General features: G+C 51.0%; 3 protein-coding genes across 5 annotated transcripts in view; 1 reads left to right on the top strand and 2 right to left on the bottom strand.

The window, feature by feature from the left end:
• PALD1 (phosphatase domain containing paladin 1) overlaps positions 1-22,605 on the top strand; it is a 38,910-nt gene extending 16,305 nt beyond the window's left edge. The window contains exons 17-19 of the mRNA XM_069460696.1: positions 3,232-3,372; positions 20,203-20,358; positions 22,453-22,605. Of these exons, the coding sequence (XP_069316797.1) occupies positions 3,232-3,372; positions 20,203-20,358; positions 22,453-22,605 (450 nt within the window). The remainder of the gene's footprint in view (positions 1-3,231; positions 3,373-20,202; positions 20,359-22,452) is intronic.
• A 13,410-nt stretch (positions 22,606-36,015) lies between these two features.
• Positions 36,016-36,955, bottom strand: LOC138376426 (chromobox protein homolog 3-like). Of its 3 annotated transcripts, none has more exons than XM_069460722.1 (2): positions 36,711-36,955; positions 36,016-36,361 (listed from the first exon to the last, which is right to left on the bottom strand). In XM_069460722.1, the coding sequence occupies exons 1-2, from the start codon at positions 36,926-36,928 to the stop codon at positions 36,028-36,030; spliced, it is 552 nt and encodes a 183-aa protein (XP_069316823.1). In that variant the 5' UTR covers positions 36,929-36,955; the 3' UTR covers positions 36,016-36,027. The 3 variants fall into 3 exon arrangements, with proteins under 3 accessions (XP_069316823.1, XP_069316822.1, XP_069316824.1); XM_069460721.1 differs by having other exon boundaries at positions 36,016-36,370; positions 36,717-36,955; XM_069460723.1 differs by having other exon boundaries at positions 36,158-36,356; positions 36,761-36,955.
• Positions 36,956-47,388: 10,433 nt separating this feature from the next.
• PRF1 (perforin 1) lies at positions 47,389-52,220 on the bottom strand. Its single transcript, XM_069460521.1, has 3 exons — positions 52,176-52,220; positions 50,287-50,829; positions 47,389-48,924 (listed from the first exon to the last, which is right to left on the bottom strand). Exons 2-3 carry the CDS (start codon positions 50,823-50,825, stop codon positions 47,796-47,798), a joined length of 1,668 nt encoding a protein of 555 aa, XP_069316622.1. The 5' UTR covers positions 50,826-50,829; positions 52,176-52,220; the 3' UTR covers positions 47,389-47,795.
• Positions 52,221-69,330: the final 17,110 nt, after the last annotated feature.

Raw genomic sequence — 69,330 nt, 5'->3', positions numbered from 1 at the left:
GAGTCAGATTAGAGTCCTGCGTTGGGCAGGTGACAGGGGGACAGGAGGAGTCAGATTCTGTCTCTTGAGGCTGCTCCTGAGGCCCAAAGTGCCCAATGTTATAACAGGGACTATGGGAGTTATGAGCGTGTCCTTTGTTGCACAAGTTTTTAATTCTGTTGAAATCCAGTTTGTCTATTTTTTCCTTTGGTCGCCTGTGCTCTTGGTGTTATATCTAAGAAATCATCACCAAGTCTGAAGTCATGAAGCTTTTCCCCTGTGTTTTATCTTAAGACTTTTATAGTTTTAGCTTTTACATTTTGGTCTCTGATCCATTTTGAGTTCATTTTTGTAGATGGTGTGAGGCAGGGGTCCAGCCCCACTCTTCTGCACGTGGATACTGTTTTCCCAGCACTGTTTGTTGAAGAGACTGTCCTCTCCCCGGTGAATGGTCTCAGCACCCTTGTGGAAAATCATTTGCTACTATATACAGGGGCTTATTTCAGCTGAATTCTTAGTCTTCACGCTGTCCCTCGGATGTGATAGTTAGGACTGTCCTTCCTCACCAGCTCCTGTGCCAGGAGCTTCCTGTGCACGCCCTTCTTCCCCCTTCACAGTCCCTGAGGGGTAGGTGCCCTTACTACTCCCAGTTTGCAGATGGGAAAACTGAGGCATAGGGAGCCAAGTGCACTACCCGAGAACCACAGCAGAGAGATGGCTGTGGACCTCAGAGCCTGTGTTCCCAAGTTATATCATGTGACCCAAAGATACTCCTGTACCCCCATCCTCACCCACCCCCAGATTGTCCTGTGTCCGGAGCAGTTTCCTTTGCAGTTGATTCTGCATTTACTGAGCCCACGGTCGAGGGTGGTGGAGGGGGAGCGCTCCAGAGCATGGAGAGGCCCAGAGCAGACATCAGGGCTGAGGGCTAAGGGTGTGGCAGCAGGAGCCTGAGAGGGCTTCATGGAGGAGGTGATATTTGAGCACCGTTTGGAAAGATGAGCAAGTGTGGCTGGTGAGGGGGGAAATGGGCAGAGATCAAGTATGCAAAGGAGGGATTCTGGAAGGGGAGGAACTGTGTAAGGCTGTGATTAGCTGAGGGGTGGCCCAGATTGTGAAGACTCTGGAGGGCCACACTATGTTTGACCTTGGCCTTGAGGCCAGCAAGGAGGTAGCAGAGGTCACGATGGGACTTTCAGTGTTCGGCCTCCGGCTGGCAATTGTGGGAGGGGTGCGTGGAGTGGGGGGCTGGGAAGGAGGGGCGAGGCAGGGCTGAATGAGGGGGGCTACAGAGTGGGCAGGAGGAGCCTAGTCCCAATTGGTAGGTCTTGGGCCTCACTGGGTGTGGGGCAAGGAGGGCACTTAGGGTGACCTTGGGTTTCTGGCTTTGTGGTGGTGACAGCCAGAGATGCAGAATTCAGGGAAGGAGCAGCTTCCGAAGAGAGGCCAGGAGGTGGGTTTCCTGCCCCAAACTGCAGTCCCTTGCCCGAGGAGCCCCCCAAGGGACACAGTCCCCCGCACCCTCCTGGGGACCTGCCCAGAGCCCAGGTTTGGGGTGTGGACTGGGCAGCTTCCTCCCTTTCCCCTGGGCACAGCCTGAGCCAAACCCAGCACGAGTTCCTTCCAAACTATTCAGTTCTTTCCTCCCGCTTGGGTGCAACTCCATGCCTGCTGGCGTGCACTGCCCTGGGCCAGGCCTCACAGAGAAACGCAGGGAGAGCCCTTTCCCTGTTCGAGAGAGGAGAGTGAGAGCGAGTCAGGTTAGGTGTTCTGCGTTCATTCGAGTGGCAGCTGTTGGTGCGGCACCCAGCAGGTGCCAGGTGCCGCTCCAGGTGCTGGGGAGAGCCCTCGCTTGGTGAAAGTGAGCAACGGATGAGCATGCGGCTGTCGACCCACTGCGGGGCTCTGCAAGGACAGCGCAGGTGCCGGGTGGGCTGTGGGGAGGGGTTCTGGGCAAAGCTGGAGAGGCAGGGGCCGGCCATAGACCTGGGTCAGCTTTCAGTTTCTGCACTGAGTGCGCGGGAGCCGTGAAGAGGCTGAGCCTGGGAATGAGTCAACATTTGTACTTTCCTAAGACCTCTCAGGCCACCAGGGAGAGGGAGGGCAGGGGAGGAGCCTGGGACACCGGTCGGGGCTACTGCCCTGGAATCGAGAGGAGGTGGCGGTCTGGGTGGGTGCTGGGTGTGGAGGGGTGCAGTGTGGACAGATTTGGAGGCCAGGCACAGAGGGCGGGGCCGGAGGGCTGGGGGAAGAGCCCTGCCCTCCAGGGTGACCTGTCCAGGCCTCAGTTTTCCCAGGAGTGAAGGGGGCTTATATCAGGTGAGTGGTGTCCCTGCTGGGTTCCGCAGAGCCAGGCGTCCCACAGTGCCTGGGTTGGAAGGAGGCCGGGAGGACCCCAGCATGAACTTGTCATGCACCCCCTCCTCACCCCACCAGCCCTAGTATGTGACAACTAACCGTTTTATAGAGCTGCGTTCTGGATGAGGTTTCGTTTGAAGCAAGGTTTCTGTGGCTTAAAAAAATAAGCACCAGTGTCAGCACCGGCGTCAGCTTAGCGTTCCACAGGTGTGTGGGGGGCGGCGTTTATATTCGTAACACAAAGCGTACCGCACGGCAATTCAGGGGCACAGTCATGCATTTAGTATGTCTTGAACAATTAAAATTCCTTCTATTCCCATGTTGTTTATTAAAATTTTTTCCTAAAGAAAACCACTCCTTGTCCGTGGCTCTCCCTGGCAGGGTTGCGTGCGCCTTGTGACACCTTTGGTCAGGTGGTCCGGTTTTCCTGATGACTTTCTCAGTGTTCTGTGGCAGATTGGAATCTGAGCACGCAGTGTCTAGCATATTCAGTTGTGGGGACTCACGTAACAGCTTATCAACTTTGGCAACGTTAATACTTGATATCCTCTTAAAGAAAAGTTGCCTGCAGATTTTAAGCTGGAAAGTCACTGGAATATTTAAAGAACCACAATTCATGGCTTTTAGGTTTTTCAGCACTTACGTTAAGAATTGTACATAAATCTCAATTATGAAAGAAAAATAAAGGGCACCTTGGGAACCCCAGCCTCAGAGATGTCCGGAAGCCCCCTCCTGGGCCCCAGCCTGGGACCCAAGGAGCAGGCAGGGCTCCGGTCAGGGCCTGTGCCCTCGCCCCCTGTGGCCCTTTGGTGGGGCTGAGCCTGGTGCCGGGCCGCAGGCTCCCACCCGCCCCCGGTGGCTTTCTCTCTGCTCATCCCCCTCCTCTGGCCCCAGGTAGTCATGATGGTGGTGCAGTTGCTGCCCGACGGGCACCGTGTGAAGAAGGAGGTGGACGCCGCGCTGGACACGGTCAGCGAAACCATGACGCCCATGCACTACCACCTGCGGGAAATCATCATCTGCACCTACCGCCAGGTGAGCCCGCCCCGCCCCGCCCCACAGCCCGGATTGTGGCTGACGTGGGTTTGAGGTGGCTCGGGGTCCCGTGGGCCCTTCATCAGCTCTCGGTCACTCTTCCACCTTCTGGAAGTGGAGGTAATTCCTGAACTGGACACATGCCCAGCCCTGGCCACTCCAGCCTGGTGCTGCAGTGCACCGCGGGGTGTGTGCAGGGACGGCGTTCAAAGTATTTGATGGCTGCTGCGGCCCTGGGAGCAAAGATGTGGCCAACTGGAACGAACACCCAACCCCCTCATGGTGCCAGGTGTTAACCCTCTAGATTTTAGATTCTTGGGAGCCCAGGGGTTCTGGGCAGGAGGTTGGTGGGTGGGTGGAGGCCCTCGAGGTCTTGAGGAACAGCTGCTTTAGAACCAGCAGGTAAGCAGTTTAGTATCTTAACAGCTGATGCTGCCGTGCGGAGTCCTGGCTGTCACCCCAGAGTGCGTGTGTGTCTGTGCTGCCTCAGGCTGCGGGCTGGCCCCCAGATGGGCTTTTTTTGGTCTGCTCAGTTAAAAATTGTTTTTGAATAACTCATTAAATTATAAAAATAACGTTTCCATAACAGCTCAGATTTTATATAAAAAATCTGTGTTTTCAGCCTGTCTGGAAAGAATGTGCCTCCCGTCTGTGCTGGTCCCCAGCCTTCTCCGCTCTGTCACATTTGGCCCTCCCGGCCTGGTCCCCTGACCTGGTGGGCATTGGCATTTGCGGCCCTGGCCCTGTGTGGAGCGTACTGACCTGCGCGGTGACTTTGTCTGGCTGCAGGGGCAGAGGTGGGGGCCGGAGTGAGAGGGGCAGCGAGGGAGCAGGTGGGCAGGGGTGAGCGCTCCATGGTGCTGAGAGGGGCAGTGTGTGCCTTGTGTTCTCTACTGCCGCCAGTGAGTCTCAGGGGCAGCTTCTGCGGCCCCTGCAGAGAGGGGGCCTGCTCCAAGCCAGCCCTATGCTGAGCCTGCAGCTGAGCACATGTCCAGGAGATGACTGAGTGAGGCAGCCTTTGCTCAGGGTCATGGTGCAGACCCTGACTAGGGCAAAGGGTGGGTGCCTGGCTGGAGGCAGAACAGGGCATCTAGGGTCAGACTGCGTCCAAGACCGGAGGCCAGTTGGGAGGGGAGTTTGCAGAGATTAAGAAGCTGCCAGATATGGGGAGGAAACGGTGGTTGAGGAAGTTTAGAAGATACACTTTGCTGAATTTAGGAAGATAGATGTGTTTTCTCCAGGGCCAGCAGTTAATTGTATCCTGAGGCTCCTTTGAGTTACCTTTGGGTCCCACTCACAGTGGTCTTGTGTGTTGTCACCAGGTGGCAGCAGTGAGCTGAGGCTGAGCTCCTCCCACTTCCAGAAGGCACCGCCAGGGCTGAGCTCAGGCTGAGTTCTCCCAGCAGCAAGAGGCCCGAGTAGATAAAAAGGGATGGCTCGCCCTGCTGCAGACCCACAGGCCCTGCACCCCTCGCTGGCCAGGCTCTGTCAGAGCCCCCTCTCCACCCGACTCCCAGAGCTGACATCCCTCCCTTCCGCTGAGCTCCGCAGCCCTGGGTGTCATCGTTAGGGTGTGGTGGGGCACAGCAGGGCCTGGGCCCTGGAGAGCAGAGAGCTTAGCTGGCCTTGAACACCCTGCTGGAGAGCCCAGGGAAGGTGTGTCAGGCGGGAGGAGGCCAGAAGGGGCAAAGTGAGTTTAGAGCAGTGCAGGTGGTCTGATGCCCACACGGTCTTGTCAGTTGTCAGAGATGAGTTTGGGTGGGTATGGGCTCTCCTCCTTTGGCAGTGGGAGGGAAGGCTGGGGTGGGCGGGGCTGTTTAGAGGTGGTTGCTCTGGCTGTTTTAATGAGAAGGGAGGAAGCAGAGCCAGTGGAGGGCTCTCACCTGCTCCCCACCCGGCCGCCCACCCCAATTCCAGAGGCCAGCGTGATGCCAACCTCAGTAGTGGGAGGATGGGGGTCCTTGAGCCCATCCCAGGGCCCCTGGAGGGGCAGGGGCAAGATGCAGAGCCATTCCCCAGTATGGCCACCAGGTGGCCCCAGCGAGCTGAGTGGGGACCTGTGGCCTTGAGGCCCTTATTAGAAGGATTTGTTCTGTAAAATTTGAGTTCAGCCAAAAGGCTGCATTCAAGGAGCCAGAAGGCCACATGGGGCCCCAAGGCTGTAGGTTCCCCACCCCTGGAAGGGGCTGAAGAGCAGAGGGGCTGAGACACCCTCCAATCCAGAGGCTCTCAGCCTGGGTGCTGTAAAACGCCCATGCCTGAGCTCCACCCTGAGAACCTGACTTGGCTGGTCTGCTGCCGGCCAAGGCATGGCTCTTGTTTGCAGTTTCCCGGTGATTCCAGTGGACAGCCAAGGTTTCAAACCACACTTTCTAAGCAGGGGTCCCCAACTTCAGTGGGCTTCAGAACCACCTGGCAGACTTGTTTTTTTTTTTTTTTTTTTAACTGCAGTTTGTTACTGTGGATAGACTTGGGTTTTTTTTTTTTGTTTGTTTGTTTGTTTGTTTTTCATTTTTTTGGACACACAAGACAGGGATGGATAGACTTGTTAAAGTGCACATTCCTAGGCCTCAGTCCAGAGCTTCTGATTCTGTGTTTCTGGAGGTCTAACAAGTTCCCAGATGAAACGGATGCCCCTGCTCGGGGACCACACTGGGGCATCTGCCGCCCTAGTGTCTTGCCCTCTCCTCTGGTACGACAGCTTTGTTGAGATACAATTCATTATTTGAAGTGTACAGTTCAGTGGTCTTCAGTACCTTCACAGAGTGGCGCAACTGTCACCACAGGCCAGTTTAGAACATTTTCATCACCCCCAAAAGAAAACCTGTACCTGTTAGCAGTCGCTTCCCACCCCTCCAGCCCTGGCAGCCGCCAATCTACTCTTCTGTCTCTGTGGATTTGCCTCTACTGGACACTTCATATAAACGGAATCACGTAATATGTGGTCCCTTTTGACTAGCTTCCTTCACTTAGCATGATATTTTCAAGGTTTATCTACGTTGTGGCATGTATCATTACTTCATTCCTTTTTATGACTGAATAATAGTGCGTTGCATGGACATATCGCATTACCCGTTCATCAGTTGACAGACATTGGAGTGTTTCTGCTTTTTGACTGTTACGAGTAATGCTGCCATGAACATTTACGTACAAGTTATTGTCTGGACGTGGGTTTTCATTTCTCTTGGGTGTATACTTAGGAGTGGAATTGCTGGATCGTATGGTAATTCTACGTTGAACTTCTTAAGGAATTGCCAGACTGTTTTCCAAAGTGGCTGAACCATTTCACATTTTCACCAGCAGTGTCCGAAGGTTCTAATTTCTCCACGTCCTCGCAACACTTGTTATTTTCTTTCTTTTTAATTCTGGCTGTATTATTGGGTATGATGTTATGACTAATCATGGTTTTGCTTAGCATTTCCCTGGTGACTAATGATGTTGAGCATCTTTTCATGACCTTGTTGACCATTTGTGTATCTTCCTTGGAGAATAGTCAGATCCTTTGCCCATTCTTAAGTTGAATTTTTTGTCTCTTTATTATTGATTTATAGGAGTTCTTAATGAAGTCTAGATATTCTTATATCATTGTAGCCCTAAGTCTCTTAATCAGGTATATCATTTCCAAAATTTCCCCCATTCTGTATGTTGTCTTCACTTCCTTGGTAATGTCCTTTGAAGCATGGAAGATTTTAACTTTGACAAAGTCCAACATCTGTTTTTTTCTTTTGTACCTTTGGTGTCATGCCTAATCCAAGGTCATGAAGATTTATGCCTATGTTTTCGTGATGGTTGATTTTATGTATCAACTTGCCTAGGCCATGGTACCCAGATATTTAGTTAGACGTTATTCTAGATGTTTCTGTGAAAGTATTTTGTGAATGAGATTAATATATAAATCAGCAGATTACCTTCCATAATGTAGGTGGGCCTCATCCAATCCTATAGTTTTTGTCATTTATCGTATTGCTATGCAGCATATTATGTTAATTGATTTCAAGTGTTAAATTAACCTTGCATTCCTGGGATAAATCCTACTTGGTCATGGTATATAATTCTTTTTATATATTGCCAGGTTTGGTGTGCTGGTATTTTACTAAGGATTTTTGTGTCTGTATTCATAAGAGATATTGGTCTGCAGTCTTATTGTTTGTGGTATCTTTGTTTGATTTTGGAATCAGGGTAACACTGGCCTCATAGAATGTTGTCCTCTGACTTTGACACACGGGGAAATGGAGGCTGGGGCGGGGCGGAGTGGGTTTCACAGGCCACACAGAGGGCTGAGAGCCCGGTCAGCTCTGCGTCTCCTGACCGCACGTCCAGGGCCCGCCCCCGCCCCACATTCCCCAGCAGTTGGAAGGGTCAGGGATGCAAGTTGCCCAGAATGGGGCTGCGTAGAACACTCATTCTCAAAGCTTGTGCCCACCTGGCTGGTGACGGCTGGTTCCATCCAATTCAGCAAAGTCACAGCAGCTTGCTGTGGGCTGGGCAGCCCCTGGGAGATCTAGACATACTCCTCCACGGGCTCCCCTGGCTCCATGCTGGGGATGGAATTGAGAGGGCAGACTGGGGAGGCTGGGGGGCCTGTCCTGTGGCTGTGGCCTTAGACCCGCCCTGTTGGAAGGGCAGGGTGGGGAAGGGGAGAAGAGCGCTCTCCACCCATCGCCCTCTGAGGGGCTCCTGTGGCTGGGGCACCAGCCAGCACCCCAGTCCTCCTGCCACCCCTAGCCCTGGGCCTGGAGGACGGGAGGACCCAGCTGCCCTGGGGCCCCACTGGCTGAGACTTTGTCAGTGCTTACCACCTCTGCAGCCACCGTCATCGTGATGGTTACTGTTTATGAACATGTTTGCAGTCGCCTCATCCAGGACACAGGAATAGTTGCAGGTAACTGAGTGTGGGGATTCTACCTGGTTGAAACTCCATGTGTGTATTTTGGGAGGGGAGCTGTCATTTGGCACTCAGGTCTTACTCCAGGGGTCCCACAGGGTGGGGGCTTTGGTACCTCCCCAGCACTGCCCTGCCCTGGCCCCCTCAGTCACCTGATAAAGGCTGGGCAGGGGTGGGGGAGTGGTCAGGTCTGATTCTCCTGGGGGGTCCCCTGACTGTGCACGGCCGGAGCCCTCCTCCAGCAGCCCCTGTGCCCCTCCCCCCATCCACAGCCCTGCCAGGGCCCTGGACAGACCTGTGGTCAGAGCCTGACCCCTCAGACAGGGCCGCCTGCAGGGTGAGCCCCCCCGCCCCCACCCCCAGTCCACACATTCTTCCTTTGGGCTTCCCGCAAGTGCCTTTTTAGGGAAGTCGAGCTGTGGTGGGTGCACATGGGGAGGTTTGTTCAACAAGAAGGAAATGATTCACTTTTGAACCAGGCTGGGAGTTTGCGGTCCAAGTAGTCATTGTTTTTTTCTTAGGCCCCTGGGGCTGGAGGTCTTGGGGACCAGAGTCCCCTGAAGGGCCACCATGGGCAACGGGGCTTAAGATCTAAGCAAGGGTTTGTTTCTGTGGCCCCAGGTTTGGGTCTCAGCCAAGGCTGCCTGAAGGCTGAAGTTCCCTTTGAGGGCCAGGCAGGGCGGGCTGGAGGCCCGGCCTTGGGTCTGGGAGGAAGTCAGTCTGTCGGTTTTGCACCTTCTGCTGACTGTGGTTTACTCTCGGCCCCCCAGACTGTCTCGGCCTCCAGGCAGGAGGAAGACCTGGCCTTGGGGTGGGGCAATCGGAGCCCCCTTTGTTGAGGCTGTCACTTAATTCTTGTGCCACCACTTGAAAGGATGGAGCAGAATTCTGTTGTATGGCTCTGGGCATAAGATTTTTAAGCAGTCTGGGATCTCAGAGATCATCACGTCATAGCCTCCGGGAAGTGGTGTTAGAGAACAAAGAAAGAACTAGAAGGGACCTTAATCAGAGTTGTTGGGATTTCATAGTCCAGTTTTAAAAAGGGAAGGACCTTTCTAGGGTTGCTAACATGTAATTTTGTTAAATGTGTCCATTTTAAAGGAAAGAAGGATCTCCCCCCCCCCCAAAAAAAAAAACAACAAAAAAATAAAGGAAGGAAGAAAGGAAGGAAAGAAAAATCTAACTACCATCTAATATGGTTGGCATTTCATAAAAGAAAGGTTATTTTAATAACAGAAAAATAGAAGGGATATCATCTGGATAGAGGAGAGTCCTTGAAAAGATTTGTATTTCTAAATTCTTGTGGGCCTGGAAACCCACGGGCCTGGGTTTGGGAATCACAGTTGTAACGACCAGGCTACTGTTCCTTTGGCTGGAAAAGCAGAATGCCTCCTCCAAGGTCACCTTGCGCATCCTGGACCGCCAGGCCTGAACCAGGGTGCCTGACGTCAGGGTGGTCTGAGCTGTCCCAGCTGCCCTCAGCTTAGACGAAGCCGGCTCTGCATGTGCGTGTGTGTGCACAGGAGATTCTGCTCAGCATCTCTGAAATGTGAAAAATCACAGTTTCTCTGCATTGTGCGACACATGGGATTGGAGTGGACGTTGGAATGGGCCCTATTATGGTCACACGGCCCAGCACCAAACCCCGCGCAGATGGGACGGAGCCCACTGCCCAAGGAACGTGGATGTGGGAGCCGGACAGAGCATCTTCTGCCTGTCTGACTGCCTGTGTCCCCTCCTGCCAGCTGGACACAGGCCCCTGGCAGGGCAGTGTGTGGGAAGCACACGGGGAGGTGTGAACGGGGCTCGGCTGACACACAGTAAGTGCTTGACAAATGGGAGGGCTCTGAGGATCCACTGTAGGGCCAGCGTGTCCTGTGCCACTCCTGGCTTCAGGACGTCCCTGTAGACCCTCAGATTCCAGTGCTAAAGGGCCTTAGGCAGCATTTGCGCTCCCTGCAGGTGAGCAGTGGGGCCTGCGGTGGGAGAGTGGGCCGCCCAGCGTCCACATGGGCTGGTGGCAGAGTGGGGGTGAGAGGCGGATTCTCACTCCCTGCCCCGCTCCCCTCCTGGACCACGTTGCCCTCGACCCGGGGGTCTCCTCTCTGTTGCCTTAGTGGGCTGCGGGGGCTTGCTGAGCCTCTAGAAAGGCAGCTGCTCCCACCCCTTCACTCCAACAGACTAGCTCCTGGAAATTGGTGGCTGTGTCTCACTGTGGTACCGTCTGTTTATTTAAACCCCTGCCCTCTGGTTTCACGCCAGGGTCCCCAGGTGACCTGCAGTGGGGCCCGCAGTTCTCTGCTCCAGGGAAGCCTGGGGCTGTATGTGCAAGGGGGCTCCTCTGTCTGGTTGGACCCCCCAGAGCCTCTGAATGGACGGGGACTGGAGCCCAGGCTCGGGCAGGGATTCTCCACCTCCGCCGGCTCCATTTGCCTGGGAACTTTCTGGGTCTGGTCCACATTTTGCCCATCTGAAGCTTTCCTCCCAGGAGTCCACAGCCATCCTGAAACTCTAAACTGCACGTGGCCACTCGGCTTCCTGCCCCTCCGCCCCCAGCGCCCCCAGACAATGAATTCCCCCTTCCTGGCCCCCGGCCAGCACCAGCAGTCAACTTACACTTCAATAATAAGCAATTAAGAGCACAGCTCCTGGAATTTGCCGTTTGTGCTTCCTCCAGCAATAAAGCTATTCCAGACCCTCAGTGGGGAAGGGTGGAAGAATGTGGAGGTCATTCTCTGTTGTGGACCAGAAAGGGGGGCTCAGCACGTGTATTGAGTCTCCGTCTGTGATGAGGTTGCACAGCGAGGGTAAGGACTGCTGTGGCTTGTTTGTTGTTAAAAAGACAATGTTACGGCATTGCCATAGGCTTGCATGGTCCAGGGAGAGAGAGTCTCCCAGAATCCTGCCAGTGCATCAGTGATTTCATTTTTGCCGTTTTGTCTGGTCTTTGTACACGTGTGTGCACCTTCTCTCAAGGGTGTGCTTGTGGTGGGCCCCCGGGAAGTCTTGCCTGCCCACCTGGATGATGTTCTTGCATTTAAACGTGCTCAGCCAGCACGTGCTGACTCCGTGCCTGTCCTGTGCTAGACCTTGTGCTAACACTGAGGACAGACCAGTGATTAAAGCTGCACTCAGCTTATATTCTTCTAGTCGGCCAAAGAGAGGCAAGTGAGTAACTAGGTGCAGCTCATGAGCGTTGTATCACATTTGCTGAAAAGCTCTTACATCAGTCATCCCATTCAGCGTTCACCTGACACACACCTGAGTGGAAGTGCCTGGTTTCACCTGCTGTTCTTGCGTAGACGTGGACCCACAGGTTGCTTCGTGTCGCTCTCTGGGACAGGTGATGATGTGGACATCAGAGTGCGTGTTTGCTCTGTCGTCTGTGTGGATTATTTCTGTAGCCTGAGTCTTAGAAGAAGAAGTATTGAATGAGTTGAAAGGTAGGAACTTATTTTTTTTAATTATTTTGGAAAGTTTCAAACAGAAAAATTCAAAGTCGAGAGAATAATTTCCTGAGCCTCGTGGGCCCATGTCCCAGCCCCTCCGGCCTCCGGCCTCTGCACACGATTGTTCTAGAGCACGTTCCGGGCCCCGTGTTTCCTCTGTGAATATTTCAGCACGCACCTTTAAAGAAGGAGGATTTTTGAAAAAGGTAATCATATTGCCATTATCACATCTTTGACAATTAGCAGTCATTTCTTACCATGAGATACCTAGTTACTATGTAGATTTTCTCACTAGTCTCGTAAAAGTCTTTCTGCAGTTGGATCCAGATCCACCCAAGACCCACAGGTCACATTTGGTCGGTATGGCCATTACGTCTCTCAAACAGTCCTCCTTCCCCGCTGAAAGCTATTTGTTTCAGCAACCTGCTTGTCCTCCTGGGCTTCCTGAAGCTGCCTTTGCTGACTGCATCGGGGTATAGGGTGGCCTGTGCCTCCTGTAGACGGTCAGAGCCAGAGGCTCGATGAGATTCTGGCTCAGTCGGCTGCAGTGGTCATGAGTGGTGCTGTGTGCTACCATCGGGGCCTCAAAGGTCCTCCTGTCCCTTGCTGTGACTGGCACACACCAGTGTGTGTTGCCTGGGCTTCTTATTTCATTTGGAATTTGCAGGATGGTGACCTGCTGATTCCCTCATTCTTTCTGCGTTAATTCACTGCATTACTTCCAGAAAGACCTGCCCCCCCCCCCCGGGGGGGGCACAGCGGGACACAACGAGCAAGTTCTGTGTGCACCTTCTCCCCGAGTTCCCGTCTTCAGAAGATGGGTTGGTTTGGAAGGTTCTTGTCTCAAAATCAGGGTGAGGATGTTGCATTCAGCGAGGCCTGACGTTCCTCTAGACTCGGATGGGCTTGGGGTCTGTGGGGAGGGTGTGGGTGACTGGGCTGGGGTGGGCGGGGAGGGGAACCAGGCAGGGGCTGGCGGGGGGGGAGGCCGGGAGCCACTAGAGACGAGTGCTGGAGCCTGGGGCCCTGCGTGCCCTGACGGCTCCTTGGCCAGTTGGGACCTAGCCCGACAGGGGCCCACAGCAGGCTGACACACATTTTCACAGCCACAGTGGGGCCCGGTCCTCACTCTGCGTCTGTGTATGCTGAAGGGCGAGCTTTAACGTTAGTTCCGTTTTTACATTTGAGGAAGGAGGCACTGGGCTTGCCCAGGAACATGAAGCTGGCAGATGGCGGGAGGAAGCCGAGACCCCAGACCCCGACTCCCAGATGGGGCCACTCCACCATGCCACGCTGCCTCCCAAGAAGGAGGGGGCACAGTGTCACCTCTCCTTGCCCACCTCAGCCCCACTGTGGAGGAAATAAGAATGGGAAGCCATGGCTCAATACCAGACTGAGCAGGAGAGAGAAGGCCAGCGGACAGGAAACATCCCAGACACAGGTCATGGTGGGAGGGGGTGGGACCGGACATTTTCCAGTGGGACAGACCTTCCCTGGTCTAACAGTCTCGGCCCCTCTCAGCCTAGGCCTGTCTCAAGCGCCCAGCCTCAGGGGGCTGCAGCCCACAGCGAGGCCTCCTCTGTTGTCCAGAGTGTCTGTGAGGGTAGGGTGGGTCGAGGCCTGTCGCCCTGTGCGTGTGCGAGGGCCAGAAGGCTCAGGGCACTTAAGAACCACATCAAAAGGAAGGAAAGAAAACCCTTTGAACGAAGCCACTGTGTGAGACGTGCGGAGGCCGGGGCTGGCTGAGGAGAAGCCAAGATGGCCGCCAGCCCCGGGGGTGCCACCGCCTGGTGAGCTAGTTGTTTCCTCTTGGGCTTGGGAAGGGAAAATATCTGTGACAGAAACCAAGGTCAGGGCTTCTGGAGGAAGCCCTGCTAGAATCATTAATGCCAGCGGCTCTTTTCCTTGGCTTTGGCTGGTGACATTAATTCCTACTGTTCTGTATTTAAAACAGTCTACTGTGTCTCCCAGCTTCCCTTCAGAAGGAGTTTGAAGAAAACCTGAGGTGAAGGTAGCCACGTAAGGGAGAAGGAAAATGTCTTTTGGTCTCAAGTTATAATTTATGTTATTAAGACTGTAATGCTTTAACTTTGAGCAGTAGTTTTTAAGTTGTCTAAGAACTCACCTTTTGTCTCCTCTGGTCCTCGGAAAAACTGGTGAGAGCAGGGCGGATTTTATTAGACCCATTTTACTGAGGAAGAAACTGAGGCCTAAGGAAGTTTTGTGACTGGCTGGAGGCAGGACCAGGCCTGGTTCCCAGCTCCTCAGTCTGCATGCCTTTCCCTTCCACTGTAGCAGCCACGACCCAGGGGACATCTGTGGTGGCCCCACAGAGGAGCTGCCGAGAGGTCAGGGAGATCAGCTCAGTGCCCCAAGGCCTAAGGTCATTTATATTTTAAGGAAAATATAAAGCAAGACAGCTTTGGCCCTGAGCCCTGGGGAGTGGGGGTCTCTCTCAGCCTAAGGCGCTGGTGTGGCCAGAGTTGGTGCCCAAAGACATCGTTCCAATAGGTAATGAGTCTCCAGGGTGGGACCTCTGCCATCACAGCAGCCCTGGAATGCTGTGAGCTGTCACATAAAATATGACCCAAGGAAAGGGCTGCTTCGCCAGGCTCCTTCACACCCAGCCCAGAACGCAGCCAGCGGGTCGGCGCGGCTGCCAGAACAGAGTGTGGGTGTGAGAGTGTGGGTGTGAGTACGTGTGTGTGTGTGTGTGTGTGTGTGTGTAGGGCGCATGCCCTCGGTAGCCAAGACCTCTCTTGTCTCCCTTCCTTCCCATTGTAAGCTAAGCTGGAACCACTGCCGCCCTCCAGGGAGACTTTCCTGATTTATTCAACAATAAACATCTCTCGAGCACCTGCGGCGTGCCAGACATGGTCTGTAAGTGTGCACCGTTGAGCTTGGACTTGTCAGTGGTTTGGGAGGGGTTCCCGTCTCAACGCCGGCGTCTCCCCACCCACCACCCCGGCATAATCCCCCGTGCGTGCTCTCTCGGTCCGGGTTGTGGTTGTTAGCAGAGGTACTGCTTTCTGTTGCCAGGGGGCTGCCTCTGACACCCTGACCCCAGACCCTGCCTGGCACAAGTAGGGACTCCACAAATGTCTGTCTAGTGAGTGGACGGATAGAAGGTTGAATAAATTGTTGCATAATAAATAGAAAACCTAATTGTCACCTTCACTATACCTTTTGGTTCTTTGTCCACGTTGTTGGTCTTCCAGGACAGGGGACCCGTCTGTAGCATGCCACAGAGCCTTGGGTCGGTGGTTGGGAACCCTGGGCTCTAGCCCAGAACTCCCTGTGGAACCTTGGGCAAGTCACTTTGGCCTCCCTGGGCCCGTGTTTCTCCATCTGTCACCTGAAGTTGTTGCCTCTGCTCTGCCTGCCTTGGGGGGTGCAGACCAGCCTGTGGCCAGTGGGGGTGGGAGTGGGGTGTGGGGTGTGGTGGGCAGTGGCAGGCCACCAGGCAGACTCCGTGGGTAATGTGCAGGGACAGTGGGCTTCTTGCAGGACCGACCGTGTCTTGTCAGTGCTGACCCCAGTGCCTGGCCTAGCTGTGCCGGGGACAGTGTTGGAGGAATAGTGTGCAGAGCAGCCCACGGTGCCAGTTCTGGTCCCTTTGTGACCAATGAAATATGACATTTTAGGAAATCGGCTACCTGTATGGGCTGAGGACCATTTTCTCCCTTCCAGGGGTTGGGGACAGAAAACTTCCTGTGCTGGAGGCCCCACCCCCAGGCAGGCCCGAGGACGCAGTTTGCAGGGACTCGGTGGACACCTGCTGGAAGCAGCCAGTTGCTTGGGGGCCAGAGTCTGCTAAGGAGAGGGCTGGTGTCGCACTGGGGAAGCAGGGTGGGGTCTGAGCTCTGCGGCCCCACCCGTCTGTGACTGGCCATCTTGGAGGGCTGCCAGCTGCCTGCCCAGCCAGGGCCCCACCTTAGCTGGAGACAGAGGTCACCAGGCCACATTTGTTCCCAGTTAGTGGGTCGGGACAGCAGGGAGGCTCCAGTGATGGGGAGGGTGGTTGTCTGGTTCACACTGACACAGACCCTGAGCCTGGTCTCGCTGGCCCTTCTTACTTCTTCTCTGGGGCTCTGAGCTGCATCCAGGTTTTAAGCGCGCACAGTCCCTAGCAAGAGTGGGCAGAAGGCCCGGTTCCTACTTGGGCTCTGCGGCCAGCTCTCCATGTGACCTGGGCAGGTCCGTGCACCTCTTTGACCTCAGCCTCACTGTCTGGAAAGCAAAGGGGTCAATGTAGGCAACCCCAGGCATCCTGTGAGGCTGGGATTAATGAACGTGCAAGATGCAAGCACTAGTCATTCATTGAGTCAACAAGCATTTATTACGCCCCTACTGATTACCGGGCACTGTACTAGGTGCTGGACACGCTGCACACGCAAAAGACAAAAGTCCCCGCCTCCTGGGGCCTGCACTCTAGTAGGCAGACCACGATGACCAAAGCACGGTGAGAGCCGTGGTCTGTGGGACAGTGGTGCGTCTGGGAGAAGTGGAGCAGGTGAGGAGGTGGGGGCGTGCGAAGGGCTGCAGTGTTAAATAGGGGGTCAGGCGGGGACTCGGAGGGAAGGTGACATTGCACAGACTGAGGGAGGTGAGGCAGGGAGCCGTGCTGGGGGAAGAGCGTTACGGAAGGAGGACATGGCAAGTGCAAAGGCCCTGAGACTGAGCTGCCTGCAAGGGGAGCCAGGGCAGGCTCCGAGCAGAGGCACCGATGTCAGGGATTCAGAGTCACTCTGGCCGAGTCAGGAACAGGCGGCAGGCGGTGGGGGTGTGACAGGGAGGCCAGCCTGGCTGTCCCAGGATGGTGAGAGGCTGGCAGCTTCTGGAAGTGTTTTGAAGCAGGGCCAGCGGGGTTTCCTGATTGGTTGGCTGTGGGGCGGAGGAGGAAGTGAAGGAGAAATCCCAGGTTTGGGCCTGAGCAGCTGGGACGAGGGACTGTCACCAAGGTGGGCAAGCTGTGGGTGCAGCAGGCCTGGGGAGCACTCAGGAGGTCCGCCGGGCCGTGCTCTGTGGGTTTGGGATGCCCGGCTGATGTCCGTGTGGAGCCCCTGAGTGGGCACGTCTGAGTCTGGAGTCCCGGCAGCTGTCTGGAACCTAGATTCTAGATGATGCTGGAGCTGTGAGACCGGGCCAGGTGACCTAGGGAGTGAGTGTTCATTGGCCACAAGCGCCTCCTGCATACCGATCTAGAGAAGTCCTAGCTGTGGTCTGGTGCCTGCCCCTGGGCGTATCATCGTTTGCAGAGACAGGTCCTGCCTCGGTGAAGCAGTTAGAAACCTCGAGATGGAACGAAGTGCAATGCTTAGTTAAGGTTCAGACTGAGGGCAGAGGGGGCTGGAGTGCTCAGAGCAGGCCCCGGGAGAGTGAGGGCTTGGCCTGGGCCAGGCCAGGCAGAGGGGAAGGGCATTCCAGGCAGGAGGAACGGAGTGGAAAAGGTCCGGAGGCAAGAGTGAGGTGGGGAGTGGCTGGGTATGACTGCGGTGAGAGGACAAGGGTGGTAGGAGGAGCCTGGGAATCGGGGTTCATGCCCCAGCTCGGGGACCGTGGGCAGTTACTTAACCTTGCCCAGCCTCACCTGCAAAATAGGATGAATGTCCCTCCTCCTTCACGGGGCTGCCAGGGGAGCGTGTGAGAGTCTAATCATCAGACCAGGGTGTGACATGCTCATCCCAGCACATGGCACACAGTAGACCCTGACACGTGCTCACTCCCTGTATAATCAGCCTGGGGAGGCTCTCCAGCCGTGCCTCAGTGGGCCTCTTCCTGGTGGCCCAGAAAAGAGAACTTTGCGACAGCTGCCACAGGCAATGCTGGGCCTGCCTTGATGCCAGGCACACCGGAGGTTACAGAAGCCTCAAGTACCCAGAGTCCTCTCTGCGCGTCCCGGCCCCTTCTATTTTAGGGCTCAGTCCAGTGGACCAGGCGGCCTCGTCCGGCCCCACCGCAGCTAATGACAGCCTGGCCTGCAGGCGGTTTAAAAACAGCTCCACTATTTTTATCGACAGGAGACGGCCAACCCGTCCTCCTGCCCAGGCAGTGCTAACGTGGGAGGGTTCTAAGGAAACCAAGGCCTTGATAGGAAGACGGGCCATTGTCTCCAATCACAGATGTGCCATCGGCAGGATGTGCCCACAGCGCCTTCTGGGGGGGGGGGGTCAGGCGTCACCTTTACAGAGTGGTCTGAATTTAGAGATAATTCCACCCCTGCCAGTCGGGCTCGGAAGGAATCTCTGCACCTCTCCTCCCCGGGGAACGTTCCTCAGACCTGAGCCTTGCTGGTGTCTCTCTGTCCCCATGGGAGTGGGTCACAGAGAGGAGGGTGCTGATGTGGCCCTTCACGGTTTGCAGGTGCCTTCTACCGCTTACTTGGCTGAGAAATCCTGCCTCATAGACTTGGGGGCTGACAGTTTTAACAGCAGAACCAGGACTCTGTCCCCCAGGGAGTCAGAGCTCTGGCCTTGGCCCCCTCGCCCCTCCCGGCACAGCCTGCTGTCCGCCTTCCACCGCTGCCCCCATGTCCAAGGCCCCTTGCAAGTTACCCTCCACTCCGAGACCCCGGGGGCAAAGACAGCAGATGCTCTGAAGGCAGAAGTGGGAGGTCGGGACTACAGGCCCTGTGCAGACCACCCCAGCTCTGATTCTCGGGGCTGCGGCTGTGCCACGTCTGGGGCAGAGAGGGGCCCACCCCAGGGCCTCCCCACAGCAGCCGAGGAGGAGAAGCACGTAGACCAGCATTGTGCGCCTGGAGAGAAGGCTCCCAGCTGTGGTCCAGCTGTTGGGAGACCAGCGCTTCCTGGTTCCCCACGGCTTGGGGCTTGCTGTGCCTGAGTTGTCCCAGTGGCACGTCCTCTTCCGGGAGCAGAGAGAGCTGCCATGGGCCTGGGCAGAGGCCTGGGGGGTGGGATGAGAAGGGGGTGGGTGTGAGGTGAGCTGTGGCCTTCATTCTCCCGGGCTCCTCCCCCGTGGGCTGCAGTGGTGGGCGCTGGGTGTACGGCACATCCATGGTGGGTTAGAAGAGCAAAGCCGGGCGTGGTGGCAGAGTGCCTTGCAGGAGACCCTGGCTCTGTGCGTCCTGCGCCTGTTCCTGGCCTGTCCCCCTGGCCCCCCCCACACTGAGGACAGGCTCGAAAGGATCCTCTTTAAGTCTCCTTCCTACAGAGCATGAGTCTCCCACGAGTCTGCTGTTGCTAGGTCACTCCCGCCCCCAAACCCTCAATGGCTCCCCAGGGCTAAAGCCATGGTGCTCAACCCTGGATGCAGAGGATCACCCAGAGAGCTTTTAACAATCCCCACACCTGGCCCCACCCACCCTAACAAGATTCTCATTTGACTGGTCTGGGGTGAGGCCCAGGCATCTGCATTTTAAAACTCCTTGTGGTTCTCGTGGACAGCGAGGTTGTGAACTGCTGACCTGGAGGATAAACTTCCTGGGTGGCACAGCCAGGTTCCATAATTGGGTCCGAGCTCAGTCTCCCTTCTTGTCCCTCCTCATCCTCCCTCCAGCCAGGCCAGCCCCTGCACAGCCCCACACAATGGGCACCATCCTCACCCTCATGTTGCCCCCGCCTGGTGCACGGTCTCCATGGCGCAGCTGAACTCGGATGCCCTCAGGGAGATGTGTCTTTAGTTGGTTTTGTGGCCACTGTCTCCCCAGCATGTGGCCTGGTGCTGTTCCCCACGGCAGGCACTGCCTGCTGAGACGATAATGCCCCCGACTCCCAGCTGCCCCCTGGCCTGGGGGCCTTTCTCACTCTGCTGTCTGTCCCCGGCCTTGGAGAGGGCGAGGACTGGGGTCTGAGGCCATAAGCACACCCCTTCCACCTCTGATCCTGAACTTTCTGAGAAACAGGCGAGGAAGTCAGTTGGGGACCAGCTGGGCTCACAGGCCAAGGTGGGGTTTCTCCTCTCACAGTTGGAGCTGACTTGCCCACCTGCTGAGCCCAGGCAGAGGGAGGCGGGGAGGAGGTTGGAGCCGAGAGCTTGGCCTTGCTGTCCCGCTGCCGCCAGCCCCTCCCGGGCACTGATCAGGGCCCTCGGAGAGCGGGGAGCCAAAGTCTTTCCTCTAGTCCTGGGAGGATGGGGGCTGGCGGAAGAGACATCCCCTCTCGGTGCTGCCAGGAGTTGGCAGGAGGGGTCCTCCCTAGTGGCTGGAGCTGGGCTTTGGTCCTGCCACCCAGGAGGGCCTCTGCACACCTTGGGCACCATGCAGGGTTTGTGCACGGAGCCTGCCTGTGGACAGCCTGTTCTTGTCTGGCTGCCCATCAGGTTGGGACAGCGGTTATGATCTCACGGTGAGGAAGCGGAGGCCAGGCGGCCTGCTGCACCTCTGATGTAGGAAGCAGGCTTCAGACTCCAGGTGCTAATGTGCTCCACTGTCTTCCCCTTGGCTCTGCTCAGGGCAGCAGGGTGTGTGTGTCTGTGTGTTGGGGGCCAAAGAATCCCCCTGTCGCCCCACTGAGTCCACCCTGCCCTTTCCTCCAGGCGAAGGCAGCCAAAGAGGAGCAGGAGATGCGGAGGCTGCAGCTGCGGAGCCTGCAGTACCTGGAGCGCTACGTCTACCTGATTCTCTTCAACGCTTACCTCCACCTGGAGAAGGCCGACTCCTGGCAGAGGCCCTTCAGCACCTGGATGCGGGAGGTGAGAGGTGGGAGGCTCAGGCTGAGGGGGCCCACGGGGTGATGGGTCTCACAGGTGGGGCTGGGTCGTCCCCACCTGGTCCCTGTGCGTCACCTGCGGGATCCCGGTCACAGGCTCCTCTGTTGAGTAGGAAGAGCTCTCATCTCTCATTCTACAGGAAGCGTCCACTGGGCCAAGATTTTGTCTCATTCGACTTTGGGTCCCCAGCATGGGGTCTGTGCTTGGCAGGCAGTGGATAAGTTTGATGAGTGGATGAATGAACGAGGAGGGAGGGGACAAGGTATGTCGGGGACAGAGTGGGGCAGCACATGCCACCACAGCCAACACTGCCTGGGTGCTGGCTCTGGGCCAGCCTGGGCACTTCATGGCCATTGTTATGTGCAGCCCTCACCTATGCCCTGCGAGGGCCACAGGCACGGCTGTGGTGGCCCTGCCCCTGCCTTCTTCCAGCTGTGACCTTGGACCAGTTAGCCATCCCCTCTAAACCTGCTGTCCTGGATACTAACGTGCAAGTAATGCAGGCACTGTGGGTACCAGCTCAGAAGGCTGTGGTGGGGATTTGATGCCATACATGCGGTGCCGTCTGCATTAAATAGTGTGGCTGTTGCTGTCCCGTCTTGCAGAGGAGGAGACCGAGCTCAGAGAAGCGAGGTAACTTGTTCAAGGTTGGCGTTAGAGCGGTTGGTGGCTCCAAAGCCTGACATATTTCGGCCAAAGACGCCACTGTCACCATTCCACCTCCTGGTTCCCTTTCTGCTTGGCCTCCCGGCTCTTCGTCCACTCAGCTGTTTTAAGAGGCAAAGCCTTGGCACCTCTAGGTTGGGGGAGAGGCCCCTTCCTTCTTGGCGAGGGGGCCTGTAGTTACCCCTCTGCCAGGAAGCGGGCCCCTTGTGACCTCACCGGTGAGTCCTGGTGGTTCCAATCTGGAGTGAGTCCTGGTGGCCCAGCCAGGGGGGCCTGGGAGGAGCACAGGGGCTGGACAGGTGTGCAGGTGGACTCAATGCTGCGAGGGGCAGGGGCCCACCACAGTGCCCCGTGGCGGGAAGGGGACTGCAAAGGACCAGCCTTGCGGGCAGGCCTTAGGCGTCAGGGTGGGGAAGTGTTTGAAATGGCCCCTGGTGCAGGTGGGTGGGTGTTGAGTCAGGAGACCTGGAGGGGTCACACCAGGGTCATGTTGCCACCCTCTTGAGCGGGCCTGGGCTCAGCTTCATCTTTGAGCCCCTGGGGAGGGGTGGAGGCGGGGGCTCAAGGACACTTCCTGCTTGGGTTCTGCTTGGAGAGTGGAAATCAGGGGAGGGGTTGGGGGGAGGGAGGGGAAGGAAGAAGCTTGATCCCCTCCTCAGCTGAATGGGGAGTGGGGGATGCCCTGGCAGGAGTGTAGGCTCCAGCCTGGGGGTCCTCAGCCCCTCTCTCCTGTGGGTGAGTGGAGGGTGGGCGTGAGGGCTTCCCTGGGAACCAGAAGGGATGAACCCATCCCTCTATCTAGGCAGAGGCTGCATCCTCCCCCTCCCCCAGGGTGATGGGGGAGAGAAAGGGGCGGGTGGTCTGAGTCTGGTGCCAGGGCCTGGACCGCTGGGCAACAGGGCTGAGTGTCTGGGGAGGCCCCAGCTAAGCTGACCCACCTGGAGCAAAGGCCTACAGCCCAGACACACAGCCGGGGCCTCTCGTTTGCGCCTACGTCCGTGCCGCCTTCTCCAGCCCTCCCTGCAGGCCCAGCTGTGATGCCCTGAGTGGCCGGGCTTGTGCTCCTGAGTGTCCCCATGGGAGCATGGGGTACACGGGCCCAGCGAGGTGCCTGGCCTCCCACGCCATCTCTGTGCGGAGCGCTCCCACTTGCTGAGTGCTTTCTGTGCTTGTAGCCCTCCTTGAGACAGCCCCACAAGGGAGAGATTGTTTTCCCTGTTAGGAGGAAATGAAGCCCAGATAAGTTACCAGCAGTCAAAGTGCAAACTTGTTCAGGTCGCCGAGCTGGCGGGAGGCAGCCCCGGGCCCCAGACTTGCTGTGTGCTTGGAGCCCAGAAGAGGAGGACAGCAGGACAAACGGCACGCACCCTCCTCTGAAACTCTGCCTCCCACCTCTGCTGTCCTCCCCAGGTGGCGTCGAAGGCCGGTGTCTATGAGCTCCTCAACCAGCTGGGCTTCCCCGAGCTGGAAAGTGTGGAAGAACAGCCCTTCTCGAGACTGCGCTGCAGGTGGCAAGAGCAGAGCCGCAACCCGGAGCCCTCCACCACCGGGGACTTGCTGTAGGGGTTCCTCCCTGCCCCCTTCTGTAGGGCCCTGCGCCGGCTGGGGCTGTCTGAGGTGCTCTTCACTGGGAGGCGCCCCGGGGCACGTTACCCCACTTCCTGGAGAGACTGGGGTGGGGTTGGGAGCCTTTTTGGAAAGAGCTTTTTATAGGACATCGAGACAGTACAGTCACGCCTTGCAAACCACAGAGGCGTGTGGACGGCCTCCAGGGAGGCCCGCGTGTGCACCTTGCAGACAGGCGGCATTCGGCCTCCAAGGAGCCCCCAGTTGCCAAACAGAGCTCGTCGCCTCTTCTGTCCTCTTCTCCCCCTCCCAGATTGGCCGGGCAGCCCCTGGCGTGGAGCTGGCCCCTGCCTGCCTTTCGCTGTTGCCCATGGCCTCTCCCCTCCTGCTGCTGGAGCACTGCCTTCGCGCCCTGCCTGCCTGGAGTGGGTGGGGCGGTGCTCTGGGTGGCTCTATTTCTTTAAAGGACAAACCTGCATGGCCCGGTAGCATCTGGCCAAGGTAGCATCTGGCTGAGGCCTTTGCCTCGTCTTCCTTTCCAGTGTCCCCTTGTCCTGGGGCTGGCAGGATAGTGGCACTTTCCCAAGGAGCTGGAACCATCAGGGAGTCCCTCTCAGCGGGAGGAGAGTTTCTAGAAGGCGGCAGGTGCAGGACAGTGGAAGAGGGCTGCTCTCTTTGCCTGGGAACCTGGGGGGAGGTATTGCGGGGACCCAAGCCTGGGGCTGCAGGTCCCTCTGTCCACACCCCCAGCCCCAGCACCCCCGGATGGCCTGGTGTCCCCCACCCTGCTGCCCCAAGGAGTGTTGGATCAAGGGCAGCTGCTGGGTGGCCTCATGGATAGCGGAGTGTGCAAGAGTGGGCCAAGGATGACGTCAGAGGGTCACCTGGATTCAGGCCATCCTCGGTGAGGCTCCTTGAGCTGCGTCTCAGTGGGAGCAGAAGGGGCCAGACTCTGCTGGGCTGGAGGCCGCTGGCATCCACTTTGTCCACACAGCGGGCGGCTGCTCGGAAGAGGTGGCAGAGAAGTGCCGTGTTTGAGCTGAGCCTTGCAGCTCTTCCGGTTGGGGACTGGTGTTTGCTGAAACCCGGGGGCTGAAGAGTGAGGAGGCCACCCCCTCGCCTGGCTCACTGGGGCCGGGGAAGCCTCTCCTTGGTTGGACTCATGCACTTCTGCAGAAAAACGATGGATGTGTCACTGGTCACGATATTCGAAAAGGGGAGAAGAGGCCGAAGTTATTTGCATCTACTCAGTATTGGCTGAATCCTTTTGCAGAACTACTGTATGTCTGTTCACTACCTTTTCAGGTTTGTCGTTGTTTTTACTTTTATTTTTGCATGTATTAAAAGTTTTAATTTCTCTGCAGACAAGGTCTAGATGAGGAGTCAGAGGTCAGGGCTGAACTGGGAGGGCCGCCCTGTGTTCTCATGGTTAGCCCTGACTTTCAGCTGTGCTGGGACCACTGGCCGATCACCTCACCTCGCTGCCTCAGTTTCCCCATCTGTAAAATGGGAGAATAATAATTGCCTACCTACCTCACAGGGGTGTTGTGAGGATTCATTCGTGATTTGTTTTTGTACAGAGCTATTATGCATTAAAACAGCTAAATGTGAAGTGCACCGGGCTGCTGATTTGTCTTCAGTGGGAGGCAGACCTTCTAGAACTGACAAAACGTGCCGGGTCCCTGCTCCTTCAGATTAAGGGTGGGCGGGCAAAGTGAGTTGAGAGCACCTGCCCTAACACTTCTGCTGCCAAGAGAAGGGTTTTTGTAGACATTGTGGCCTCCTTCACATCCCCAGCTGTGCCTTACTGGCTCACACGGGCTGCCATGCTAAGTGCCTCTTGGAAGAAAGCAACTTCACAAGCTAATTCTCACCAAAGCATGAAGGGCTGTTGTATCTAGGGAAAGTCTATGCAGCAAAGTGGAATTTGGGGCCTCTGAAGGAGGGTGGACCTCAGCCTCCACTCTCCTCCAACCCCTGTGATTGATGGAACACACTGTGTTGAGATATTGGCGAGTAAAGAGGCAGTGGGGAGGGGGAGGTACAGAGAGCGCTGACTCCAGGCCTCTCCCCAAACTCTCGCAGCATTAGGGAACCCTCTGGGTTGTAGTTCTGAGGTCAGCTGAGGGCGATCAGAATGGAACCCAGAGCCCCCACTGCCCAGGGCTGGGGTTTTCCTGAGCCTGGGAAGGAAGGCCTCCTGGGTCATTTCCCAGCCCAGCAGGTGTGGAAGTTGTCTGCCCTGGTCCAAGGATGCTCCACGTGGCTCTGAACTCAAGTCTAGAGCTGTGTGCATTGGGTTGTGAGTGTGTGTGTGGTGTGGGCAGCTCTGCAGTTCTATGCCTGGATTGGGGGCACCTGGGCAGGGATGCATGGGGTAAGGGGCTATGCCCATGTGTGTGGCCCCAAGTTCCCCCAAGCCTGCTCTAGCCTGTGAGGGCATCTAGCACTACACGAACATACTGACTCACATTTCAGTAGCTCCTGCCAGTCAACAGTGTCTCCACCCTTCAGTTAAACAAGTTAATCCAGCACAGCAAACAATCAACAGAGTGAAGAGACAGCTTATGGAATGGGGGGAGAGATTTACAAACCATGTGTCTGGTAAGGGGCTAATATCCACCATACAAAAGAAACTTAAACGACTCAAGAGAACAAATAACTCAATTTAAAAAATGGGCAAAGGACCTGAATAGACATTTCTCAAAAGAAGACATACAAATAGCCAACAGGTATATGAAAAAATGCTCAGTATTGCTAATTATCAGGGAAATGCAAATTAAAACCACAATGTAATATCACCTTACACCTTTTAGGATGGCTGTTATCAAAAAGGCAAAAGGTAAGTGGCAGGAGGTGCAGAAAAGAGAACCCGTGCACATTGTCGGTGGTATTGTAAGCTAGTGCGGCCATTTTGGAAAACAGTATGGAGGTTCCTCAAAACACCAAAAATAGAGCCACCATATGACTCAGAAATCCCACTGCTGGGTACGTAGCCAAAGGATGTGGAGTCAGTATGTGGAAAAGACATCTGCACGCCCATGTTTATTGCAGCACTAGCCACAATAGCCAAGATGTGGATCAACTTATGTGTACCTTCATGCAGCTGTCCCCAACCTTTCTGGCACCAGGGACCGGTTTCATGGAAGACAATTTTTTCCACAGATGAGGGGTAATATTTGGGGGTGAAGAAGGCAGAGCTCAGGCAGTGACGCCAGCAACGGGGAGCGGCTATAAATACAGATGAAGCTTCGCTCACTCCCCCGCCATTCATTTCTGCCATGCAGTCCCCGGTTCCTAACTTGCATGAAAGACAATTTTTCCACAGACTTGGGGGAGAGAGGGGCGGTAGAGCTCTGCAGCTTGGTCCCTAGCAGGTCATGGACCGGTACCAGTCCTTGGCCCAGGGGTTGGGGACCACAACCTTAGTGGGTGAATGATAAGAAAATGTGGTGTAATATACAGAATGGAATACTATTCAGCCTTAAAAAAGAAGGAAATCCTGTCATTTGCGACATGGATGAACCTGGAGGACATTATGTTAAGTGAAATAAACCAGGCACAGAAAAGTCAAATATAATATAATCTCACTTTTATGTGGATTGTTAAAAAAAGTTGAACTCACCGAGTAAAATGGTAGTTACCAGAGGCTGGGGGCGGAGGGTGGGACTGCGCAGATGGTGGTCAAAGATCACAAAATTTTAGTTAGGAGGAAGAAATTCAAGACATCTATTGTATTAATATATCATGTTAAGTACAGTTAATAATATATTGTATGTTTGAAAATTGCTAAGACAGTAGATTTTAAGTGTTCTCATCATGAGAAAATGATAAGTATGTGAGGTAATGCACATGTTAAATAACTTGACTTAGACCGGGCACAGTGGCTCACACCTGTAATCCCAGCACTTTGGGAGGCCAAGGCAAGAGGATTGCTTGAGGCCAGGAGTTTGAGACCAGCCTGGACAACATAGCGAGACCCCGTCTCTACAGAAAATTAAAAAGTTAGCTGGGTGTGGTGGCATGTGCTTGTAGTCAGGAGGCTGAGGCAGGAGGATCACTTGAGCCTAGGAATTTGAGGTTGCAGTGAGCTATGATGATACCATTGCACTCCAGCTTAGGTGACAGAGTGAGAACCTGCATTGAAAAAAAAAAAAAAAAAAGCCTGATTTAGCCATTCCGCAATGTACATATATATCAAGACATCATGGCCGGGCGTGGTGGCTCACGCCTGTAATCCTAGCACTCTGGGAGGCCGAGGTGGGCGGATCGTTTGAGCTCAGGAGTTCGAGACCAGCCTGAGCAAGAGCGAGACCCCATCTCTACTAAAAATAGAAAGAAATTATATGGACAGCTAAAAATATATATAGAAAAAATTAGCCGGGCATGGTGGCTCATGCCTGTAATCCCAGCTACTCGGGAGGCTGAGACAGGAGGATCGCTTGAGTTCAGGAGTTTGAGGTTGCTGTGAGCTAGGCTGATGCCACGGCACTCACTCTAGCCTGGGCAACAGAGTGAGACTCTGTCTCAAAAAAAAAAAAAAAGACATCATTTCGTGCACCATAAATATATACAATTTTTACTTGTCAATTAGGAATTTTTAGAAAAGATACTTTATAATTTAGTCTGATATTTCCTCCTTGTTAATCTAAATTAGTGATGTTTTGATGTGTTCTTTGTTATGTCTGTTTCTTAGATACCAGTATGTATTGCTGAATTACAATCATAAAAAATGAGTTAGTACATGTCAAGACTTTAGGAGAGCGCCTAACACATAGTGAGCACACAATCGGTTTTAACCAGCCTTGCCAGGTCTCTCTCCCCAAGCCCTCTGGGGGCTCAGGAGGGGTCCCCCACTGGCCTACACATGCGGTCACTGTCATGTGGCCATTCCTGCTGCTTCCACATCTCAGACATCACTGAGGCCTCCCGCGCTTCAAGTGCCCAGGCCGTGAGGTGTCAGGTGGGACGAGCCCTTGGGTCTGTGCCCACTTGCAGCCAAGGCGCCGACTAGGTCCCCGGTTGAGCTGCTCCCCGTCGTCCCCGCTGCCCTGGTGAGCAGCATCCATGTGCCTGGCTCCCCCTCCCTCAGGAGGCATTCTCTCCCCGAGGCCCCCAGGTCTTCTGAGGGTCCCCCCACACCAGTTTGCCCAGACCAGGCAGGTGTCAGCGGGGTCCCTGTGCAGCCAGTGAGTGCCTGCGGTGTTCTGCACGTGTGCAAGCAGGAGGTACGTGCATATGGGCTGTGGGCAGCGAGTCGGCAGGTCACCGCACGGCGGGGCCTCCAAACAGACAGGCACCATGCTACACACCAGGGTGCCGTGGACAGGGACAGCCCCGCCTCCCCGGAGCCTGTGGTGGTGGTGGCTGGGATGACAGTGAACAAGTCAGTCCCATGAGGTGTGGTGAGAGCCGGGATGGGGCAGGGTGGGGAGCACAGCGCCGTGAGGTAGATCAGCCATCAGAGTCAGCTGGGCCCCCCTCTCGTTGCTCTCACGGAGCTCCCAGAGCAAGGCAACGGCGATGTCATGGACCTGGGAGGAGGCGGGGGGCTGCTGTGTCCGGAGTAGGGCCACTGCACCCCAGGAAAACATACGGCGCTGATGGCCTGAGCTCTTCTTGACCCTCCATCCTTTGGCCGGATGCCAGAACTGGCCGTACCCTGTGAAAGCGGTTTCTCTGTCGCAAGAACTGGGTTAGGATGAGCAGGAAGAATGAAGCCACTGATCCAGGTAGTTACTGCCTGCTTGACCCTTTCCTGCTGTGTCCGGTACGGAGACCCCCAGCTCTGTCTGCAGAACTGGCACACTCGTATATTTTAATCAGTTTCATCTTACAGGAAGTTCATCTTTTATTCACACAAGTAAGGCGTGATCGTACACTAGTTGTGGAAATTCAACCCAATGTCTTTATCCTCCCCAGCTCCTGCTCCCACTGCCCACGCTCTGGTTGCAAAAGATACCGTGTGACCAGAGCAGCCCCATGTGGTGGTCGGGCTTTTCTCCTGGCCACGCTGTCCCTGGCTGTGTGGCATCCCCAGCTGCTTCTCTGTCCCCCTAATGCTGGTGTGACACAGTGTCGCCCGGTACTGCGTGATGCACCAGTGCCGTGTGATACCCGCTCTGCTCAGCCGGCCCGCGTGGGTGAGCGACCAGCCATCCGTCCCCGGCATACAGTGCAGCAGCTCGAGAGCTTGAGGAGGTCACATTGTATCCCTGAGTTTCAATGTCCTTCTCCGTAAATGGGCTTACAATTCCTATCTGTGGGTAAGTGTCAGGATCACAGTTAATGTATGTAAAGTGCCTCGCGCCAGGCCTTACACACAGAGGCTCTCATGCAGGAATTGTCTCTGTTTTGCAGAGTGTGCTATGAGGAGCAGAGGGCACCACTGGCTCTCAGGGCAGCAAGCTCAGCCCAGGTCTCTCCTGGCCCCAGAGGAGCCAGTAAGAGGGGGACAAAGACACTCGTTAGCATCTCTTGGCGAAGCCACGCTGCTGTCTGTAACGATGAGAGCGGGAGTGGGCAGTTAGGGCTGGGGGGTGAAGGGCCAGGGGGAGTCGTGGGGAAGGACTAGGTGGCTTCCCACAGGGACCCAGCAGCAGGAGTTCACCTGGGAGCGTAGCAGGGATTTCCATAAATGTGTTGCAATTGGATGAGGACAGACAACCTGTGTTCGAGAAACCCTGCCTGCCCTCGCCTTGCCCAGGATGGAGCAGGGCTGGGTCAGCAAGCTCCGGGTGACTTGAGTTCTAGAGCGTGCTGGGGACCCTGGCCTGCCACGCCTTCCTTGGGTGGCTTCGCTTCTCGTGCAATAGCAGACCAGTCGTTGCCCCTGTTACCTCTAGGCAGTCTGAGGGAGAGTGAGGAAAAGCCCTCCTCCCTGTCCACCGTGGCCTACAGGAGGGCAGGACGGGGCAGAGGCCGAGGTCTGTGGGGCTTACTGTGTGCCAGGCCCGGTGCTAAATTCTTCACATGCACCGTCTTACTTGTGACTGGGAGTGACTCAGGGATTGTGACGTTTACACATGAGGAAGCAAAGGCCCACACAGAACATGGGAGATTCACTCAAACCAGAGGGAAGTTAGAAAACAAAGAGTTAAAGACAAAAATGAAATCATACGCAGTCTCAAGGCCACGGAAACCGTGTCTCACACCTCAGTCCATTTTCTCCTGGTTTTGCTTTGTGAATATGCATACAATATCCGTGCCAAGTCTTCCACGTGAAAATGCAATGCATTCATGTGTGCTTTATAAAGTTAGGAGCAGAACGTGTTATCCTCTCTCCATTTACTCATACATAGAATAAAGGCATTCCTCTAGGTCTTTAGTCTTGGAAACATTTTAAAGGCTGTATAGCATTTTATTGTGTGGATACTTAATAACTTTTAAAAATTAAATTCCTTTATTCTAGGGCATTTAGTTTGCTTTGTTTTTGCTGTTTACAATTTTTTTTTCTTTTGAAGTAAAATCTAGTTACCAAAAAATGCACAAATCTTCGGTGTCCCATTTGGTGAGATTTTACAAATGTATACACCCGTGTAACTCAAACTTCGATCAAGATAGATAGCCTTATGTTGCGGTTACTTTTTAATGTTAAAACTTACAAACAATACTTCAAAGGATGTCTACAAACACAAATCTTTGTGCAAGTAGTAATCAGCACCCATGGGGTTGCATGTATCAGAACGCAGCCCCAGCTGGCTTAAGCAAAGAGGGGGAATTGTGACAAATATGGCCAGCAGAGGGACCCCTGGTGAAAATGCAGTGGGGACTGTGCCTAGATGGCCACCCAGGGAGCCCTGGGAGCTCCCTTTGTGTCCTGCACTGGGGCGAGCTGCCCAGATCACCCCTGAGGAGAAGGTGCTGCAGAGAGCACAGTTGATCCAGCCTCCAGCGACTGCACCTCCAGATCCAGCACAGTGTTTGTGGGAGGCCCTGCTCCCCCACCCAGCGCACTCAGCCCACCGGCTTCCACGGGCTGGGTGGCACTGAGCCAGGTGGGGGTATAGAGCCGGGCTGCTTCAGCCCCTCCATCCTGCAGGCTGGCTGGGAGTCTCCCCATCCATCTGGCCAAGAGTTGCCCAGAGCTACCCTGCAGTGTGGGGTTTCTCTTCCTTTCTTCTCTCTTTTCACAGGTGTCAGACCCACATCACGGCCAAAGGCCCCGCCCACCGCCTTCTGCTTCCTCCTTTACCCTTCACGGGTGTCTCCCCAAATCCTCTTGCACTCCTAATCCCACTGGCCCTGCGGCTCTGAGGACCTGAATGCCATCCCTCCCTCGGTCTCAGCCTCTCTGGGCATCTGCTTTGTTCTGTCTGGTGCAGGTCGGCCCTGCCCTGGCACTGCTTGGTGAGAATGACCACCCCAGTTTCCAACGTCACATGTTACGATTCCAGCAGACACAGGTGTGTTCCTCGCCCTCCTGCTCTGCCATCTCAAGGGAGGGTCCTGTCGATGACAGTGGCCAGAGGGGCAGGGAATTGTTGCTCAACCTTCCCTTGGATGGGCAGAGGAGCGAGGATGGAGAGGCTGGAGCCATCTGGGTTGGTGGCTCCAATCTGCAGGTGGCACTGCAAACTTCTGGCCGTCTCCTAAATGAAGGGAATGCCCGTTCTGAAGGTTTTCCATGTGCACCTGCCACTTGTCCTCTTTCAGAAATGTCCTGTTTTACCATCTTGAATAGCAGTCAATAAGCACGCTGTCCCCAGCCTTGGCCAGCACTGCCTACAGTTTTGTGACTCAAAACAGGATCTCGTCCTTGTTTAATTTTATATTTCTTTTTAACTAATGGACTTTTTTCATGTTTCTTGCCCATTTGTTTTTTCTCTTTTGTGAATCGTCTGTGTCTTCTGCTGACTTTTTTCTTTTTGGTGTTTGCCTTTTTCTTATTGATTTGTTAAGATGGTAACACTTTATTATATATGTTGCCTTTATTTTTGGCTTTAAAATAATCATCAGATACACATGCTCTACCTCCATTCCCATGTGCCTCGGTCTACGCTGGAGCTCGCCTGTTCCCAGATCAGCCACCTTCGCTGACGTCACCAGGCTCTGCAGTGGAGTGTGTGGGGTCAGGCAGTGCAATTGGCTCTGTTACAGTCTGTTACAGTCACCGTGCCGTGCAGCTGTACTACCATACCACAAGTAAGGATCATGATCCCGAAGGCGTGAAGGACGTGCCATCCCCAAATATGCCAGATTGGAATATTAAATATTTCGAGTTGAAAACACTGGAGAAATTGTACTCTCAGGAAGGGCGAGCTGACCTCTTCCTGCCTGCAAGCCATGAAGATTCCTCTGGGAGGGGGACCCTCCCCCCACCAGGGCGAGCGAATAGCCCTTTTCCCCAGAGACTGGGGGCCGGGGGGCCGCCATGGCCCTGAATCAATGCACTTAACCAAGTGACCCTTATCTTCCACCAGCTTTACCCCATGTATCTCCTAGCGACTCCCCTAGAAATTTGCCATCCCTAGCCAGATCCCCCGGTCCTGTCATTTCTTCTCAGATTTATTGTTCTTTGTCTAAAAAGTATGAAACATCATGCTTTGGCCACCTCTGCGGACTTTGTTGTTTTGTGAAGATCCATATACATGTCAAACAATTCATATGCTTTTCTCCGGTCAGTCTGCCTGACTGCTAAGGGGGTGTCGGGGGTGATCTCTGGCTCCCCTACAATCCCCGTTTTACAGACAGAGATACAGAGGCCCAGCCAGAGGTGGATGTTGGGGCCGGCTCTGGGTGTCGGAATCCTCCCTGCCGTTTTCAGAGATGAGGGGGAAGGCCTGTCCTTCTGGAAGAGTGGCTGAGCTGGGGTGCTGGGGGGACTGAGGGGAAAGCGGGGGACTTTGAAAACCCTCCCTCAAGTTCCTGTGGTTCTCTGACTCGATGCTGCCTAACCCCCTGTGTCCTTTTAAGAGGGTCCCCGCAATAGCCACAAGAACTGCTCGTTTCCTGTGAATCACACGGGGGGTTATGTGCAACGTGCGCCTTCTGAGTTTCACTTTGCGCCCCTCTCACTGGTTCCTTCCTCCTCCCACCTTCGCCCGCCTCGCCCACCACGGAGCCTGCGTGACAGCACGCCTGTGCCATCCAGAGTAATTGTCATCACCCCAACTCTGTGAAAGTGCCCATCGCCCACTTCAGCATTTGAGGTCTCCAGTCTTTTCAGTTTTTGCCAATTTGATAAGGAAAAAATAGTCTTTTATTTTTATCTTGATATGATTTTCCCAGATTACTAATGAGGTTGGAAGACTCCCCCTAATATGTTTATTGGCCATTTGGATTTACTCTCGTATGTATTTGCCTTGTCTTTTTTAAATTATAGGCATAAATTTTTAGTATGATCTGTTTCATAGATAGATATACAGCCAGTTCTTTCTCTCAGTTTATCTCTTGTCCTATAACGTTTTAAGTGTTTTGGTCACAGAGAAGTTGTAAGTTACGACGTAGTCAGATTCCTGCACTTTGTAGTATTGTGTAAGCAGGCCTTCCCTACCCAAGGTTACATATCTCTTGCCTTTATTTTCTTTGACTACTTCTACAGTGTTGTGTTCTATGTTTAGTTCTTTAATTCATCTGGAATAAATTTCTGTGAATCATGTGCAATAGAGAATAAAATATGGGTTTTTTTCCAAATGGATATCCAGTTGGCCCACATTATTTATCAAGTAGCTGCATTTCCAACTACTGGAACTACAGCCTTCATTATATGTTAGGTCTGCACTTGCACAGGGGCCAGAAAGTAGACGTGTGGTTGTCATTGCCTCGCATCCATTCATCCTTCCGGTAGCCGTCTCCAACTTCCCCATCCTCAGGAGGAGCAGGGTCCAAGGCTTGAGCCCACCTGTCCATCTCATTGTCCTGGCACTGCGATTGGTTCAGGGTTGGCCACGTGACTCAGGTGGCCAATTAGAACCAATCAGAACTTACCCTGGGCATTTGTCCAGGTGACCAGCCAAGTCCTAACTAATCTCGTGGAGCTTAAAGGGAGAGGCTAGAAGTGGCTGCAGTTGTCACACAGCCATGAGGTGAAAAGAAATCTGAAAATGAAACTGACACACCAAGGCCAATGGACTTGAGCTGAGAGATGGTGACTTTAAGCTTCTGCATGCCATCACGCCTACAGCCAGCTACTCCTGTGTCCCTAAAACTTGTAATTAACAAACCAGTTCCCTCGGTGCTTGTGTGAGTCGGACTGTGTTTTCTGTCTTTGCGAGGGAGCCATATCCTGTATCTGTGCTCTTCAATCTCTTCCATTGATTTTGTTTTTGTCTTTTCAAGTTCTCATTCTTTCTCTTTCCCTTCCTCCTCCCCCCCTCTTTCTTTTCTTCCTTTCATTCTTCCTTTCTTTTTTTTTCTTTTATACTTCTGGAGTGTTCTAGTGTACTTTCATTTCCAAAGGGATTTTAGAATCAACATGTCAACTTTTATTTAAAAATCCCATTGGTATTTGGATTGGGATGACATTTAATTTATTGGTTGACTTAGGGAGAATGGACCCTTTTACAAGATTGAGTCTTCCCATTAAGAAATGTGCTTTTCCCTATATTTAGTAAGGTTTCTTTTGTATCTTTCAATAAGAGTCATTAATACTATTCTTATAAGTCATACCTACTTCTCATAAAGTTTATTAATGGTTTTAAATTATCTTTTGCAATTACGAATTTTCTTCTATTACAGTTTCTAAATGAGTAATGATGATATAGGGAAAAAAATTTTTTTGCTTGAATTTGGCCATATTCCTGAACTTACTTAATGATTCTAATAGTCTTTTTAAACTTCTCTTGGATTTTACAGATAGATGGTCATATTATCTGAAAATAACTGTTTAGTCTCTTTCTGAAATTTATAATTAATATTTCTTTTTCTTGCCTTATTATATAGACTAGACCTTCCTGTACAATGTTTGGAATAGTGACCACCCTTACTCCTTCCTAAATCTAATGGGAATATTTTTAATATTTCACCACTTACTGTAATTCCTGATCTAGGTTTCAAATAGACACCTTTATCATGTTAAAGAGATTCCTTTTATTCCTGGTTTGCTAATTTAAAAAATCTTGAATGGATTTTTAACTTCAAAAATTGTTTTGGCATCTATGGAGATGGTTGTTTAATATGTTATTATTTAAAAGTGCATTAACAGATTTTTTTTCAATGTCAACTATTTTTGCATTCCTCAATCAATATTACTTGGTCATGATGCTTTATTCTTTTAATATATTGCTGAATCTAAACTTCTAATGTTTTATTTAGGATTTTTGCATCTATTTTTTGTTTTGTTTTGTTTTGTTTTTTTAAAGGAATATAAAACTATTTATTGACCACTGTTCACCAGTATTTACAATAAAGTAAACAATATACACTTGGATAACATTCTGAGTAGGCTTCTGCAGAACCAGTAACCCAAATACTGAGAAGATTGAACCTACATGTAAGAAATGAGTTGGGGTAAGGAACAAACATGCAGGTCAATAGTTTAGATTACAAAAAGTTTGTTTACCCATGTCAGCAGCTCTGAAACTGCTGACATCTTTAACCATCTGATTAGGTTTTCATGAGCCAAGCCTCAGATATTCCATTAATCATGAACTTTTAGTTAATGCAGCACAGGGGTTTCAAGTTTTTGTAAAAGAATTGCTCACTAGGGGAATCTCTAATGTCCATTTAACTAAGTCTTGTTTACTGTATTAGAACACACCAGAATTTGTCGAGTTTCCTCATCTGGGTGGGGAGATTGTTGGTAGCGATAAAGCTTTTCCTTTTAGGAATTTTGCAAACACAATGTTGCATTTATATGAATATACATGTAGATTCGGATTCTAATATGGCTGCCTTTAAATTATCCAATTAATTACGAACCACCTATTTAGTTTGAAATCTTATGGCTTCAGGAAAATTTTCAATTCTTAGGTTGCTCAGAATGATAGCATAGCAGACACATGGGCTTACCTGTGATTTTTGTTTTGGTGAATGTTTAAAAACAAGGAGAATCATTTACATATGCATTTTACGTATATACACACAAAAACAAATTTTAAAAAACCCAGAATGGTCCTTAGGCATGAGTTAAACACAAGTTCTGATTGAATAATGGCTATGGAAATTTCCCCTAGCGTTTAGAAAAGCTGTTCCCTAGTGCAGAGGAAATAATATACCATGGTATCATATGTTCTTTTCTGATAAAGGAAACAACTACAGAAAGCTTTTATTTGTGCAAAGTAACCAGTGCTATTGATGCAACCCCCAACAACTCTCTCAATACTACTTTCAAAACAAATGTATCAAACTTGATTTATTAGATGTAGCTATTTCTTCACTCTAGTAAATCAAAAACCAAGACCCAGATTGTGTGTGTGTGTGTGTGTGTGTGTGTATATATATATATATATATATATATAGAAAAAGCAATGCAAACAATTATTGAGCTTCATCTTCTGGACAAGAATGCCAAGTTAGTCTCTCTTCATAAAAAGCAATTACAATTTGGGGACACTTCATATTTGCCTCTTTTGCCAACACCAAATCTGCCTCATCTGCATCTTTCCAGTTCATAAGAAACATTAATTCTCCACTGCTATCCGTGGCACCAATTATTCTTTCAGGATCGAGACCTCTGGCAAAGCCTCTTGGTTTGTCAGCAGCATCTCTTTTCTTCTTTGATTTGCTATCATCAGGTTCACTGTGAGATAAAGATTTTCTTTTTGTCCCATCTTTTTCTTTGCCAGCTTTTTGAGAATTAAGAAATGCTTCAGGCCGGGCGCTGTGGCTCACGCCTGTAATCCTAGCACTCTGGGAGGCCGAGGCAGGAGGATCGCTCAAGGTCAGGAGTTCGAGACCAGCCTGAGCAAGAGCGAGACCCCGTCTCTACTAAAAATAGAAAGAAATTATCTGGCCAACTAAAATATATATAGAAAAAATTAGCCGGGCATGGTGGCGCATGCCTGTAGTCCCAGCTACTCGGGAGGCTGAGGCAGTAGGATCGCTTAAGCCCAGGAGTTTGAGGTTGCTGTGAGCTAGGCTGATGCCATGGCACTCACTCTAGCCAGGGCAACAAAGCGACACTCTGTCTCAAAAAAAAAAAAAAGGAAAGAAATGCTTCAATTAACTCTGGACAACCCAAATTTTCTTCAGGTTCCCAGGTATTGTCAACGTCTGTGAATCCCTTCCACTGCAGGAAACACTCCACTTTCCCATTTTCTACACGTCCATCCAGTACTTTTTCCACCACAAATTCTTCACGCTCTGCATCTTCAACCTTTTTACTCTTCCCATTCTGTTTCTTTCCCATTTTTTGCAATGTAGTTTTATTGGAGGCCATTTTTTATTGCAGACTTGAAGAGCTATTATTCACCACCGTGGAGCTGCTCGCGGTCGCAGGTCCAGGGTGTCTCTGGCCCTGTGTGCTTCAAGCCCCCGCCACATGGGAGGGGGAGGGGGAGGCGGCTGGGGAGCTTCGCATGGGGCCACCGGGGGTCTTGCATCTATGTGTTTAAGTGTTTTTTTTTTTCCCCTTGTGTTATCCCTTTTAGTTTTGTTGTCAAGATTATGGTAGCCTTGTAAATGTGTTAGGTAGCTTTCTCTCGTTTTCAACATTTTGGAACTGTTTATATAACTTGTGCATCATCTGTTGTTTGAAGGTTTCATAGAACTCTTAACATTGGGCTGGTATTTTTTGGGTATGAATCTTTTATAAATGCTTCTGTTTCTTCTATGGTTATTAGTCTTTTTAGGCTTTTTAATATTCCTTGAGTCAATTTGGTAAAATACCAACATTTTCCCGGAATAACACACAGACAGAAATCTGCTATCAAGATTTTCAAATTTATTACTGTAAATAAATCTTACGCAACAGTCTCTGAAATATTTAAAAGTCTCCTCTGCACCTGTAATCTTGTCCCCTTTCTCAGTTTTAATGTTTATGAATATTTTACATATTTTTTCTTGGTCACCTTTGCCTGTGCTATTGTCTATTTTGTTTTTTTTTTATTTTTACATGAAGTAGCTTTAACACACTGCACTGTCCCCGTGTTGCTCACTCTGCCATGATGGGTGGCACATGGCTGTACCCAGCGTTGGGAAGTCTTGCCCCACATAGAGAGCTGGCCGCTTAGACTCGTGTCCCCAAGCCGTGGCGAGTTCATGCAGGCGCCTCGTGCAGCTGGCTGGGCAGGTGCCGTTGGCTCCCTGGGAGGTGTCTCCAGCGGGGTGGCTGCCTGTGGTCCTTTACTGGGCTCGCAAGATGGGAGTGAGCTCGGGTGTGTTTGTGTTTCGCATGGGGAGGTTATTGTTCTTTGGGTGAAATTTCCTCGCAAGGGTTTTGAGAGAGAATCTGAGAATGTAGGCTGAGAGTAGCCAAAGCATCTGGCTGCCTCAAGCCCCTTGGAAGGGAAGCCCTGGGTGCTGGGGGCTGTGGGCTGCGAGTGACCCCACTCCCTTGGAGGTGCCTGGACCCTCCCTTCCTCCCTCCCTGCTGTGCCCGCTGTTGCGCTGGGACAGGTCCTTGGACTCCCCCTTGGCACACTGGTGGACGTCCTCCCTGGCTGGGCCCACTGGCTCCTAGGCTGAGGACAGGCGAGATCACAGCTTCCTAAAGAGATTTTCCAGGGAAGATTTCCGGAGGAGGAAAGTTGGCCCCAACAGGGGCAGGTTTCTTGGCGGGAAGGTGAGAACGGCAGCAGCCAGAGCAGCAGTTTGCAGATGGGGACGTGAGTGTCCCCACGGCACCTCGCATGGTAACGAGTGTGTTTCCTGAGTGACCTGCTGCACCTCTCCCAGCCGTCATCTCTAAACGGAGTTGATGGTGCTTTCCCCAGACACCCCTCTGAGCGTGGGCAGGACGTCCCCACCATCGGTGGAGCAGAGGATGCCAGCGTGGCTCCAATGGGCATGCGTGCGGCTGCTGCCATGTTAGGGGCTCCCCACACGTGAGCACACATGTGCTCTCACACCTGCTGTGGTGAGCCAGGCTGCGCGGAGGACCCGGGACTCAGAGGGAAGCCGCCTGTGCAGGTCACTCAGCAAGTAAGGGGCATGGCTTCGGGAATGCCGTCCCCTCCAGGTGGTGCCAATAGGGACCGTTTTGCCCAGTTTTGTTGATACAACAAAGGCAACCAATAAATGCTTTTAGGAAATAGTTGGGAGATATAATTAGGGGAGAAATGAACAACGTCTAAATCATTAAGTCTTTCTAAGAAAAGCCCTAACAGGTACGCTACAGATGGTAACAAGGAGTGACCTACGGTAGGACCCAGCTGGGGTCCTGGCAGCACCTGCTTAAAGGAAGGGACCAGGGTCACGGGAGGTTGATTATACTCATGGTTCATAAACTAATCTGCATGGTTTGCTTAATAAGCAAGTTTGCATGGTCTAAATGGCTTCCAAAAAACTTGAAAGCAGTTTGGGTTCTTAAGGAAGTTATATAAGTCCTTGCCATCTCATTTGCCCTGTCACTGGGTCCGCAAACCTTGTTTTTGTTTTGTTTGTTAAATCATAAACAGATGTTTATGTTTAGACTGCGGGCTCCAGCTCAGACACAGGCCGAGCCTGCTCTTCCTAGTGGTAGAGAGGAGCTACTAGACGGCTGGAGAGGAGACCTGGCCGGGGAGGCGGGTGCGCATCCTGCCTGTGGGGTCCTCACTGCCAGCTGAGGGCTGGAGTGACAGGAAGGGAGGTGCCTGACGCAGGGCATGCCCAGGGCATGCTCCCTGCTGATCCCTCAAGCTCTTTGGAATTCCCAAATCCAGCTTTGCACACCTTCTTCTGGTCCAGAGTGTGACCCCGGCAGCCCACACGCTGTGAGGCCCCTCCCTCTGGCCCCTGAAGAGCCATGTGCAACCTGTGGGAGTCACTTCCCAATGCCAAGGAGAGTGGGGTGGACGGGAGCCAGGGCAGCTGGGAACCTTACAGTGCAAGACAGCCCAGCACTGAGGGAGGGGCCAGAGGGAAGGGAGGGCCCCGAGGACACCCCTCTGACCTGGCCGGGAGGAGAAGAGTGATTTAGGGCCCCTGGCCACCGCCACAGGCCCTGCAGCAGCTGAGGGGCAACGTCAAGGGAAGAGAGATGGGGGTGTGCGTGGACTGAGGGCAGGAGGGACACACACAATGCCACTGCCTGCAGACACCTCCAGTTCAAATCCCACCCTTCCCAGCAATTAAGTAACTGGGGGACTTTGGGCAAGTTATCAGACCTCTCTGAGACTCCGTTTCCTCATTTGTAAAGTGCGGCCCTTAGGAAGATGAAATGAAATCACGAATATTTACACGGGGCCCGTCCAGCAGCAAGCAGGTAAGCAGTGGCAGGTAAAGGTAAATGCACCCACTTCCCCCCTAGGCATTTGCTATAAGTTAGTGCCTCCTACATGTGCCTGGGGAGGGGGGCTGGCTGGCTCAGGTGGAAGTCCCTTCCTCCAGAGATGGTGGCTCCCTATGCTGTGGGTTTCCGTGCAAGGGGGAAGAGTCGGCCTCTCTTGGTTGGGGAAGGCAGTGAGGAGGGGGCTGCTCCTCTCTGCTAGGGGAGCCCGGAAGGTGGGGGGGAGGGGAGGGGCAGGGGTCAGCCCAGCCCAGCTCTTCCTAGCTCTCTTCTCAGGAGCAGGCTGGGAGCTCCCCTCCCTCCCTCTCTCTCCCTCTCTCCCTCTCCCCCCCACCCCAACCAGTCTCATTTCCCACAGCACCTGCCCCTCCCCCAAACAATCTGTTCTCAGTGATTTTAATTCACTTTGGCCCAACAAACGTTTTCTTGTCCGTGAATTTCTCTTTCAGCCCTGGCTTTGTGGGAACACTGAGATGAACGAGCCCCGGCCCTACCCTCAATGAGCTTCTAGTCCTGCGAGGGGTGGGAAGACATGGCGGCGCGTTCACCCATTCATGCAGCGCGTTTGTCCTACTACGCGCCAGGCCCGCACGGTGGGGGGAGGTGGGTGGGGCTGCGGAGCCAGTGGAGAGTGAGACACAATGAGACAGTGCCCAGGCCAGAGCAGCCCCGCCTCCCGGCCGGCCTCTGCTCCGGGGAGAGCTTAAGGGACAGCCGAGTGACTGCAGCCCTGCCCGGCGTGAGGGTGGAGCCGCTGGTGTGGGCGGCTGGGCTGGACCCACGTTCAAGTGCTGATGTGACAGTGGACGGGGGCGCGGGGAGGCCGGGGCAGAGGCTGGCTGAGAAGCGAGGGGCAAGCTGCGGAAACCAGCTGGTGGTTTCTCAAAAGGTTAAACACAGAACCACCTTATGACGCAGTAATTCCACGCCTAGGTATATATTTAAAAGAATTGAAAGCAGGGACGCAAACAGATACTTGTACGTCAGTGTTCACGGTGGTGTTACTCAACATCACCAAACATGGAAACAGCCAGGTGTCCGTGGATGGATGAAGGATCCACAACATGTGATATGGACATGCAATGGAACACTATCCAGCCGCAAAAGGAAAGAAATTTCAATACATGCCACAACACGATGGACCTCGAAAACACTATGTGAAATAAGCCAGAAACAGAAGATAACTATTGCACGACTCCACTTATACGAAGTATCTAGAATAGGCAAATTCATGAGACGGAAAATAGAACGGAGGTTTCCAGAGGCTGGGGGGGCGTTGCTGTTCAGTGAGGGCAGAGTTTTTGTTGAGAATGACGAAACCATTTTCGGTTCAGATAACAGGGATGGTTACAAATCCTGTGAATGCATTTAAGGTCACTGAATCGTGCCCTTACGAATGGTTAAAATGATAAACACGCATATTTTGCTACATTTAGAAAACACTGCATGGCAGGGTGGCGTGGAGAACATCCCGGGGTGGGCCTTGTGTGGAAGACGTTTGTGGAGACCAGGAAGGAGCGACCTCGAGGGGCCGTGCGAGGGGCGGCCAGAGAAGACTGGGGACAAACATGCCGGGAGAAGCCTCAGCTTCCTGGGCTCGTTTGTTTCTAAACTGGGGCTGAGTGTATCTGCCTCCTGGGGTTGTTGGGAACATTAAAGCGGCTGATATGTGTACAGTCCTTAAAACACTACAGTAAACGCTCAAGAAATGTCATTTATTTGTGTTTACTTCTGGTGTTTGTGAGAGAAAATAACGGAAGTGAGGGAGCAGGGAGGGGAGTGAGGTCTCTCTCGACGTCTCCACCTTGGGAAGATGCTTTACTACACGACAGCGCGCTTAGCCCCAGAGCCCACAGTACCATGGCCGGGGGCAGAGGCGTGGACCTGCAGCCGGCGGCAGGACCTTGGGCAAAGGTCCCTGTGCCTGACGGTGCTCGTCGCTGTGAGTGAAGCAGAGAGACAAAGAGGCTTTCCTCGGGGTCAGCTCGTCTCAGGACGGCTGAGTCTCACAAGGAGGCTGGGTTCCCAGGGAAAAAGTCCCCGTCCTGCCAGCAGGCTGACGTCACTGTCCTTTTAAGAGGAAACCGGGAACCAGCTGTTGCGGAGATTTACTGTGGGTCCAGATGTGCAGTGGGGCCCACGGTAAACAGCAGATTCGGTTGTACCCCACAAGTGACAGCAGCTGCCGGGGTTCTGGTTGGTCGGGGTTGGGTGTCTGGGCCTTCGGGAAGAGAAGCGCAACAAACAGGGTCAGTGCTTCTTCCAAGCATGGGAAACGTGGTGCTCGGGGACGTGCCACCGTGTAGACTGGCGAGGGTGGGGCTGCGGGGTCTACCTGGCCATGTCGCTGAGTGTCAGGGACTAGACAGCTTGTGGGATCAGGGCCGAGACCCTCTGAGCGGGAAAGCTGGGAAGAATTCGTTGCTGCAGCCCCCTCGTTTATAGCTGGGCCGTGGGGTCAGCAGGGGAGTTTTCTGTGACTGCGGTGTTCTGTGACTCGAGAGAGCTGACAGAGGTTGGGGTCTGGCCTGGACCAAAGTCAGGACTCACAGGACTGGTCTCTATGGCCCGGGCTAGGGTGAATGTGTGGCTGGGGTCTTTGTCATTTGTGGCTTAGGTTGGATGGCAGCCTTTGGCTACTCTCCAGGGAGCTGTGTGTGACAGGGTTATCTCTTTCTGTGCAACTCGAACTCTAACCACCCTGTGAGGGTCTCACCTGGGATCTTGGTCTCAGCTGCACCGGCCACGCCCGCCCATCCTGAATAGTGCGGACCCAGACATGTGCTCACTCCGCCCTGCCCCGGGAGTGCCAGCCGGGCTGTGCAAGTCGTGCTGGAAAGGAACTCGTCAGGCTGTGGAGGGCAGGGGAAGGGATCCCAGGAGCAGACTAAGGTGGTGGACCTCACCCCTCTGGAGCCAGAACTTTCCCAGGCCAAGTGGGCACCTGCTTTGCCCAGAGGAAGAGCTGCCCCAGCTGGAAATGACTCCAGTTGGTGACGGGGTCCACTGAGGAGCAAACAGTCAAGCACCAGCCATCACCTTCCGGGAGAGGTTCTTATTTCTGTTGTCAGTAGTGGGGAGGAGGGGTGGCCCCCTGGGTAGTGTGTGGCCCTTCTGTGACTCCATCATGGAAGGAGAGAGGGGAGGCTGCTGCCCAGGCGGCAACCAGCCCCCTGGTTCTTCTGCCCAACCAAACTGGAGACAGGGCCGGAGATTTAAATGTGTGGACTCCCCTTATAGCATGACCAGGGCTGCACGTTATAAGGAGGTAGGCTTCCATGTAATATGAAGGCTCCTGGTTAGAACCTTCCAAATGCAGACTAGCTACCTTAGGAGGTAATGAGCTCTCTGTCCCTGGGAGGGTTCAAGCAGAGGCCAGAAGATTCCCTGGTGGGGTTCATTCATTCACTCATCCATCTATCTAATCATCCATCCGGTATTTTTTTTTCATCAAATTTATGCCAGGTGCTGGATTAGTCAACTCAACCGTGAATGAGATAGAAAAAGCCCCTGGTCTCACAGCACTATGACAGGAAAATACCGGGGACGGGAGCAGGCCCAGGGCATGACCTTGACCTGGCAGTCAGGGAAGCCTTCCTGGGGGAAGTCACCTTTGAAGCTGAAGCCTGATTGAGGAGGTCTTAGGGTGGAGGACAAAAGTTCCAGAAAGAGGAGGCAGCCTGTATGAAGGGCCAGAAAGAGCGTGGAGCGGAGGAACCCGGAAGTGCATCGAGGCAGGGCGTAGTGAGTGGGGGCAGAGTGCGGGGGAGGGCAGCAGAGGGCCTGGGGGCCATGTGGGGGGCTTTGCGCCTTCCCCAAAAGCCATAGGGAACCAATGAAGCATTGGAAGTGAGGCAATGACATGGCGAATGTGGTCAGCCCCTTTCCTCAGAGGCAGACACTGAGATAGGCATCTAAGGGTAGGTGTGTCTGGGAGATGATTCCAGAAAACACCAGCAGGGAGTGGGGAAGTGAGACAGGAAAGGGAGGCAGCCAAGAAAGTGTGCGGTCTTGCAGGTCGCCACGGTGGGCAAGTGGAGCCAGCTCTTGCTGGGGAACTCTGGGCAGGCTGGGGTGTGTCCCTGGGTTACTCCTGGATGGGGCGGGAGCTGGGGTATTCACACACCAACCCTCGTCAGTCATTGGCTGCAGGTTTTTCTGGACCATGCGGCGCATGGACACTATTCCCCGGCACTCTGGCCTCCCGATGGGGCAGGTGGAGCGGGCCTCAGAGGGGGCCCGGGTGCAGGCTGTAGGCACAGTAGGAGCCGGGCCTCAGGGGCTACAGGCGGGGTGCTGTGGGGTGTAGGGCACAAGGGGGCGTGCAGGAGCCTGCAGACCGGTGAGGAGGCCACAGGCAGAGTGATCCAGGCAGGCAGCCTGGCTGCAGAGGCTGTGACTATGAGAAGGGGGTGGATGTCAGCGTGTGGACTGGCCTGGGGACAGCTCGGGGGGACTGGAGTGACTGGGGAACAAGAGGAACCTCGGCTGCTCTGAGCTGCGGCAGCCCCACCTCCCCAAGGCGGGCTCTCCCCACCCCACCCTGCCCCCTCCAGCAGGTCCTCCTCTGTTCAAACACGCCAGGGACAGGGATGCTGGGCTCACTGTCCCAGCTTGAGGACGCTCATCAGAGATGCCGATGCAGCCCGAGACATGAAGGTGTGCTTATAGGGGGATGAAGGTGCCATGGAAATCGCTTAAAAATCAAAAGCCAGGCTGCCGTCAATGCCTGCCCCAAGTCTTGGAAGAGCCTCCTAGGACCGTGTGTGTGTGTGTGTGTGTGTGTGTGTGTGTGTAGCCCCTGACAGCACGTGGCCCACAGAAGGTGCTCAGGACCAATCTGTGGAACCTGTGCGTGGTCCCTCCCTTCCGCGCTTCACGCCCTTGGGTTGGGGGGTGGGCAGGCAGGTACTGGGGACCTGGTGTGGAGGTTCTAAGGACCTCGGCCCATGGGGGTGGGTGGCAGGGTGGTGGGAAGGGGCAGGGGTGTTGACGCAGGAGGGAGAGGCTGGGATGGTGTCACCCACCAGGGATTTTAGCTGCAGGCAACAGAGGCCCAGTCTGAATGAAAAAAAGTAGAAAAAGAATTTATTGACCAGGTGTCTCGCAGAGTCACTAGGATGGTGGGGCAGGCTGCACATCCAGGAACAGTGCCCCCAAATCCTGCCAGGAACTGGCCCACTGTTGCAGAGCCTGGGTGCCCCTCCTCGCTCCTCTGACCCCGTGAGTCGTGGACACTCCCACCGGCAGCCCTGTGGCCACTGCCCCCAGAACTCCCTCCTCCTGTGACGACAGCTCAGGTTCCCCAGGGCATTAATGTGGGTGCTCACATCCCACTGCGGGATACATCTCAGCAAGAAGCAAGAATCGGGCATCCTCAGCTTCTGTGTGTGGGGGGTGGAGGGGTGGGCTCTGCTCCCCCCAGCACTCCTAAGGGCCCCCGTAGGAATACTCAAAGTACAGTTCACTGGAGGGGCGTTATTCACAAAGACCGAAGGGCTGTAGGGAGCGTGAGGGGCAGCACAGACTCAGGATGAGCAGGGCAGGGCTTTTGCCACCCCTAGTCTGGCAGAGTGAGGGGAGGGGGCGGTTACAGGGGCCGGGCAAGAGGGAGACAAGCAGAGGCTTCCTGGACGGGAGCAGTGACAACAGGGACACGGAGGGGAGCAGATGCCCTGATGTCTGCTCTCTGCCTCTCCAATCTCCTGCCCACCGACGGTGCTCAGACAGCTCAGCACTCCCTTCCTCTCACCGGGCCGGCTCGGGGGGAGCCAGGTGGGGACAAGACCTGGAGGGCAAAGGGCACAGTGCATCTGGCACAGTGGGGAATGTCCCAAACAAGCGTCACAATGTCCAGGTGGCGTGGAAATGAAAATGTCTTGTTGGGTCTTGGGTTAGGGCTGGGGGTCCGTGGTAGCTGCCCGTCAGCAACAGGGGTCAAACTCTTTCTGCTCAGTCTTTTCTCTGAAGAGCCCTCCTTTCCCAGCCCCGCCGGCCCCTCCAAAGCTGCGCTCGGAGTGGAGTGCCCAGGACGCAGAGACCCGGCTCTTTCTGCCACTGACTTCTGTGACCACATTAAATCCCTTCCTCCCCGTGGGTCTCGCCTTCCCTATATGTAGAACCAGATGACCTTTTAGGGTTAACCAGATGACCTTTTAGGATCCCTTTGGGAGCACTAGAAAGGCACACGGCCTCCTTCAAAACAATCCCGAGAAGGAGTAAAACAAAGATTGTCCTTTTGGAGAAACTGAGGCTCGGGAGCAGAGGGACTTGCTGGAGGTCACTGACGGCATGGGCACTCGACCAAGACTCCCAACCTTTGTCAGGCCTGTCCCTGAGCCTGCGCCCTGCCCTGTGGACCTGCCTTCCCGGAGGGCACTGCCCACCCCCACGTTTGTTCCCAATCAGTGCAGCAGCCAGCGGGTGTCAAGATGTCTCTGGTGCTGGCGTTCGAGTATGTCACTGTGAGCAGACACATGGAAGAACAGTGATTTCAACCAGGCTTCTAGAGCTTGCTAATCCCTCCTGCGCCATCTGGGGATTTGGGGTCAGTGTAATGTCACTGCTTGGCTTTGGGGCCTGGGGGTCCTGCACAAACCTCAAGGAGCTTAATTGATAGGGAGTTTCTAAGTGAGTTAGGGGGGCTGTGCCGGCTGCTCTGAGCCCTCTGACACTGGCCCCGCAGAGCCAAGGCCAGCCACGTCTGGGAAGCTGCCCTGACTCTTGTCGTCCACTCTGTGGGCCTGTGTCCCAGCACATGAGACAAAGACCACTTCATTGTATGCTGGAACCCACGACTCTGGGGCCTACTACATCCAAGGCCTGGGAGGCCCACAAAGACCACGTTGTTGGAACCAACGCCCTTTTCCCTTGAATTGTGAGACACAGGAGAGCTTTTCAGCCTGCGCAAATGCGTTTTGTTGAAAGTATAGTTTTCAAAACTGATAGCCTAGATCAGTTATGGCCCACATACATGTTCTCCTTTACTGAGTTTGCCCACAAAGGTTTATTTTCACAAAGTGAAATATTAACTGCCACTGCTAGAAGTCAGAGTGGGGTGTCTGGTTATTTTAAAACACGAGAAGACCTGGCAGCGCTGGGCTCCCGTTCCTGCATGGAACGTTCGTCTGGACGGAGCTGCAGCCTCCCGTTAGAGAAGACGGGTGCCTGCAGTTCCCTCTTGCCCTTCAGCTGGGAGCGAATGTGCATCACCGTTTATCACCAAGTCTGTGCTGCTGTTTCTTGAGTCAGAGAGTCATGAGGAAAGTAAAATATTTTCAGTCCCCCATTTCCAGCAAAAGTGGAAAAGCAGTTTCTTTACCTTGCCTGCCTGCCTGCCTGTTTTCCGTGGGTTGCTAATGTGGAAGTTTATCTCGAGGGTGTGTGTGGTCCCCGTCCTCGCCTCTGCCACACCACCACTGTCATGGACACCATCACATCATATTTATTGGCCCCCTGTCAACCTGGGACACAGCGAGACAGTACAGGACAGCCTTTGATTTGTCTGAGTGGCAAAGTGCAGTGGGCAGAGAAGACAGCAAACAGAGCAACTGGGGCTGCAGGGGCTCCCCAGAAAGGGCTCAAGGGGGGTCTGAAGAGAGGGGCACTGGGCAGCCTGGTGGGAACGGCGGCCTCTGCCCAGCTCCTGGCCGAAGCTGTGGCTGTGAGGCAGAGACTGAGGACTTGGGGACACTGGAGGGCTAAGGCAGGCTGGTCAGGGAGACTTAGGGTTGGTCGCTAAATTCAGCCACTTGCAGTGCAAAACAGTCTGAGCCTCAGTTTTCCATCTGTCTAATGGGAATAGGAAGACTGGCCCGGCTCCCCTGGGAGAACCTGTTCAGTCCAAGCATACAGGTCCCCTCAAAGCTCACCGTTCTCACCACACGGCCCCACTCCGGTTTCCTGGAGGCTCTGCCAGAAGCCCTTGCGGGGCGTACTCCAGGCAGGTTCCCCCTGCCAAATGGGGCAAGCACCTGGCATGGTAGCGGAATTGCAGCTGACCGTGGTTCAGGTTGCATTTCACCATGTGGGAACCAGACTTTGGAGTTTGGTCACAGGTACCAAGGAGGTCATCGTCCCAGCCACTGTCTGCATCCCAGACCTGCACCCTCAGGGGCCCCCCTGTGGCCAGAAGCACGTCCCCAAGGTCCAGCCTTGTTGTCCAGTGAGGGTTGTTATTGTTCCACACGATGTCCGTCCTCCACTCCTGGCCACCAAAGAAGACCTTTACGTAGGCGTCAGTAGCGGTGATCTGGTCACCCCACAGATTCCATGCTTGGATTTGAAACACCTCCAGCTGGGCCAGGCCCCTCTGCCGCGGACAGCAGTCCCGAGTGGTGACCGTCGAGCTGGGGCACACGCACTGGCACGGGTCGTGGGGGCTCTTCTGCTGCCCTGGGGGGCACGGCCGGCTGCAGTCCCTCCAGCGTGCCCTGTCGGTCAGGTACTTGCTCACGGCCCGCCTCAGCGCCTCCCGCCGCGGGTCCCGGCTCTCCAGGAGCAAATGCAGCGGCTCCAGCGTGTAGTCCACCAGGCCGGGGCTGCCGGCCAGCGAGGCCACCCAGGCTGAGAACTGCTCGGGCCCAGCCTGGTTCCCGAACAGCAGGTCGTGCAGGGAGGCGTGGTGGCCGCCGACCACTTCGGAGTGGCGCTCCCGGTAGGACTGGTGGAAGGAGGCCGTCATCTTGTGCTGCTGCTTCTTCTCCTCACAGGCTTTGGATTCAGCCGAGGAGCTGGCGTGGCTGCCTATGCTGACCTGGGCCTCGATGTTCAGGCAGTCCTCCACCTCGTTGGCCGTGAGCCCCTCCAGGGCCAGCTCGCAGGTGCGCAGGGCGGTGATGGCCGAGATGCGGCCGCCCAGCTCCACGGCCCGGATGAAGTGGGTGCCGTAGTTGGAGATGAGCCTGAGGTAGCTGGGCTCGGTGGAGGCATTGAAGTAGGGGGGCAGGTCCCTGAGGGCCCTCTTGAAATCGCGATGGAGGGGGGGCTTGTGCACCAGGTGGAAACTGAGGAGAGAGGAAAATGTCAGGTGGGCCCAGTGGAGGGTAGTATCTTCCCCATTCAATAACTTCAAGATCACAAGTAAGCAGGCAAAGCTATTAATAAAACTTGAGGCCGGGCGCGGTGGCTCACGCCTGTAATCCTAGCACTCTGGGAGGCCGAGGCGGGTGGATGGCTTGAGATCAGGAGTTCAAGACCAGCCTGAGCAAGAGTGAGACCCCGTCTCTACTAAAAATAGAAAGAAATGATCTGGCCAACTAAAAATATATATAGAAAAAATTAGCCGGGCATGGTGGTGCATGCCTGTAGTCCCAGCTACTCGGGAGGCTGAGGCAGGAGGATTGCTTAAGCCCAGGAGTTTGAGGTTGCTGTGAGCTAGGCTGACGCCACAGCACTCTAGCCTGGGCAACAGAGTGAGACTCTGTCTCAGTAAATAAATAAATAAATAAATAAAACTTGAACCCAGGGGCCTGGCTCCAAAGCTTGCTCTGGGGCATGGAGCTGTCAGGGAAGCCTACTCTGTCCTTCCTCAGTGACCTAGATATGGTATAAGTATTTTCTCTTTCCTTGACAAAATAAAGTTTTTTCTTTTCTTTTTATTTTCTTGTTATAAAAGCAATGATATTGCACTGATGGTATTCATTGAACTTTGGAACCTAGTCACGTGGTCTTCGTCCGTCTGTCCCCCTGCATTGAGCCCTGTGTGCCTGGGCTGCTGACAATTTGGGCCACACAGGCAGGAGGTGCCCTGCCTCGTTGTGGACAAAATGTGGCCTCCAGGTCTGAGAAATCAGAGCAGGTGACTTGGTGTTGGACCATGCACGCCATGCACTTCTTAGGTGTGGGCCCAGGTCCCAGACCGCCCGCTCCCAGGCAGCCGGGGTGGCGGCTGCCGTAGCTCAGCAGTGTAAGACCTGGCACAAGGCAGATGTGCGTGTTGGTTGAATGGATGAATGGGGCCCAGAGAGCAAATGGGAGGTGCTCAAGGTAGCACAGCAATGAGAAGGCAGGACCCAGCCAGGTCTCCTGCCCCTGTCCCCATCCAGGAAGGACCCCATGGAAGGTTGGCAGTGCCCAGGAAAGAGGAGGCTCGGTGCTCACCAGACCTAAATGGCACCACGCTGGGGTGCTCAGACATGGCCTTGCTTCCCCTCCACCTGGTCTCTCACTGGACACTTCCAGATTTGAGACCTCTTGGATGGGAGGAGGACACAGCGCTGAGTCACCTGAAGTCTGAAAACCAGGAGTGCGGTTTCCTCCTGGTACAAGCAGCCTCCAAGTCCCACCCTGGCATTGCAGGGCTCCCAGACCACCTGGAGTTTCCCACGCGGTTTTCAAGCCCTCCGCCACCTACCCTCAGCTCTCACCTGTAGAAACGACACTCCACCGAGTCAGTGCTGAAGCTGTACTGGTCCTGGTGGGTCTTCTGGGCCGCGAAGTTGGCTGCCTGGGAGTGTGAGCCGGCCACAGACACGTGCACGTTGCTGCTGGGGTGGGGAGTCACGTCCAGCCCGACCTTCCAGTCGTTGCGGATGGTACCGGCCGCCTCCCGAGCCACGGCTTCAGTGGAGCTGGCTTTGGCTTTGGCCACGCGGCGCTGGCAGCCAGAGCCCTGGGCATGCCAGTTGGTGACTGCCAGGGGCAGGCGCTGGAGTGCGTCTGGCTCTAGGGCGTTTTCACAGAGGGTGCAGGTGCCATCGGGCCGCAGAAACCTACGTGTGTCCACCGGGAAGGAGCCAGAGCGGCGGAGGCTGGTCACATCCACACCCTCCCCGGCCAGCCACGAACCGGGCACGAACTTGTACTTGCGCTTGCACTCCGAGCGTGCGGCCGTGTGGCAGGGGGCAGGGGCTGGCGGGGGCAACAGCAGCAGGAGGATGCCCAGGAGGAGGAGGCGGGTGGCCATGGAGCTGCAGAGACAGGGGGCGTTTGGGCTCTGGGAAGCTGGGGGCAGACGGATGGAGGGTGGCTTGTCCTCTGCTCCGCAACTGTGGGTCATCGGGGCACATGGAGGGGAGGGGTTGGGATTTCTCTTAAGTCATTGAATGTCAGAGCTGGAATGTCCCTGCCAGGCCTGGTCCACCCCCTCCCCATTGTACAAATGGACCCAGAGAGGGGAAGTGCCTTTCCCAGGGACACACAGCCGAGAGGAGCCCCTTGCTAGAATTTTACTCTCGGAGGCTGAATGGGGATCTAGATCGATGGTTCCGTCCCCAGGAGACAACTGCAGCTGGTGGGAGGGGGCTCTGGCCACAGAGGGGACAGAGTAGCCGCAGCAGGTTTGGGGAGGGACCTGGGGAAGCCTGGATTCTGAAGAAGTGTCGTGTTTGGCCCCAGACAGGCCACCCTTCTCCCACCCCGTCTCTTACACTGTCTCTGTCTCTACCTTCATCTCTAAAGCCCGTAACAGACTTGGAAAAGAAATGAGGGTGTGCATCTCCCCTGTTCTCCCCATTTTCCCTTAGGGAAGAACATTGGCCGGAATTCTGGAATAAAAGCTGCTGATACGGCCACACCCCCAATTCTGTGTGTGTGGAGGGGCTTGAGGTTTGTGTTCAGATGCCCTCCTGACACCCCTCTCCTCTCTGATACTCCCTACAGAGCTCGGTGTCCTGCTGGCAGTGACAGGGACCCTCCCACCTCATGCCTGCTATTGGGCAACGATTGGATAGAAGGTTCTTCACCTTCTCAAGTCCAGATGGCCCAGGGGAGGCCCCAGGCCATGCTATGATCCCGCATCTCCTCTCTGTCCCCACGTGAACAGGTCTTTCCCCTTGGGCGCCTGCTGGGGACAGCAGCTCTTGAGACAAGGGGGTGTGGAGAGCAGGAGCCCCCCGGGGAACCCCCGGGCCCTGCCAGCGGAGCGGCTGGAAGGGTGGAAGTCCAGGCAGCATGGCTGGCCCCAGGGAGGTAAACAGGTGAACAGGGATCTTCAGACGCCCTCGCTCTTCCCTCCTGGGAGGCCAGCCTTGATCCAGGGACTCTCTCTGTCCTACCCTCCTCGCGTTCTCTCCCAGAAAGCCTGTTCACAGACGCTTTAGCTGTCGGCACTTGCAGGGGCCTTAGACCCTGTGTGCACCAGCCTCTTCTTTTTGTATGTGACGACACTGAGACCGAGAAAGGCCATAGGCTGCCCAGCGAGTTAGTGGCTGGGCATAGTCTGCGTGCGCCCCAGGTGTCTTCCTGCTCCTTCGGGCCCTCCCTGTGAGGGGCAGTCCTCCCTGCTCCCACCCAGGGGCCCCGGCTCCCTCCCTACCTGGCGTCCGTGTGGAGAAGCTGCTGCTCAGATGTCCTCTCCCCACCACGGAGGCTCCCGGAATGGTGGTGTCGGCCCCTCAGGCAGGCCCACCTCACAGATCATCACCCGGCCACGGCTCACGTCATTTCTGCTTCCTGCCCTGCCCCCAGCTGTGGTCACAGGTCCCCTGAACTGTCCCCCTCCCACCTGCACCCACCCTGTCATCACCTCTCATCCGGGGGCCTGCCGACAGCCCACAGGAAGCAGGCAGCGGGCCGGAGGCTCATCTGCCTGGCAGCGCTGCTGGGCGGGGCCGGGGCCAACAGACGGAGCAGTGCAGGCCCTGAGGACCTGGAGGCTCAGCTCTGTGGGGACGGACCGGCCAGCAGGGGCAACCCCCTGCTTCCGACAGACAGCACTGCGCGTGTGAGATGTAAGAGGCAGGCCAGAGGACGCGCGGGGAGTGTGGGCCGGGGCGCCAGCCCGCCTGGGCTTGGGCCAGGTTATGCACCAGCCGTGAGGCCTGGCAAGGTCCTTTAGCCTCTCTGTGCCTCAGTTTCCTCATTGAAAAAGGTGGGTGATAACCATGTAGACTGCAGAAGTGGTTGTGCAGAGGAGTGAGTCAACACGTGTAGAGTGCTCCAACTGTGCCTGGCCCTCGGTGAGTGTCAGTGCCTGTGACCGGTCCCTCCTCCCCAAGCAGGCTCCAATAGCGCTGCCCACCTCCTGCCCAGCCCAGGCTCTGGACCCCAAACATGTGCCCTGGACAGGGTTTCCTGCTCCCCACTCTTCGAGGAGAGACAGTGGCCCCCACGCTGGCCCCCCGCCCTGGCCTGCGGTTGCAGGTGCTGGTGGGAGAGATCGGGTGGGGACACAGGCCCGGGTCTCCCTCACCCTTTGCCTTGGCTGAGGTCAGGGTGGGGGCAAGTTTCCATGGGTGGAGTGACTCACAGGGCTACTTCTGGGGGGAAAAATCACACTGGTTCTGAGGTGGGGTCACCGGCGGACCTGTTCTCAGGACTTCTGACTGTGTGTTGACAGAAACCACACCCACGTGTGACACCATGTGTCAGGGTCACATCTCAAGCCTCATCCCCTGGGCTGTGCCCCTCCTGCGTCTCTGCTGTTACGGGAACGGCCTTGCGCTGCCTTCTCGGAAGCTGTCCCCTCTCCTCTCCTCAGCTGTCCCCTCCTCCCCCACACGGAGCAGCCTCCTGACCCCTCCGGCTCTGCCTGGCTTGGGCGCCGAGGCTGTGAGGAGCTCAGCTTCTGGCCATGCTGGCAAGGCCGGTGTGAGGGACACGGAAGCCCCGCGAGAAATCTGTAGGAAAAGGGAGGCGAGGTTCTAATCCCAGCTTCACCGGAAACGTGCCGCTGTGTGGCTCTTGGAGTAGAGACTTAACCCCTTTCTGGGCCTCAGTTTCCTCATCTGTAAAATCAAAGGGAGGACTTGGAGATTCTAAAAATCCATCTAATGATGACATGTGCTTGTAGTGGGTTTTGAGTGGCTCACGAAGTGGCTAATGTCCAAGAGATGCTAGTGGTTGTTGCGGGGGCTGGGGTGGGGCTCCCTCAAAGAGCTGTGATGGCATCAAGGAGTAAACTGGTTCCGACTTGTGTACTGACGACAGTCGTCCTGGCCGGTGGAAACTTGGCACTTGAAATGTGCATTCAACATAGTTTGTCCTCGGAGACACGAGTTTCAACAAATGCACAATTTGTTCAGTTGCCAGACACCATCTATATGGTTTTTCTATTAACAGGTTTATTGAGATGTAATTGACATGCCTTATAATTCACCCATTTAAAGCCTGTGATTCAATGGTTTTTAGTATATTCACAAGAATTGTACACCCATCACCACAATCAATTTTAAAACATCTTCATCACTCCCAGAAAAGAAACCATGTACACACTGGCAGTCACTTCTCATTTCTCCACAACACTAACCGGCTTTATGTCTCTCTAGGTTTTCCTGCTTTGGACACTTCATATAAATGGGGTCATACAATATGTGGCCTTTTGTGTCTGGCTTATTTCATTTAACACAATGTTTGCAAGGGTTATCATTTTGTAGCAGGTATTAGTACTTTACTAATATTTGATTGTATGGACATTGTTTCCACTTTTTGGCTATTACGAATAATGCTATTAAGACCATGTGTATACATGTTTTTGTGTGGACATATATTTCTATTTCTCTTGGATCCATACGTAGGAGTGAAATTGCTGGATCCTGGGGTAACTCTAGGTTTAACTTTTTGAGGAACTGCCTGTTTTCCAAAGCGGCTGCACCATTTTACATTCCCACCAGCGATGTGTGGGGGTTCTGATTTCTCCACGTCATTGCCAAAGCTTTTTATTATCTGTCTTTTTGGTTATAGCCATTGGAGTGGGTACGAAGTGGTATTGCATTGTGGTTTTGATTTGTATTTCCCCAATAGCTAATGAAGTTGAGCATCTTTTCATGTGCTTATTTGCCATTTGTGTATCTTCTTAGGAGAAATGTCTATTCAAATCCTTTTCCCCTTTTTTGAACTGGGTTATTTGTCTTCATTGTTGAATTGTATCAATAATAGTTCTTTCTATATTTTGTATTCTAGACCCTTATCGTATATAGGGTTTGCAAATATTTTCTCCTATTCCTTGAGTTGTCTTTTCATTTTCTGGATGGTACACTTTAAAGTACAAAAATTTTTACTTTTGAAGAAGTTCAATTTATCTGTTTTTTTCTTTTGTGGCTTATACTTTTAATGTCATATCTAAGAACTCTCTGCCTAACCCAATGTTATGTAGATTTACTCCTATGTTTTCTTCTAAGAGTTTTATAATTTTAGCTCTTCCATTTAGGTCTATGATACATTTGGAGGTAATTTTTGTGTGTAGAAAGAGGTCTAACTTCATTCTTTTGCATGTGGATATCCTATATAATTTTGGTAACTATTTTTAGGTTTCAAAATATCTACTCTTGACAGAAAAGCTCTGTAGGTAACTGTTATCTTTGAATGTTTATGTCCCCCCAAAATTCATGTTGAAACTGAATCCTCAATGCAATAGTATTAAGAGGGGGGTGTTTGGGAGGTGGTTAGGTCATGAAGACTCCACCCTCATGAATGGCATCAGTGCCCTTACAGAAGGGCTTCAGGGAGACTGTTAGTTCCTTTTTTCCCTGCCCTACTTCTATCATGTGACGATGAAGCAAGAGGCACCATCTGTGGAGCAGAGAGCAGCCCTCGCCGGACACCAAATCTGATGGTGCCTTGATCTGGGACTTCCCAGCCTCCAGAACTGTGATAAATAAATTTCTACTGTTTATAGATTACCCAGTCTAAGGTATTTTGTTACAGCAGTAAGAATAGACTAAGACAGATTGGTACCCATGAGTGGTGTGCTGCTATCACAAATACTTAAAAATGTAGAACCAGTTTCGGAACTGGGTAACGGGTAGAGGCTGAAAGAGTTTGGAAGTATGTGCTGAAAAAAGCGTGTATTGCTGTGAGTGGTCTACAAAGGGTTTTTCTAGTGAGAGTCCAGAAGAGGAGAGCTGTAGAGAGAGCTTCAATCAGAGGTTATTTAAGTAGCTGTGAGCAGAACATTGGTAGAAATATTGAGACCAGAAATATGGAGGCAGAAAAATAAAGGCCGTCCTGATGAGATCTTAGATGGAAATGAGAAACATTTTTTTGGAAAGTGGAGGAAAGGTGATCCTTGTTATAAAATGCCAAGAACTTGGCTGAATTGTGTTGTGTACTGGTGTTTGTGGAAGAGAGAACTTAAAAGAAATGAAATAATGTATTTGGTGGAAAAAATCTCTAAGCAAAGTGTAGAGGATGCAGCATGGCTCTTCTTGACTGCTTGTAGCAAAATGTAAGAAGAGAGAAACAAATTAAGGATGGAATTTATGATTAAAAGGGAAACAGAACTGAAAGAGTTGGAAAATTCTCAGCCTGGCCAGGTTGTAAAGAACGTGTTCAGGAGAGAACACCAAGGGCGTGGCCAAGCCAATGTTTGATGAGGAGAAAAGTATGGCGAGAAGAAAGCCAGAAGCCATTGTCTTCATCGAGACAATGGAAAAAGGACCCCCAAAGCATTTTAGAGATCTTCAAGGCTGCCATTCCCATCACGGGCCCAGAGTGCCAGGGCCTTGAGGGCACAGTGATTTCAAGGCAGGGGCCCAGGGTGCCTGCGGGATCTCAGGGTTTGCTGGCTAGGGCTGCTTCAAGTTTCCGTTCCCTGCATTCTGCCACAGTGTGGGGGATGGGCCTAGAAGAAAGGATGGATGGATGGAAAGAATGTGAGCAGAGTGAATGAAGGGCCAGGCAAAAACGCCTGCCCAAAGCTGCTTGTTTGATGTGTGCAAAGGTCAGCTGAAAACAACTAACATGTACGGCCGTCCTTACAGAAGTTAGCAAACGGCCCAGACATTTGTCCTTCAGCTAAGTTCTTTGTTCTGAGAGTTATTAGCTGACATCTGCACATCTTGCTCCTTATCTACAAAAAGTTATGCTTGCTTAAGAGTCCATCCATATCCTTGTTTAGTCCCCGACTTCTTACAAATATCCTTGGTAATAAATACAAGAAAGACCTCAGCTGAGGAGGCCATTTTTTCCTGCAGACTTTGGTCTCTCCCCTTCTCTCCAAACACTGTGTGTTTCGAGTAATCATTCCTTCGCTACTGAGCACTGGAGTGAAAAGCTGCCACTACAACACAGAGCTCCTCAACCGCCCCAGGTGTGGCTCAGTGGGCCCAGGTGCTGTATGGTCTGCCATCGCCACCCCTCTGGAGGGCATAGGCTGTAAACCTCAGTGGCATCCACGTGGTGCTTACTCTCCCAGTGTGCAGCATGCACAAGCTACGGGTGCATGGCAGCCTCCACCTAGCTTTCAAAGGATGTCCTGGAGAGCCTTGGGGCCCAGCAGAGAATTGCCACAGTGGTGGGACCACTGCAGAGAGCTCTGACTAGGGCAATGCCCAGTAGAGTCATTAGGGCATGGCCACCCTGGAGACTCCAGACTGGTAGAGCCTCCAGCATGTAATTCCAGCCTGGGAGAGATGCAGGGACTGGGCTCCAATGCATGAGAGCTGCCGCATGGGCTGCGTCCGGCAAAGCCACGGGGGATGGGGCTGCCTGGAGCATCGGGGACCCAACTCCACTCCAGTGTGTTCAGAAGGCAGGACATAGAGTCGACGAAGATTATTCTCAAGTCTCAAGACTTAATGTTGTTTGCCCTGTTGGGTCTTGTACATGGTCAGGACCTGTTACTCATTTCTTCTTTCCTGTTGCTCCCTTTTGGAATGGGAATGTTTGTCCTATGCTGGTCCCACCATTGTATTTGGGAAGCACATAAGTGTTTTAATTTCACACGCTCACAGCTGTAGAGCTTTTGCCTCAGGATACCTTAAGTCTCACCTATATCTGACTTAGATATTTAGATGAGACTTAGACTGGACTTAGGCTTTAAAGTTGATGCTGGAATGAGTTAAGACTTTTGGGGTTATTGGGATGGAATGAATGTATTTTGTGAGAAGGATATGAATTTGGGGGCGGGGGTCCAGGGGCAGAATGCTGTGGTTTAAATATTTGTGTCTCTTCAAAATTCATGTTGAAACTTTGTCCCTAATGCAATAGCATTAAGAGGTGGGGGCCTACAGGGGGTGAACGGGATTAGTGCCCCTATAAAAGGGCTTGAGGGAATCTGTTAGCAACTCCCTTGCCCTTCCACCCTTCTGCCATATGAAGACACAGCAACAAGGTGCCATGTATGGAGTAGAGAGTGAGCCTTCACCAGACACCAGATCTGCTAGTGCCTTGATCATGGACTTCCCAGCCTCCAGACTGTGAGAAATAAATTCCTGTTCTTTATAAACCACCCAGTCTCAGGTATTTTGTTATAGCAGCAGGAACAGACTAAGACAATACTCTACATAGAAGGCATGAGGGAGATAGATCCTGACTGCATCACTTACACAACTGTACCTACTACGTGAACTACAGCCATAACTTTAACAAAACAAGTGTTGAGGTGGTAATTATCGTACATATGTTAAAGATCCAAAATACTGTCATGCTGCTGTTTTCTTCATCCTGTGATAATTCTTTGGTCCCTTATCTTTACAGGGTTGTGAAACTTTGAGGTTCTTCTCCCTCACCCCTCATACGTGTTACCCACAGTTCTGTTGTTCTACCCTTATTCTCACAAAGTGAGTTGAGTTTTTTCTCTTTTTCCATTCTGTGGAAGAGTTTGTGGAAGGTCGGCACTCTTTTTGTAGTTGGGTAGATTTTTAATTACCGAGTCTGTGTCAATAGTTATTGCTCTATTCAGCTTTTCTGTCTTGTTTATTTTCTGTTATCCGTTTTGGCAACTTACAGTCTAGGAAATCTCACTCTGTCTAAAATTTTGCACTTGTGGGCATGAAGTTGTTTACAATGTTCTTTCTTTCTTTAAAATGTCTTCCTGAATTGGTGGTGATGCTTATTTTTGATCATTTTTTTATGGCTTTTCTTTTTTTTCTAGATCACTCTTGATAAAGAATTTTACATATTATATTAATTTTTTCAAAGAACTTGCTTTTGGCTTTATTGATTCTCTCTATTGTACCATTATTTTCCATTTTATTGATTTCACTTTAATCTTTTTATTTCCTTCCTTTTCCCTCTATTCATGGGGCTTCTTCTGTTGTTCTTTTCCTAACTTCTTTTTTTTTCTTTAAAAAACAACTTTATTGAGATATACTTCATATACCATTCAATTTATCCATTTAAATTGTACAATTAAATGGCTTTTAGTGTATTCATAGGGCTGTGCAACCATCATCGTAATCAAATTTAGAACATTTTCATCTCCCCAGAAAGAAACTTCGTGCTCCTCAGCCATCAGGTTCTAATCTTTTCTTGAATGAAACTCTTAGCTCGCTAATTTCAGTCTTTCTTGCTTAAGGAAGCATTTAAGCCTCTGCGTTTCTCTCTAGCAATCTTTTAAACTGCCTCTTTAAAGTTTTGGTGTTTTTTTTTTATTATTATTGCCTAGTTTTAAAATATTTTCTAAATTTCCTTATGATTTCTTCTTTGGCCTGTGAGTTATTTAAAGGTGTGCTTTTAAAATTTTGAAGCATGTAGGGTTTTAAACACTGTCCTTGGTTATGGATTTCTAACAGAGCTGCATTGTACGCAGGGCATGTTTTCTATATGACACCCATTCCTTTTTTTTTTTTTTTTTTGAGACAGAGTCTTGCTTTGTTGCCCGGGCTAGAGTGAGTGCCGTGGCATCAGCCTAGCTCACAGCAACCTCAAACTCCTGGGCTCAAGCGATCCTACCGCCTCAGTCTCCTGAGTAGCTGGGACTACAGGCATGCGCCACCATGCCCGGCTAATTTTTTCTATATATATTTTAGTTGGCCAGATAATTTCTTTCTATTTTTTTTTTTAATAGAGACAGGGTCTTGCTCTTGCTCAGGCTGGACACCCATTCCTTGATGTTTGTTGAAACTTTCTCCACAGTCTACTAAATGTTCAGTTTTTGTAAATGCTCCTGTGCGTTTGAGAAGAATATGTATTTGCTAATTTTTGGATGCAGAGTTCTATGTTCAAATCTATGGTCTTTTGATTTGGTAATTACTGAGAGAATCATGTTAAAATCTCCCATAATGAAGGCAGATTGATTAATTTCTTCCTAAAGCTATAATTCTGTTAATTTTTGCTTTGTACATTTTGAGGTTGCTCCATTAAACATGTCTGGTATTGTTTAGTTTCCCTTGTGAATTGAACTCTTTATCATTACACAGTGATCTTTTTTTTTTTATCTCAATAATGCCTTTTGATAAAGTGTCCACTTTGTCTAATATTAATAGAGCTATTCCAACTTCCTTTTTTACTATTATTTTAAATTATGGTAAAACATACATAATATAAAGTTTACTACTTTAACCCTTTTTAAGTGTACCAGCTCTTTTTTGATTAGTACCCACCATGGAAATCTTTCTTACTTTCAAATCCCTGTGTTCTTAGGTTCCAGATGGGTTTCTATTAAACATAATCAGTTGGATTTTGTTTAGTCATCTAGCCTGAGTACCTGCTTGTACAGTAAGTCCATTTATATTTAGTGTGATCAATGTTCCAATAGTTCCTACCATAGTGTTTTATGTTTTTTTCATTGTCCTGCTTTTTCTATGTATCCTCCCTCCCTCCTTTCATGCTTTCTTTTTAGATTGAGGTTAAAAATTACATTCTTTTCTCTCTACTCATTTAGATCTTACACTCTCTACTTCTGATTTTTTAGCGGTTACCATAAAAATGCTAACATGCATTCTGAACAAAGTCTAAAGCAGTTTACTACCACTCTCCTTCTTAGGGATGCAAAGATCTTGGAAATGCTGTTAATTAAAATCATATTTCCTCATTCTGAAAGTTATGCCTTAGTTCTATCTTATTTTTTTCTCTGCTAAATTTGTTATTAGTACTATTTCTTGATACAATGTTTGCCTATATTTACTCATGTTTACCAATTTCTTTGCTCATAATTCTTTTATATCCTAACTTTCTTCGGGGATAATTTTCCTTTTTCCTAATGTGTACCCTTTAGAAGTGCTTTCGGGAAGTGTCTCTGGTAGCACATGCTCTCGGTTTCTGTTTGTCTAAAACATCTTTATTTTACCCCTGTTCTGAAATCATAATTTTAGCTGGTTGATACCCCTCAGCACTTCTGTTATGTTGCCCTGTTTCTGGCTTCCACTGTTGCTGTTGTTTAATTGTCGGTCCTTTATAGAGAATTCATCCTCTTTTTTTTTTTTGGTGGAGAAGGCGAGAGGGCTGCTTTTAAAGTCTTTTCAGTTCTGGTCTTCTGAAATTTTACTACACAGCATATATCTAGAGATGAATTTCTTTAAATTTATTCTGTTTGGGATTTGTGGTGCTTCCTGAATTTGAGGATTCACATCATTCAACAATGTGGAAAAAATCTTGGCTGTAATCACTTCATGTATTCCGTCTCCTTCATTCTATTTTTTGCCCTTTTGAATGCCAATTAGAAATATGATGGGCCTTTTCCCTCTCTCTTCCATGTCTGTTATACTCTTTTTCTTATTTTCTACTTCCTGTCTCTCTACACTGAATTGTCATTATTTTTCTCCGATTCTTTTCAATTCACTAATTCTTGCTTCAGATATCTCCAATCTACTGTTAATTCATCCTTTGAGTTTTACAATTAGGTAACACATTTACCAGAATGCAAAAATCAAAACAATATAAAAAGATACATAGTGAATAATTTCTCTCTGCCCCTTCCTCCATCTGTTACCCCTGCAGGTGCTACTATATCTTTCTATTTTTTTAGTTTTTTGATGTCCTCTCAGAGTTTGTTTTTTTCACACAAATATAAGCAAATACTATTATTGTTTTTCATTTTCTCCCCATCTCACACAAGAGGTAGTATATTACATATTTTGCTCTGTACTTTGATTTATTAAAAATACAGTTTGGAGATCTTACCTTCTCAGTACAGAGAGAGTTTCCTCATTCTTTTATTTTTTTCTGATTCTTGCACAGTATTTCATTGTATGGAGGAACCATAATTTATTGGACCAGCCTCCTATTGATGGACATTTGGATTGTTTATAATCTTTTGCTCTTACAAATAATGTTGCAATGAATAACTTTATATATAACTCATTTTGGACACCTACAGGCATATCTGTAGAATAAGTTCCCAGGAGTTGAATTACTGGGTCAGGACCTTATGCGTTTTCAATTTTGTATCTAAATTTACTATTAATAGCCTCCACAGGACGGGCACCAGCTTTCACCCTTACCAACAATGTGTGAATGGTCTATTTTCCTTTAGTCTTACCTATGGAGTGTATAGTCAAACTTTCAGATCTTTGTTCAGTTAATTTTTACTTTCAGTGATTTTTTAAAATTTATTAGCTGTTTCATTCTTTTTTCAAATTTTATAATTATGTTTTCTATTAAACATAAAAACACTAAAACAGTTTAAACATTAAAAAAAAGTATTCAAACATACTCATTTTGGATTTTACATCTAGTTATGCCAACATATAAAGCTTTTGGTACAGCTTGTTATTTTGTTATATTGGCTGAATCTTCCCTTCTGGTAGATTGTTTCCTTGAGTGTTTTACTTGTAATTTTAGATTGTGAGCTCATTCTTAGCTGCCCTTTACCTGTGGGAGTCCCGTCAAGCCTAGGTTGAGAACATTCCTCCAAAGTAGGTTTGCATTTGCTTCTGTGAAACACCTCCCAGTTTTACTAACTCAGACTTACTTATTTTTTGGCTTGGCAGGTTGTGACTCATGCAAACTGTATAAATTTGAACCTCAAATGTACGGGAAGGCAGACCCGTGTTCATGACGTTTAATGAGAGACTGTCCTTCCACTCAGATTTGAGACTGTAACAAGCAAGTTTCTTTCTTGACTCCCTTTCCTGGTAAAGAGATCCTTTTTATAGTCTGTCCTTTCATCAACATTATTAGCCCTTTAAATATTTATTGAGGTTTATGTGGTATGGTCTCAGCTTCCATTCCCCTACTTTCCAACCTTACAAGACTTTATTGCCTGTGATTCACGTGGTCATTATTACCTGAAGCTCTGGTTTTCCTGCCTGGCACGTGTCCTCAGGGCATCCATGGTTTTTTGTCTGCTTTATCCTCTAGTTCTTGTTTCTTCAGGTTTTTTTTTTTTTTCTCATTAGGATTTCTCTTCCTTTCTTTCAATTTCATTTATGCATTTTGATACATGTTATTATGTACATGCAATCCAGCCTTTCTAGGTATTTTGTAACAGGGAGCTTTTAAGGACAGCTATTCTATAATATTTGATCTTCATTCTTTCTTTAAGTATTTATTGATTGCCCATTCTATTCTTTCTATTTTATTTCAAAAGCCTCGAAGGACTGCGGTAAGTATAGCAACCACCAGTTAATTCACACTGTTAGATGAAGGGGAAGTTTTTTTCCTGTTTGTCTTAGAGATCTAAGCCCATGGTGGATGATAGCTCTGAATAGGTTTACGGTGGTTACAAATTCGTACCAACAGCATTTTCGTATGAGATTGACCCGACGTAGGCAACATGAAAAGGGCGTTTGTGACACCTCTGATTTGAGGTTCATTCTACCACATTAGTCTCTACTGGTTAATAAAACAAGAATGTAGAATACTAATGTAAGTCTTTTGGAAATGAGTAGTAGAAGGAGAATCTCCTGGTGCAGCGACTGAATATTTGCGTCCCCTCCCAAATCCGTACGCTGAAGTCCACCTCCAGTGTTACGGCACTGGGAGGTGGAGCCTTTGGAAGGTAATCAGGTCGTGGGGGTGGTAGTTAGCGCATAATCCCTTTGAATGGGATTAGTGCCTTCCTAGGAGAGGCCCCAGAGGGCCCCCTCACCCTCTTTCCACCACTGGAGGATACAATGAGGAGAGACTCACCAGGACCCAGCATGCTGGCACCCTGACCTCAGACTTCCAGCCTCCAGAACTGTGAGATAGAAACGTTTGTCCTTTCAAGCGGCCCAGTCTACGGTAGTTTTATTACAGCAGCCTGAACAGACGAAGAGACCTGCATTTGTTTTGGTTTTAATCAATGAAAGGAATGGCAATTGCTATAAGGGTACCTGACTGTAGCAATGTCCCAGGATTCAGCTGAACTAAAAGGAAACAAAAAGACATCAGGCTCCCCCTTCCCTCCTGTCTTTTCTGTATTTCCCCTCCGGGCTTTACGGCCTTCTTTCTTCTCTTCTTTCTATACCTCGCTCTTCACTTTCACCAGCGTGCCTCTGGGCCCCTCGTTTGCTTCAGGGATCCCATCACAGCGTATAAACTGGCAGCCCCAGCCTTCCCATGGGGTCCTGCGACCCTTCTGATTTCGTGTAGCGCAGACTTTACCGTTTACAAAAAGTTTTGTTTCTTTTTTGAGACAGGGTCTTTACGTTATTTCATCCACACCTAACAATGCTGTGACACAGGCAGAATGTTATCTCTAATTTTTTTAAAATAAAAAAAATGCTGAGACCCAGCAACAAGAAGTACTCGCCCAATGTCGCACAGCCAACAAGTGGCAGAGGAGGGACCAAGCCCAGGTTTTCTGGCTTGAGGCCGGGGCTCTCGGAGGAGCCCAGCTGTCTAGTAAACCCACATTCAAGAGAAATTCCAATGTCTGGAAAAATTGGATTTCTAACTCATCAACCAAGCTCCCAATTTTCTGAGATTTCTTTTAAAGAACAGTAGGTCTGAAACTTCTTGTGAGAGTGGTGCTCTCAGATTATATGGTGTAAGAATTTGGTGTGGGTTTTGTGAATACTTTGAAGGTCTGCCTACCATTTGGCCTGGCCAGCCAGCCACACTGGGCCACGGCTGGGAGTTTTCTGATGGATTACTAGTGGCCAAGGGCTTGTGAAAACAAAAATGTCTCACTGAGCTCAAAACTGAATGGAAAAAAAAAAAAAAAAAAAAAAAAAGAAGAAGCAGTTCTGAGTAAGAGCCTGACTAATGACTGCTTGGAAGAAATTGAGCAGTGTCTGAGACTTTTCCATCTGTCTTTCAGCTAAAAAAGTTTCTTCCTAAAACCCCATAGCCCCATGCATCTGACCAGCACAATGTACTGTGCACATTCATATATCATGTCGCTGGTTGATGGAGTCTTTATTTTTATTTATCTATAGACAGAGTCTTGCTCTGTTGCCCCGGGTATAGTATGATGGTGTGATCAAAGCTCACTGCAACCTCAAACTCCTGGGCACAACTGCACTCCAGCCCAGGCAACAGAGCGAGACCCTGTCTCAAAAAAATTTAAAAACTAAAAAAAAAAGGAAAGAAAGAAAGAAATGAGGAGCTATAGTGATCCAGAGAGGGGAGTGGTGGTTTTGGGTCACTGATGTCACCAGAATGAGATGCTCTGGAAGGACTGGCAGGTGGCATAGACTGTGCAGAGGTTTTCAGGGAGGAGTAAAGGCATGGAGGCGAGAAAGAGTGACTCACATTAGGGAAATGGCATGTATTTATGGGTAGGACCAGTGTGTAGGGATAAATGGGTGGGTATTAGTAATTCTAATTACTTTAAGTATCCCATATTTAACACTCATTGTCTTCCAGGCACCTTGTGAATTTATATTATCATCTAAATTAATCCTCCCAACAATCCATGATATCGTCCCATAAAATCTTGAAATTCACCAATTAAATATCCTTTCTAGGACAAAGTCCCACCTTGAGGCAAAATGGTTAGAGCAGATTATAAGCAGGATGGTAAAGAGGTCCAGATGAAAGTCGGGGAAGGTAACAGAGGAAGCAGTTCTCAGACCCTTCTGAAGCCACATTGTAAAAATATTTTTCAGAACAACAGAAGAGGGAGCCCTAGAGTCATGAATCTTGGCTAAGAAATCCTTACTCATCCTCCCAATAGAGGGGTAGAGGAAAATCTATCTCACTTAAACTTAAGCAACAGAAGGGGATTCCAGAAAAGAAACTAAGCCCCATTCAGAGTTCTAAGATTGAGACTAATTAGCATAATAACAGGTCATCAGGCAATAGTCTCTGGAAAGATATGCCTACAAAACAAATGAACATTTAAATTTAATATTTCAAAATGAGGATTTTTTTTGAGACAGTCTCACTCTGTTGCACCAGCTAGAATGCAGTGATGTCATCACAGCTCACAGCAACCTCGAACTCCTGGGCTCAAGTGATCCTCCTGCCTCAGCCTCCACAGTAGCTGGGACTACAGGTGTGCTACCATGCCTGGCTAATTTTTCTGTCTTTTGTAGTGATGGGGTCTTGCTCTTGCTCAGGCTGGTCTCAAACTCCTGGTCTTAAGTGATCCTCCTGCCTCAGCCTCTCAGAGTTGCCAGGATTATAGGCATGAGCCACTGTGGCTGGCCTGAAGAATTTTTCTTAAATGCCAGAATCTGTGAAACTAACATGTAAGTCAGGATCATAAACATTAAGAGATTATATAATTGGACGAAAGGAAGATTTCAAAGAGCTCACATAGAATTCAGTAAAGAAAAACCATTTTTGTTTTCTAAAAAAAAAAAAAAAAAAAACCATTTCAGAAATGAAAACAAACCAGAAGAATAAATAACATAAGTAAGGTCATAAGAGAAATAGAAGATGAAAGGAGAAAAAAATTTTTAAAAATCAAAAAATAAAACTTAAAAAAAATCAGTGGTGAAAAAAGGTATAAAAGTGATAGATATGGAAGACAGAGAAGATCCAACGTGTGCATAGCAGAGACCCTACAGAAGAAAACTAAAGCAATGGAGCAGAATAAATGCATAATCATCATGAAAGATGTTAACTTACCTCTCTATCTGTAACTGATAAAATAAGCAAATATAACAATAAAATTATTAAAGATACGAAAGATTTGAACAACACATTTATAAGCTTGACTCAACTGACATATATAGGACATTGCACCCCTGAACCAAAACAAACAGCAAAAACAAAAACTCCTTCTTTAAAGAACATTGAACATTTATCTAAGCTGGCCTTACACTGGGCCATAGAATAAGTCTCAAAAAATTTCAGTGGATTGAAAATTTATAGAGATTGTCCTATTACTCAATAGATTAAGCTAAAAATCAATAACAAGAACAAAAACCAAAAGAATCCCCAAATGGTTGGAAATTAACTGAAATCCTTCAAAATAACCCGTGAGTCAAACAATAAGTCAGAAGATACTTTTAACTGTATGATAGTAAAAATACAACATGCCAAAATATGTGGGATGCAACTAACATCCTTAGGACTTAATTACTTCTCAAAGGCTCCATCTTTTAATACCACATTAGGGATTAAGTTTCAATGCATGAATTTAGAAGAGGGGACACAGACACTCAGACCATAGCACCAATACTCATTGTCATCTGTCTTTTTGATTTCGGCCATCTTAGTGGGTGGCACTCATTGTGGTTTTGATTTGCATTTCCCTAGGGACTAATGTTGAACACCTTTTCATGTGCTTATTGCTCCTTTTGTATGTCTTCTCTGGAGAAATGTCTAGTCAAATACTTTGTCCATATTTTAATTATTTGTCTTTTTATAGTTGAGTTGTAAAAGGTCTTAATGTATTCTGCATACTAGACCCTTATCAGACATGATTTGCAAAAACTTTTCCCCATTCTGTGGGTTGCCTTTTCACTTTCTTGATAATGTCCTTAGAAGCACAAAAGTTCTTAATTTTGGTAAATTTCAATATATTTATTTTCTTTTCTTGCCTATGCTTTTGGTATCATATCTAAGAAACAATCGGCTGATTCATGGTTGTGAAGATTTGTGCCTATGTTTTCTTCTAAAAGTTTTGTAGTACAGTTGGCCCTTGAACAACATGGGTTTGAACTGTGTAGGTCCACTTATAGGTAGATTTTTTTTTCAATAAATATGCTGGAAAATGTTTTAGAGATTTATGATAGTTTCAAAAAACTAGAAGTACCCTAAGAATATTGAAAAAAATTAAGAAAAAGTTAGGTATGTCATAAATGCATAAAATACATATAGATACTAGTCTACTTTATCATTTACTATCATAAAACATACACAAATCTATTATAAAAAGTTAAAATTTATCAAAACATATGCACATAAACACAGACCATTCATGGCACCATTCACAATTGAGAGAAATGTAAACAAATGTTAAATATGCAGTATTAAATCACAACCGCATAAATACACCGTACCACTGTAATAATTTCATAGATACCTCCTATTGCTATTGTGGTGAGCTCAAGTGTTGCAAGTATCCGCTTAAAATGCCATGTGACACTAATCATCTCCATTTGAGCAGTTTGTCTCGCCAGTAAAATTGTGCATTACAGCAAAAAGTGCTCACTCCAGTTCTCATGTATTTTTCATCTTGTTTAGTACAATACCAGAAGTCTTGAATAACACCATGGGACTCATACCTTTGTACCACTAGTGATGCTGGAAGTCCTCCCAAGAAGCAGAGAAAAATCATGATATTGCAAGAAAATATTGAATTGCTTGACATATACCATAGATTGAAGCCTGCTGCTGCATTTGCTCATTTCAACATAAATGAATCCAGCATAAGAACTATTGTAAAAAAAAAAAAAAAGAAAAGAAAAGAAAATTCATGAAGCCATCATTGTAGCTACATCAGCAGGCATAAAAACCTTGCACTTTTTGTGAAATACCCTTTTATTTCATTTTGCAAATGCAGCTTTTTTTGTGGGTGCAGGATTGCTATAAGAATGGCATGCCTATAGACTGTAATATGATTCGAGAAAAAGCAAAGTCATTATATGACAACTTAAAGCAAAAGAAAGGTGCAGGATCTAAAGCTGGTAAATGTAATGCCTGCAAAGGATGATTTGATAATTTTAAAAAGAGGTATGGCTTAAAAAAATCTCAAGATAACAGGAGAAGCAGCTTCTGCTGACCAAGAAGCAACAGATAGGTTCTTGGAGCCATTTAGAAAATCATTGAGGAGAAATGATGTCTGCCCAAACAGGTTTTAATGAAGATGAAAGTGCCTTATTATGGAAAAATAAAATGCCACAAAGGACATTTATTAGTAAGGAAGAGATGTGAGCATCAGGATTTAAGGCCGGCAGTGATAGGCTAACTCCACCATTTGTGCAAATGCAGTTGGGTTTGTGATCGGGACTGCCCTCATCTATAAGGCTGCTAACGCCGTGCCTTGAAGGGAAATGATAAGCACCAGCTGCCAGTTGTACAAGAAGGCGGCTTGGACAATGGGAACACTTCTGGATTGGTTCCATTTATGCATTGTGCCTTAAGTTAGGAAATACCTTGCCAGTAAGGGAGTGCTTTTTAAAGTTCTTCTGATATTAGACAATGCCCCTGGCCACCCGGACCCCATGCGTTCAACACTAAAGGCATTGAAGTAATCTTCTTGCCCTCAACACGTCTCTAATTCAGCCTCTAGATCAGGGGGTCATAAGAACCTTTAAGGCTCATTACACACAGTGCTCTATGAAAACGATTATCAACGCTGGGGAAGAGAACCCCAGCTGAGAGAACATCCTGAAGGGCTGGAAGGGCTACCATTGACGATGTCATCCTTGTTATAGAAAAAGCCGCGAAAGTCATCAAGCCTGAAACAATAAATTCCTGCTAGAGAAAACTACGTCCAGATGTTGTGCATGACTTCATGGGATTTATAACAGAGACAGTCAAGGAAA

Source organism: Eulemur rufifrons, chromosome 28 (genome assembly GCF_041146395.1).
Source record: "Eulemur rufifrons isolate Redbay chromosome 28, OSU_ERuf_1, whole genome shotgun sequence".
NCBI lineage: Eukaryota > Metazoa > Chordata > Mammalia > Primates > Lemuridae > Eulemur > Eulemur rufifrons.
Note: the sequence above shows the minus strand (reverse complement) of the source record. Positions and strands in the feature narration are given on the sequence as shown.

What these genes read in the sequence shown, in the direction of transcription:
- LOC138376426 (XM_069460721.1), bottom strand. Translation starts at nt 36,928, where the DNA reads ATGGCCTCCAATAAAACTACATTGCAAAAAATGGGAAAGAAACAGAAT. An exon ending in GAAAATTTGGGTTGTCCAGA is followed by an intron (nt 36,371 to 36,716) that starts GTTAATTGAAGC and finishes CGTGAGCCACAG; the next exon opens with CGCCCGGCCTGAAGCATTTC.
- PRF1 (XM_069460521.1), bottom strand. Translation starts at nt 50,825, where the DNA reads ATGGCCACCCGCCTCCTCCTCCTGGGCATCCTCCTGCTGCTGTTGCCC. An exon ending in GTGGAGTGTCGTTTCTACAG is followed by an intron (nt 48,925 to 50,286) that starts GTGAGAGCTGAG and finishes CTCTCTCCTCAG; the next exon opens with TTTCCACCTGGTGCACAAGC.